Raw genomic sequence first — 55032 nt, forward strand, 5'->3', positions numbered from 1 at the left:
CTGCTTGACTTTGGCTGTTTTCTATAAAAGGGCCTCTTTGTCTGACAATAGTAGGTCGATCCTCATTGGCTACTGGGAGTTCTCTTGGGAAGGAACCCTGGGGGGGGGGGTTCTTAGGGCGAAGCCATTACATAATCCTAAGTAACCGCCTGGAGCATTACTCTTGACCTGAGTCCTATGGGCCATCATTAGAAGTAGTGCACTAAATCCAGATTAGGGTGTCATTTGTGAAGCAGCCATTTAATCAGACCTAACAGTAACCATTCATTACTAACATGGATAAGTGGGAACAAGAGTTTCGCCAGGCACTCCCACCTGAGAAGATCTCTGAACGGATCCCTAGGTCTCCTGGGTTTCTTGACACACACACCCACACACACACTTGCACGCACGGACACGCACACGCACACACCTCTCTCCCTGGAGGCCTGAGCGAGCGAAGGGCAAGCAGGCTGATTCCCCCAGACCACGGAGGCAGCTCGGTTTACCCCTGCAACCCAACCAGCCCAGCCCATGGTCGGCGGTGGTGGACAGAACGCACGGGCCAGGGGCACAAAGCCCGGCATTCATCCACCGTCCGACCCGTCGTCTGCCGGCAGAACACACCGTGACGTCAGCGGTGCCTTCCAACAGGATGGAGACAGGAAGTACAAAGTGATATTATGGAATGAAAAGGTTGGGCGGTGGTCAATGAATCTTACGCTACGTGAAGGAAAGCAGAAATTGAGCCCCACCCGTCTTGAGTGGCTGTATTGAAGCTCTCTGAGGGATTTGTGCTTCTGAATACAAGACTGTTCTAGGCAGCCAATCACCAACTGAGTTTATTTAAAATATGTTTTTACAGTACAGGACAGTCTAATAAACCATACTGAGAATGGCTGTACAGGTATGTACGTCATACTCTGTATTTATGTACATACATATGGATAAGTTAGCAAGCAACTTGATAGATGTTGTTTAAATCTGTAACAACTCAAGTTGACCACAATGCAGTGTTTTGCTAGCCAGGTTCATTATAATACAGATGCTAGGCAGCAGTATTTATACACAAAGCCAATATCAGCACGTTAAGTAGTTAGCGAGTTGCAAATTACTTAAACAAACTGCAGTATTGATTTAAAATCCTACCTCGCTCAACTCATTTCAACCTGCTAAAGATTGCGTTTTTTCACCTAAAGCCGGTTTAAAGTTATTCCTGTATCATCTACTGGCTAATTAGGAGATCTGGAATGCAGGTTCTTGTTTTAAAAGTGTTAGGAAACGTGTCAGCCCTATAACTGAAGTGCATAGTCACTAGTCACACAGACAGACCTCTCAAACTCAACTCTGGACCTTGAAGGTAGTTCCACTCCGTTCCTCTAATCAGGGATTTAGACTTGGGACACCAGGTGGGTGCAATTAATGATGAGGTAGAACAGAAAACCAGCACTCTCTAGCCCTTTTAAGGTAAGAGTTGAATACCCCTGTCTTGAAAATAAAATGATGGGGATATTATTTTGTTTTACCCACTGATTCCTGGTGAAGGAATGTGAAGGACACACACTCCCTTGACTATGGGATTAAAAAGCTTCTAGCTTTTAAGGCACTAATACATCATCAGTCTATAATATATCATATTGGTGCTGTATAGCACATAGGGTCAGTACAAGAGGAGCCAGGCTGTGAACAAAACTCCAAACCCCTCTGTCCTTCCATCTGTGGGACGACTGATGCCAAAGTTTAATCAGTTATACCATGTAATATCAATATTGAATCAAGTTAATTCAACACAATCGTATTCAGTTGAAATAACATACATTTCTTGTGTACCAAGCATCTTAACTCTGCTCTCTTTCATTTACCTCAGTCACTGTCCAATGGCATACCGGAGATTTAGCCGTAATGTGCCGATCTGAATGTGCTAGATGGTATAATAACCATTGGTGTATTGTTTTATTTGTCCTATTTCACACATGAACAAGTCTCTCATATCTGCGAAAGTACACGTTTGTTATGAGCCCTTGGAGAGTGGGGCGCATTGCCAGGGGTCAGTCATTAATCCTGACTTGATTAGGATTAAGTTTATTTGCTCTCGGGCACATAAGCACACTATTTACCTTGGCTCTGGCATTTGAACCAGTGGGCTTTCAGGTGGCTCAGGACTCTAACAGCTTGGCTACCCGTGGTCCCCTCATGGCTATGCTGAAAAAGCCACCCAACTCGTTTTTGACCGATACAGTCCCAAGCAAATGAGCTGATTCAGCCTCTAGGTCATCATTATTACAGTAGAGAGTTGTTCTCTACAGTCCAGTCATGGGTTAAGGATTACAAATAACCTGAAGAGGGTTTAAGATGGGTCCAAACCACTCTATTTGTGGCCTTGTTTTAACACGGCCCCAATGGGAATAGGGCTCTCTATTCCCATTGGGGCCGTGTTAAATGAAGGGCTCCCTATTCCCATTGGCTCCATGTAAAAAGAAGGGCTGCCTATACCCATTGGGGCCGTTTTAAAAGAAGGGCTGCCTATTCCCATTGGGGCTGTGTTAAAAGAAGGGCTCCCTATTCCCATTGGGGCTGTGTTAAAAGAAGGGCTCCCTATTCCCATTGGCTCCATGTAAAAAGAAGGGCTGCCTATTCCCATTGGGGCTGTGTTAAAAGAAGGGCTCCCTATTCCCATTGGGGCTGTGTTAAAAGAAGGGCTCCCTATTCCCATTGGGGCCGTGTTAAAAGAAGGGCTCCCTATTCCCATTGGGGCTGTGTTAAAAGAAGGGCTCCCTATTCCCATTGGGGCTGTGTTAAAAGAAGGGCTCCCTATTCCTATTGGGGCTGTGTTAAAAGAAGGGCTCCCTATTCCCATTGGGGCTGTATTAAAAGAAGGGCTCCCTATTCCCATTGGGGCTGTGTAAAAAGAAGGGCTGCCTATTCCCATTGGGGCTGTGTAAAAAGAAGGGCTGCCTATTCCCATTGGCTCCATGTTAAAAGAAGGGCTCCCTATTCCTATTGGGGCCGTGTAAAAAGAAGGGCTCCATATAGTTTATAGGGGGCCACTTCAGGTGGGGACGGCGCTGTGTTCTCCACCGCGGGGAGTAGAAGCTGTCACGTTCACCTGATTAAAGGTGTTTATGTTAACTGTAGGAATGCAGCGAGACGGTAACAGGGACATTCTTCCCCAAGCACTTCACTCCACCTCACACAGCTATGAGCCTGAGCCCTGCAATAAAAAACCCATTAAAGACAAGGGCATGAACACCATATACATGTACACACGCACGCACGCGCATCCACATACGCACGCACGCACGCACACACGCACGCACACACGCACGCACACACGCACGCACACACGCACGCACACACGCACGCACACACGCACACTTTTGGGCACGATGAAACCACACAAGGGCCGGTCCAGATTGTTTAATCCCACCTGCTTGAGTTACACACATTTGAAATACTTCATTAGAATTTAAATGTCATTAAATTCAAACACTTCAAAGCCCTTTGCATCCATTTGTCCACAACGCTGCACGCCCTAACCTAAAGCACAGCAGGCATTTCTGAAGGTGCTGCGAAGTGCAAAACAACACCCGAAGTGAATACCATTAAGAGCAAACCCGACAACACCGGATGAGCTGCTCTGTTGTGAAACTGAGGCCAGGCTGGAAATGTCAGGAGAGGGAGCTTCAAAAACGTGTCAGTGAAACACACAACAAACAAACACGTCAGTCAAACACACAACAACTTAGTGTTTGTGGGATCTAGGCAGCTACGGCAAACAGAAATATTTGTCAGTGAAACGACAAAGAAGAATTTGTCTAGTCTATAAGGTAACTGGGATTTGGCATTCAAAACACCTATACCTAATACTACAGAGATTAATCCAACTGAAGCTAGTTGAACTCACTTAGATGAATGAGTTAAAATGTTATGCAACATTCAGTCCACACACAGTGTGCTCAGTTAAAGGCGTAGATTAATTCCATCACAACGTAAAAATGCTTAGGCAGCTAATTTATTTGCAGTGTTAATCCTGTTCCAACACATTTCTAATTGGGAACACACTTCTAAATTTAAAGAGTGAACGCGAACCTGTGAGAGTTAACAGCTAGCGTATTTACACTGCAATGCTGGTTTGACTGAATTAAGCTCAGTTCAGTGCGCCAACAACTCTGAGCGCAGCAGTGCCTCCTCAAACCAGACTGCTGAGCTGTCGAGGGACGTGGACGGTTCAGCTGTGCCGTAATGCTTTGTTATTTAACGTTGTTATGTTGTGTACAACAGGACTATTAGTTGCTTTATTCCAGGGAATGTTAATCTCTTGTTAAGAGCCCCAAGGCCCCGGCAGTGGCTGGTTGGCTGTGTGTGTGTGCATGTATGCGTTTTTGGGTAAAACATGGGTCTGAAATAATCCCACAATATTTGATAAATCTTTTGATAAAACAAGCTGTTTGATAAACGCACAGGCCAAGTCTGGATTCAATCCAGTGTTGTAGCTGTTTATGTCTGGATTAAATCCAGTGTTGTAGCTGTTTAAGTCTGGATTAAATCCAGTGTTGTTGCTGTTTAAGTCTGGATTAAATCCAGTGTTGTAGCTGTTTAAGCCTGGATTCAATCCGGTGTTGTAGCTGTTTAAGCCTGGATTAAATCCAGTGTTGTAGCTGTTTAAGCCTGGATTCAATCCGGTGTTGTAGCTGTTTAAGCCTGGATTCAATCCGGTGTTGTAGCTGTTTTTAAATCTAATGTTTCTGCAGTTGTGGCGTCGGCATCACAGTAAACACTGCAGATCTCTGAAACAACCTTAAAATGTTGAGTTCGCTAGAAGTCACGACAAGACACCACGACAAGACCCCACCACATTGGAATAAGATACCACCACACCGGACTAAGACCCCACCAAACCGGACTAAGATACCACCACACCGGACTAAGACCCCACCACACCGGACTAAGATACCACCACACCGGACTAAGATACCACCACACCGGACTAGGATACCACCACATCGGACTAAGATACCAACAAACTGGACTAAGATACCACCACACCGGACTAAGATACCACCACACCGGACTAGGATACCACCACATCGGACTAAGATACCAACAAACTGGACTAAGATACCACCAAACTGGACTAAGATACCACCACACACATGTTTTACAGAAAAATGTATTAAAGAACATAACATCTCGTTCAACAATAAAGAGAAAAGAGGATATCACATTCCATGTCATAAAATGTAACCCTCTGTTTGGGGGGCCCCCCCAAAGAGACTGTTTTCCTGCATATGATCTGGTGTGTGGACATGCCCCATATCATGTCATCTGGGGTCAAGCAACCCTGGGTGAACCAGAAGAGCAGAAGGAGTTCCTCACAGATTTCCCGAGAGCTGCTTGCATCCCTGGAGTCCACCGACCGACATGTGGTCTAGTTCAGATCCGTTAGTGGACCCCAGTGTCACGCCCGTACAGAAAATACATGCTTTGGATATACGGCATATTAAAACTGCCCAGACTGGCCCATATGTTCTACAGACCAGGGAGCAAAGGTCAAATAGGGGGTGCATTAATTCGACCGGTTTTACAAGTGTGTAACCTGAACAAGTGTTTCAATATATTATGTGTTTTACTGCGTATGCCACTCCTCCAGAGACACCAGGGGAGAGTGAGATACAGCCGAGGGAACGGAGTTACCGATGATGACCCCGGAAGCAATTAGGGCAACGTGTCTTGCTCAAGGGCAGGTCAACACATTTTCCTCTGGGATTTGAATTAGAGCAACCTTTTGATTGTCATCCCAGTGGCATAACCACTATGCAGCCAGTGGACACAGACCGTAGTGCAGTATGAAGAGAATAGGTTGCCATTTGGGATTCAAATTATACCCATTCCTGGCTTGCTATTGGCTGGAACCTGTCCTAACTGCCTCCCTATTGGTGGGAACATATCCTTAGTCCCTCTCTACTGGCTGAAACATTTCCTTAATACCTCCTTATTGGCTGGAAAATGTCCTTACTCTCTTCCTACTGGCTGGAAAATGTCCTTACTCCCTCCCTATTGGCTGTGGCATGTGTTTACTTCCTGTCCTTTGGTTAAACCAGAACTACAAATCTTGCTTCTGCACTTCATCAAAAATGCAGATAAGCAGCTGCTTCTGAACAAGCTACATATGGCAGTGATTCCTGCTTCTTGATCCTAATCTTGTTCTGCATATTGAGTTGGATCCATCGAAACCAGTGGGTTTCAGGAGCCATTCAATTATATTATTTTTCTTTTTGGTCTGCTCCTGCTTCCTCTCTGTTCTCTCTTGTTTTCCTGTTACTCCAGCTCTCGTTCTTAGCCATGTGGGGCATCTGGGCGCATTCGTGCAGTGGTTGCCGTTCTAATGTTCTCTTTGCTACCAGTCTGATCACTGTCAGATCTGTGCACCAGTTCTCATTACGAAAAGTCAGGACAAAGTTGTGTACCGGTTCTCATTGGAAAGTAATTAGAAGTAGTTAGCAGGGTTGTTTATTACACCTAACTCACGGCCCTGTGCAAAACGCTCCATAGCAGTAACCATCTGCAGTCGAGCATTTCACTGTCAGATCTGTGGGAGTCACTGAATGACACTGAAATGCTTCATCCTAAAGCTGGTTTGAGTGCAAACTGGTGCTGTTATTCCGGTTACCTCTGACCGCTAACTCATGCTGTGTTTTGCAGACCACCCACGACTAGTGTTTGGACTTTTTTGCTTGACACTAATTGGGCCTCTGAGTCAATCAGAAAACTGTAGAAGAAACCGCTAGAAACTGCTAGTAAAACAATGTGGGGGGACTTTTTTCTTGCTTGTGCACCAAACACATCTTCTACAACAGCCAGTTTGAATGTGATGAACACTAATCAGGTCTGAGAGAGGTGAAAATACCTTTTAGGGAAATCTCTTTGAAGTTTGTGTTGTGAGTGAGGTTTTTATAAGAGAGTCTATTATATGAATAAGATTAAAATAATAATGAAATGACTCATGAAACCCCATTTGAAATATACTTTTATTTACCCCTCAATTCACCTGTTTCCCCCAGGAAGCATAGGCGCCCCATTTCAGGGGCACGCCCCCTAGTTTGGGAATCCTTGACCTACACAGTGAATATTACTGAATACTGAATACTCAGTAGTACTGAGCCAAAGTGGTGTACTGCTATACAGAACAGGGGGAGACATTCAGGACACAGAATTGGCTGAGCGTTCTGTAAGTCTGCCGGGACGTGTCATTTAAGAGAGCAAACTGGCCTCTGATTGCCATTCCCTTGAGGCTCAGCAGTATGTAGATGGAAGGCAGATAAAAAATCTCCACTGTTCAGTTCAAAAGAGGAGGAGAGGAGAAAGGAGGGGGGGGGGGTGTGTGGTCAAGACGCTGTACTGCCGATGGCCATTCGATTTGCCGTGTGTTGGAGCCAGACACTGTACTGTACAGCAATCGTATGTTTGTAAATGGCATTACTTGGGAGTGAACCACTAGAAGTCTCCTGCATGCTATAAATTCCATGGAACGATGGATTCCAGTTCTAGAATTATAATGAATAACTTCATTTTATACGTCATAAAATGAAGCAGATTAAAATAGTTTAGTCAGATTATTTCTGTGACTGTAGGCCTACAGATCTAGCCTACTTAAACATCACTTAAATGTAGATTAGTTACTGAATAATAAATTGATTAAAAAAAAGCTATTGCGTTATAAAGACACTTTTAGGGTGGTTGCATTAGAGAGAGTTGTCTGAAAAGTGGACAGAGGTGAGGGGGAGCCAGAGGAGGAACCCAGACAGTGTGGGAAGTAAAGGACTGGAGGAGAGAGAAAGCGAGAGAGAGAGAGGGGTAGCAAGCACTAGGAGAGCAGTGAGGATGGATCAAGTGCATACTGTCTTCTCATGACAATGCTGACCATTTCAAACTCCACGAGGGAATATTATTCTCACTTGAACGGGTCGGAATCGCGGTCGCCATCAACCGCAACCTTTCCAAACATGCTTATGCAGAATATGGAACCGATTTGACGTTTCAAATGGATATGCTTCCCGGGAAAGTAACTTTTTCTCACAAAAGAAATAACAGAAACTACGCGTTTGAAACTACAGCTTGGATAAAAAGCATTTTAATAACCTTTTCTGAATAATTTATCGGGCATGCGTCTTAACCCCTCATAACTTTTTGGATGGTTTTGATTCCTATAGACTATGCTCTGGGATTATTAGATGTTTAAATATTTCAATTGAAGATGGAGAGGTCGTTAATATACCTGTTTTTATATTTTACCTTACCTGGAATAATTGTGACCGCGTCTTCGAATCCCTCGCGCAACAACCTCCAAACACCTCAGAGCCATTCAAATTCAAATGCTGCACGAGTCGCGAGCAGGCACAGGTAAATATCACTTTATAACGTATAACGACAATATAATTCCTTAAATTATGCCCTTTTCCATTGTGAGCAATACTGTGTTCTATTGCACAATAGTGCATACGCAGATTAAACTAAACTCCATCAATTAGGCGTTGAGCTACGATTAGTGTTGCTATACCATACTTTTTGACATTGGTTTTTGATTCACAGGGACACCACACATAGATAATTGAACGGTAATTGTTTCTAATAAACAAAATGATTAAATGACGTGTCAAGATCAAACTACTTTTCGTAGAAAGCTTTTATCTGACAGATTTATAACAAAGTGGTTGGCTCGTTGTGTTCGTCGGCCTCCGGCGGATTAGTCACCGGTGACCGGGATGTGTCTTGGTAGCGGAACATTCACCGTTCTCATTACTCTCGCGGTACGGTGACTGAGACGTGAAACTATCCCACCTCGGACTCAGACCAACAATGCAAAAGCCATTAGATGTGGGCAGAGACTTCGTTTGCAGTAACGCAAGGGAAGGGTTTCAGTTATTAGCCAGATAGAATGATGAACTAAGAAACTTCAACGTTGAAGAGAGGCTTACCTCAGCAAGAGCCCAAAATCGGGTTTCTAAGTGTGGTGCGCCACAGATTTTGTTTTTCCACAGCTTCTGCTAATGCCTGTGAATACAATGTTGAAATTCCCTGTTCATGTCCCACATCAGCTTGTACTGTTGGTCTGTAGGAGGGCCTTACACTGACCTTATGTCAACGTGCCTTTATTATCAGAGCTGTGATGGAGCTGAGCTTCAGCGTGTGTGTCCTGAGCTTTAGTGTGTGTGTCCTCGACCTCACTGAGCCCCCGGCTGCTACTGAGTCAGGGCGCTGAACGGTCGGGCCTCTTCTGTAATACACCCTACCACTGAATCAGGGATCTGAAGCACTGCATCACTGTCAATTAGTCAGAGCAGTCAGTCAGATGTCAGGACAATCAGTCAAAACAGTCAGTCAGTCTGAACAGTCAGTAGAGGGGAGGTACGAGGAGAGAAGGAGAGATGGATGGGAAGAAAGTAGAGACGGCTTTTCAAGGGGTGCGTCCTAAATGTCTCCTGAAACTATTTATTATGCACTACTCTTGACCAAGACTCTGTTACACACTAAGTCATACTGCATCACCGGGGAACAGTTAGGTACTGAGGGGAGTAGGACCCCATTCAGGACCCGGTCCCAGGAGAATGCTGCATCAAGGAAAGGAATGCCACGGCCGGCCCTTGATGCTGATTGGCCGCTCGGTCACCAAATCTGTGACGCGTGTGTTTTGACAGATGTGTGAAGGATTCGATGAGTAGAGAATATTTATTACGCACGTATGAATCACGATCCCAAGTCTCCTCTGCACTCGCCGTCCGATTATTTATTCTGGGCCAAGAAAACATTTAGGTGGATTTCACTTTGCCATGTGAGGGTGAGCGGAGGTGTTGGAGCCAATCTTCCCAGTGTGGAAATTAATTTGTGAATAAACCTGTTTTAATGATATTTAAAGTATGTTTTTAGCTCATCCACTGTTATATACAGACATTGTCTGGAGTTTATCAAGTGTCTAAAATATGAATATATCTCCATACATGGTGACATTTCAGCTGCGCTCCGAGGAAACGTGTCTGCATTGACTTATTGTGTATAAAAATAATGACACCAAAGGAGTCATCATACACATGTTGTATATTTTACCTAACACTCCGTGTAAACAGTGATGTCGTTTTTGGACTGAAGCTGTCTCTTCCTGTCTGAGGGGGGCCAGAGACAAAGGAGAAAGGGAAAATCGAAAGAGAGCTGCTGTGAGAGAGACCGTATGAGAGAAATGAAAACAGAGGGATGTGGGGAAAAAGTCAGAGTGAGAGTTTGTGAGAGAGAACGACAGTGTGAGAAAAAGATTTGAGTGAGAAACAGAGAGCAAAGACAGAGATACCTGGAGAGGGAGAGAAATGGAGAACTAAAGACAGACCGAGGAGGAGACATTTTGTTTATTACTGTTTTCAGAGTGTGTGCAAGGAAGAGAGAAAAGTAATGTGGGTTTGAGTGTGTGTGTGTCTTGTGTGTGAAAGTGAGGGTGCCCCTGCAGATCTTTACAAGGACACCCGTGCCTGACCAGGCCGTGACCTCTTAGCCAAAGGTCACCATTAGTTCAAAGGTCCTTCTCCTCTAGAGTTTTTCTTGGACAGGAAGCCATTGCCCCCTTACAGAAAGCCTTAAAGAAAGAAGAACTAACCAGAGGCCAGGCATTCCTCCGTACTCTCTCTTTGTTGGCTGGTTACCTCCGTCCCTCTTTGTCTCTCCCAAAATGTCCCCCTAATCCCTGTGTCGCACACTGCTTTTAACCAAAACCCCCTGTCTTCACTGGGCTATTTCACCTTGTCTGATGTCGTCTGATGTTTTCACGGATTCTCACTTAAGGAGCGTTACTGTGTCGCGTCCGCGCTCAACTCAACTTCATAGGGTGAAGATTTACACACAGATGCACGCAAAGCATGCGCACGCACACGCCCACACGTGCGCTCACACACACACACACGTAAAGGGGTTCCTGAGGCAGGTGTGTACAACCTTCTGCTACTGGAAGTTATGGCGCTATCAACGCGTGTGCATCCCAAACGCACCCTTTTCCCCTATGTCGTGGACTGCATTTGACCAGGTCTGTGTGCCCTGGTGCAGATTTGTTCACTGTGTAGGGTTCTATTTGGGACCCATGCATAGGACTGTGTTCCTGGCCGGCCCATTAAACCACCTGAACACTACTATCTGAGGAAGCATACATTTAAGAGGATGATAATCCCCTATGACCCGTAGACTCCAGTCAGGCCTGGCCGGTTGGAGGGGGAGCAGCGTGTGTGGGTCTGTCCTTGAGTTTGCGTGCGTGGCTGTGTTCTGTCCTGGCTATGGGAAAACTGGGAATTGGAGAGGGAGCTGGAGGCAGTTAACAGCCTAATAATGTGCTGTGTTAAAGAGCTGATTCATCATGGAAAACACTGGGCCGTAGTGGTTTGCTTGGCCTGCGAGTCTTTCAGTGGTTCTGGAGTTTTCAATGGTTCTTGTGTTTTCAGGGGTTCTGGAGTTTTCAGTGGTTCTGGAGTATTCAGTGTTTCTGTAGTGTTCAGTGGTTCTGGAGTATTCAGTGGTTCTAGAGCATTTTTTGGTTGTGGTTTTTTCAGATCAAAATGTCATTCTAAACTTTTGGCCCTAGGTTTCATGTGCTGTGTGTTTTTCTGGGCCTCTCGCTGGTTCAGTGTTCAGCTAGGGTGATTTAATCTCTCCCCAGCGTCTTTACATGTCAGGTCATAAAGTCAACAGAAGTCCTGGGCAGAGATGTTATTGTTACCACGGCGCCTGTCATTAGATGAGCTGCAGAATTGACCTAGAGTGAACAGATTCCAGGGCGCCCAATGTCAAACTGAGCTCAACACTAAACGTTTAGCATTTTATCATTTTCCTTTCCAACATCATGTTGCATGCTTGAGTTACGCGGAACGAAAATAGTTCGCTGTTTATAGTGGCCGAGTTTCTTCAGATACAATTTCAAGATTTCAAAGCATGTTAAAGCCCCAGCAAGCAGAGTCTGGAAAAATAAACAGAAGTCTGTGCCAGGTTCTTTTATGTGTTTTATTTTCTACAATCGTGAAAACATGTCGAGCTGTGTGGACTTTCATCTGAGTGATTTCACCCGTGGCTATTTGGATTAATGGTCCTTCGCTGGATTACGGTTGGAGCTATGCTAAAGAGCTTCAGGTCAGTGGTCAGAGGAAAGGAGGGAGAAGTAGAGTAAGGTAAAGGAGAGAGAAGTGAGACATGGAAAATGTGTGTAGGATGGCATAATGTGTGGAATGTCAGGAAATGAGCTTTTAAACTGCTGTTTATCTGTCTGCTAAAAACAGGGCTGTGAACAGTAAGAACATTTAGGTGGTTGAATGTGTGGTGAAGTGTGGGTTTGTTAGTGGGCTTACAGTGACATTCAATAGTTTGGACACACCTGCTCATTCAAGGGTTTTTCTTTAGCTTCACAATTTTCCACATAGAATAATAGTGAAGACATCAAAACTATGAAATAACACATATGGAAAAAGTGTTAAACAGATATTTTATTTTGTAGATTCTTCAAGCAGCCACCCTTCGCCTTGATGACAGTGAGGGCAAGACATTTCAGTACACCTGATGTACATGTGTGTGTGTTGCAGTCTATCAGTCACGTTCCTTAGGCAGCAGGACACAGGGACACCACATGAAACAATGACAGACAAGAAACACTAGGGCAAGGGGAATCTACATAGGGACATAATGATGGGGCAGACGGAGAACAGGTGACTAAACTAGACTAGTGAAACCAATAAACTAGACCGGTGAAACCAATAAACTAGACTGGTGAAACCAATAAACTAGACTGGTGAAACCAATAAACTAGACTGGTGAAATCAATAAACTAGACTGGTGAAATCAATAAACTAGACTGGTAAAACCAATGAACTAGACTGGTGAAACCAATAAACTAGACTGGTGAAACCAATAATCTAGACTGGTGAAACCAATAAACTAAGGGGAACCAACATAAAAACACGGACACCAGAACTGAAAACATACACACATATACACAATTACACACAAGCATACACAAAATTACACACATTTACACACTCCTGTGTCCTTGAAAAAACACTGTTCACCCCTTTATACACTCAAAAATAGTTTTTATTAATTTCTAATTAATTTCTAAATTCAAAACCACCCTTATATTTTAAATGATAGTAAAGCCCTATCAACATAAACATTAAGGCTGTTGACCTTCCAATCAGCCAATCGCGTATCTGTACATAAACAGCCAATCAGCCAAACAAGTATGTGTTCAAAAACAGTCTTGAACTTGGTTTCCAGGCGGCCACACAATTACATTTCAAGAGGCAAAGGAGGCTTTTGAAATGTAAACAAACACAGAAACAAACACAGTGATTCATTAGATTCCAATCTAAAATATGACACAGGGACTTTTGAATCCCCTTTTCATCCCGTCTTTTCCTTGTCTTTCCCAGCATGCACGTCTCTATGGCCCTTGTCTGGTCAAAATGCACATGGGTCTGAGTGCTTTTTGGTTCCTTTACACTCTATTGGGACAACAGTATTTCTGTTCTGCTGTGATGAGGCAACTGATATCCTTACCTTTTGTCTCCGTCTGCCCCCTTACCTTTCTGTCTCCATCTGTCCCATTACCTTTTTGTCTCAGTCTGTCCCCTAACCTTTCTGTCTCCGTCTGTCCCCTTACCTTTCTGTCTCCATCTGTCCCCTAACCTTTCTGTCTCCATCTGTCCCCTAACCTTTCTGTCTCCGTCTGTCCCCTAACCTTTCTGTCTCCGTCTGTCCCCTAACCTTTCTGTCTCCATCTGTTCCCTAACCTTTCTGTCTCCGTCTGTCCCCTAACCTTTCTGTCTCCGTCTGTCCTCTAACCTTTCTGTCTCCATCTGTCCTCTAACCTTTCTGTCTCCATCTGTCCCCTAACCTTTCTGTCTCCGTCTGTCCTCTAACCTTTCTGTCTCCGTCTGTCCCCTAACCTTTCTGTCTCCGTCTGTCCCCTAACCTTTCTGTCTCAGTCTGTCCCCTAACCTTTCTGTCTCAGTCTGTCCCCTAACCTTTCTGTCTCCATCTGTCCCTATGGGTTTGCCCTGAAGACTGTCAGCGACTGCGTTGTGAAGCGCCACAGAGCCCACATCTGTCTCAGCGTAGCCTCAGCAGTCCATGATCAGGAGGTTTGTGTGTGACATCCCGGACAGCTCCTAGAGAAGCATGTCACGGTTCATCAGATGGAGGCAGTGGTGACAGACAGACAGGAGGGTTTCTACTGAAAGAGCAGTGAGACAGATCTGAACCGGTGCGGCAGCAGAACGTGCCCACTGAAGGCAGCCGGCCAGACCACCGGACCAACCGAGAGCACAAACCGTTGTTTTTCAAATAACATGCAGGCTCTGCTTTGGGAAGACAGCTGACAAATCACAAGCCCTGCTTATCAGACCAGTGTTTGGTAGGTCATTAAAATAGCTTCTTTTTTTAAATTCTCCAATGAAAACAAACCCCCCCAAATATAATTAGACTTTAATATCGGGTGCTGTGACACTATTTATCTGTCACCCAGTTGGGGCTTCAAGGCGACCAAGTGTTTAGGGCCTCTGTCTAGTATCCGAAAGGTAGCTGGTTCAAATCCTCCTGACACCGAGGTGAAAATGTTGTCATTCTGTCCCTGAGCAAGACAGTTAACCCCAATTGCTCCTCCCCCCATGACATCCCCTGTTGCTGTAAATGGACGAAGGGAGGGATAGAGGGATGAACTGATCAGGGGATCTGTGGGTTGGATAGAGAGAAACAGACACTGAGATGACCATTGACATTCCTAAATAAAGGAACCCTTGAGTTCCACAGCCCATGCTGGACCAGGGAGGGATGCTAACTGCCTGTAATCACTGCCAAGGAAGTGGTGAAGAAGGAATGAACCAGGGGAAGTGGGTAGGGGCGATGGTGGGGGGTTACGTTGGAGGAGCACTGCGGTTGTGATATGAAAATGATGATATAACTCGACTGTCTCTCCTGGGCCAGAACAAAAGGGTAATTGTGTCATAAATCTGATATTAAATTGAGCTGTTTCCTTAGTGGAGTGGGTTTGCTCCGTCAAAACTGCACACAAACACGCAGGCATTCTGAGTCTTATTCAGAGTCATCTGATGGGACAGATAGACTCAATGACCCCTTCGAGGAATAGAGAAGGCTTGGCGTCCGTCTGTCTGTTTTTGTGTCTGTTGTAGCCTGCGCATATGCTATTATGCAGATTCCCGAACATTGACGTTACTGTGCTACAGCCTGTCTGACAGGACTAACACTCAGACTCATCCATACAGCCAGTCTGACAGGACTAACACTCAGACTCATCCATACAGCCTGTCTGACAGGACTAACAGACTCATCAATACAGCCTGTCTGACAGGACTAACACTCAGACTCATCCATACAGCCTGTTAGACAGGACTAACACACAGACTCATTCATACAGCCAGTCTGACAGGACTAACAGACTCATCCATACAGCCTGTCTGACAGGACTAACACTCAGACTCATCCATACAGCCTGTTAGACAGGACTAACACACAGACTCATTCATACAGCCAGTCTGACAGGACTAACACACAGACTCATCCCTACATCCTGTCTGACAGGACTAACACTCAGACTCATCCATACAGCCTGTTAGACAGGACTAACACACAGACTCATTCATACAGCCAGTCTGACAGGACTAACACACAGACTCATCCCTACATCCTGTCTGACAGGACTAACAGACTCATCCATACAGCCGGTCTGACAGGACTAACAGACTCATCCATACAGCCTGTTAGACAGGACTAACACACAGACTCATTCATACAGCCTGTCTGACAGAACTAACAGACTCATCCATACAGCCTGTGTGACAGGACTAACAGACTCATCCATACAGCCTGTCTGACAGAACTAACAGACTCATCCATACAGCCTGTCTGACAGGACTAACAGACTTATCCATACAGCCTGTCTGACAGAACTAACAGACTCATCCATACAGCCTGTCTGACAGAACTAACAGACTCATCCATACAGCCTGTGTGACAGGACTAACAGACTCATCCATACAGCCTGTCTGACAGAACTAACAGACTCATCCATACAGCCTGTGTGACAGGACTAACAGACTCATCCATACAGCCTGTCTGACAGGACTAACAGACTCATCCATACAGGCTGTGTGACAGGTCTAACACTCAGACTCATCCATACAGCCAGTTTGACAGGACTAACACACAGACTCATTCATACAGCCAGTCTGACAGGACTAACAGACTCATCCATACAGCCTGTCTGACAGAACTAACAGACTCATCCATACAGCCTGTCTGACAGGACTAACAGACTCATCCATACAGCCTGTGTGACAGGACTAACAGACTCATCCATACAGCCTGTCTGACAGGACTAACAGACTCATCCATACAGCCTGTCTGACAGGACTAACAGACTCATCCATACAGCCTGTCTGACAGGACTAACAGACTCATCCATACAGCCTGTGTGACAGGACTAACACTCAGACTCATCCATACAGCCTGTGTGACAGGACTAACACTCAGACTCATCCATACAGCCTGTCTGACAGGACTAACAGACTCATCTGTGATCTTCCAGGAACTGGTGTGCTTACGTAGTGACGCGCACCATCAGCTGTGTGATGGAGGACGGCGTGGAGACGTATGTGAAACCGGAATACCAGAGGTGTGCTTGGGGACAGTGCTCCAGAGGGATGGTGTGAGTATCCCTCTTTCCAACACCAAAGATATTTTCAATGCCTATGTTCTCTTTCTCTCTCTCTACCCTTCTCTGTCTCTCTCTATTCAGTGTGAGTATGCTTTCATCTTACCGAACCACTGACTTCTGGTCCCTAACTAACCACTGACTCCTGGTCCTTAACTAACCACTGATTTCTGGTCCCTAACTAACCACTGACTCCTGGTCCTTAACTAACCACTGACTCCTGGTCCTTAACTAACCACTGACTCCTTGTCCTTAACTAACCACTGACTCCTGGTCCTTAACTAGCCACTGACTCCTGGTCCTTAACTAACCACTGACTCCTGGTCCTTAACTAGCCACTGACTCCTGGTCCTTAACTAACCACTGACTCCTGGTCCTTAAGTAACCACTGACCCCACATTCACTGACTGTCTTCATCATGTCCTCCGGTCACTCTTTAGTATGAATGTATCTCCCTCTCCCGCTCTCCAAACCTCCATCCCTCGCTCCATCTTTCTTTTCTTCTTTCCTTCTCTCTCCCCTTCTAATCCCCTCCCTCTCATTATCTCTCTCTATTGTGAGGTATTCAGGAAGTTGGATATGAAGGGTTTTGTGTTTGGCTCTGAGCGCCTGCTGATTGTCAGGCTGTGGACCAGCTGGGAGGGGCGGTCTGGCTGGGCCCTGCACCTCAGAGGGAGCGCAGTCTGTGTCCCAACAGCCCCTTGGCTCCTGTACAGGGGCCCAGAGGAGAGTCAAATGTAGTGTGCTATGTAGGGAACAAGGTTCCACCTGGGCCCCATCCTAAACCCTAGGCTATGCAGAGAATGAGGCTCTGATTCCAGGCACCAGTGTCTAGCCATCGTCCCTCCACCAAGACAACCGACAGAAGCGGCTTTGCTTTTTTTCCCGGGCTGCTGTTTCTTTTCTGAGAGCACGTCTGCTCTTGTTTTCTCACGGTTTTGGAGAAAGAGGGAGACAGAGGGCGAGATGAAGAGAGAGAGAGAGACAGAGAGACAGAGAGACGATGGGTGTTCATTTATTTGCTATGGGAGACAATGAAAGCGAATGGTTTTTGGTAGAGGGCATATGTATTAACCAGCTGGACTTTCATTGTCCAGGCCAATAAATGTGTGTGTGTTTGTGCGTTTGTGCGTGTCCTGTGTGCTGCTGTCATTAACCACCGTTAGGCGTTAGCACTGTCAGTTAACTGTTAAGGTGTTGAACATAAATCAGATTTTTTCTACCAGACAATGACATCAAGCAACATTCAGAGATGAGAATCATACAGCATCTTGCCAACAATAACCCCTCATTCATACTTTATGTTAGTGCCTGTCTCAGTCTTGCCTGTAATTAACCTGTCTCAGTCTCACCTGTAACTTACCTGTATCAGTCTCACCTGTAACTTACCTGTATCAGTCTCACCTGTAACTTACCTGTATCAGTCTCACCTGTAACTTACCTGTATCAGTCTCACCTGTAACTTACCTGTATCAGTCTTGCCTGTAATTAACCTGTCTCAGTCTCACCTGTAACTTACCTGTATCAGTCTCACCTGTAACTTACCTGTATCAGTCTCAACTGTAACTCACCTGTATCAGTCTCACCTGTAACTTACCTGTATCAGTCTCACCTGTAACTTACCTGTATCAGTCTTGCCTGTAATTAACCTGTCTCAGTCTCACCTGTCTTCCTGTCGACCCCAGGTATCGGACATACCGGAGGCCCAGGTATAAGGTGGCCTATAAGATGGTGACGGAGATGGAGTGGAAGTGTTGTCATGGTTACTCCGGTGACGACTGCCACGATGGTACGACGTGGACTGGTGACAGTCAGGTGACAGCGGGCCGACCCCACGTCACTCAGACAGGATATAACACTGAAGAAGGAGGAGGAGGAGAGAGTAAGAATGACCATCCAAACCTTAAGCCACTCGGGGGGGGGGGGGGGTATGGGGGGGTAGAGGGAGGAAAGGAGGGGAAGATGGAGAAGTAGAGAGGAGAGATGCACATGTACTGCTGCAGCATTGGTTCAAATCCCGATGCACTTAGTCTTTCAGTCTGGATCGTTTGCTTTTATTTTCCGTTTAGTAACTCACTGTCATTAAGTTTCAGAAGCTATTTTGATTAATGGTACTAGTTTGATGAACATTTTTAGTCGGGAATCTGCTTATTATATCTGTGTAAATAAGAAGGCTTTCATCGGACTGCGGTAATATGATGAATCTCTGAACCTTTTAGCCTTGAGGTTATGGCTCAGTACTTACAGTTACAACAATGAATTGGTTTTAAATACTCTAATTCAGAAAAAAACCCACTTAGGGACGGTTTTCCATGAACACATTAATCCTACTCCTGGACTGAAAAGTGCTTTCAATATAGAATGACTGCCTGGGAAATCTGCCATTAGTTTCAAAACGTACCCTTGCTCTGAATCAAATCCAAATATATTTAAAGAGCATTTACATTTGCTACTGACTTTTGAAAGGAACCAGTAAACAAGAATAAGAGATTATAACCAACAAAGTCTAAAATAGTCCCAGATTAAAGGTTAAAAGGGTCTTGTTTGTTTGGTCCAGGGGACAGTAACAGGATTAGACAAATGGAGGAGACTATCCAAAGATTGACCAAGGACCTCCATGACATGCAGTCCACCGTGACTGGCATGAACCAGAGACTCCACGAAGACTCCAGCAGGTCACACCAACACACACACCACACATTTACCTTAGGATTTGGGTTACCTCAGAAGGGTTTGTTGCCTCATTGGGTTTAGTTACCTCTGAAGGATTTGAGTTACATCCGAAGGGTTTGAGTTAACACCAAAGGGTTTGAGTTATCTCAGAAGTATTTGAGTTACCTCCAAAGGGTTTGTGTTACCTCCAAAGAATTATAGTTAATTGAGAAGGGATGGTTACTCAAACCTAGGTAATTTACCTTTCTGAGATAACTAACCCTTCTGAGGTAACACTAACCTGTGCTTGACTTGGGCAGAACCGGTCTGGAACGGTGTTCCGGTACTTCTAATTTTAGGCAAACAGCAGTTCCTTTTTTAGGCAAGCCTTATTAACACATACATTTTGATGAACATAATAATAATGACGATGAGTGATTATGAAAATAAAGTGTCATTTGTCTGTACTTTATCTCTTCTGAGGTTACTCTAACCCTTCTGAGGTAACGTTTAGTTTGGTTTGAGTTAGTCAAAGGTTTAAGTTAAATCAGAATGGTTAGGTGCGATAAATATTATAATAATTGTTATTTCCGAAGCAAATCTCACAAAATTAGAAATGAAACTCTCATAATGTGAAAAGACTACTGCAATTTGAACTCCCTAAAGGTAATTTAGGATATTATATTCATGGCTCAATTTTGTTAAGCTTCTTAAGGAATGTTAACAATCTTAACAGGAATCTTAAAGAATTATGAATAATAATTTAGCTTATCGTAAAGAATTTGCCTCGTCTACAAACTAGTAAAACAAAATAAATTGTTAAATCACTTTTTAGACAGAAATAAAATGGTCTTCGTTATCTCCTCCACCCCCCCAATAATTTTTTCACTGTTTCTATTACTTTAATTTTGCACCACAGACCAGGCCTGAATGGGGACCGGACCCCGGCCGACGCGGCCCCGCCCATGACGGAGACCATCCATAGCATTCAGACCAAACTGGATCAGCTGGACAACAGGACCCAGGTACCCACGGCAACGACCACACACACACACGTAATCCCACACGGATGTACACACACTCTAACATCCTCTCCTCTCAGGTCCACGACCGGACCCTCCTGTCCATCAACAACCACCTGGTCAATGGTAACGGGGGTTCCCATGGTAACGAGCTGGATGGGGCTCTGACGGGCAAGATGGACGCCATGAAGGAAGACATTCTCCGTGACCTGGAGAGGAGGGTCAGTTTGTCCTGCTCCTCCTGTCAGAGCGGGGTGGAGGACATGAGGAGGCAGCAGGAGAGGGACCGTGAGAGGATCAGGTCTGGACGCTTGTTGGTGCCTACAACAGATGTGTCAATTAAAATAGCGTTTAGAAATAATACCTGACTGTTCGTGTGGCAAGTGTCGTTTCAATGCATTTTGAATGAAAAGTTAATACTGAATTCAGTTTGGATCTCCCCCTCACTCCTCCCCGTGGTTAGCGCCTTGGAGAAGCTGTTGAGCTCCATGGACCAGCACTATCGACACAACATGGAGGTAGGATTGGATACTGGTCCTCCACCGAGAACACTCTCAGTCCGTGGGACCCTTTTCTGTAAACCAGGGTTCTTCGAAGGTGCCGCGTGACACACAGATTTCTTTAGTTTTGCGTTACGGCCGCTCATTTTGACGTGTCCTGCCCGTCCGCAGACAATGAGGAGGGAGGTGGAACGCTCGCAGGGTTGCTGCGACACCGTCACGGAGCTGGACCGCAGGCTGACTGACGTGGAGGTGAAGGTGAAGACCGTAACGTTTACGTTTCATGTTTACCCGTGTGATTCTGACTCGTGTTCGTCCCGTGTGCAGACCCTCCGGGTCTGTCACGTAATGTAACGTGTTACTGCTTACCGTCTCGTCCAGTATGACACGAACGACGCTGCCTGAAAGTTAGTCTGTTCTCCTCCGAGGTGGACACCGCGGCCCAGGGCTATGACATCGTCAAAGGGCGCCTGGACAAGGAGCTGGGCGGGGCGTCGGGAGGAGAGAAGGGCGGCAGGATGAAGGTGACGGAGGAGAAGCTGAACAGCCGACTGCGGGAGCTGGAGAGGAGGTTGAACGGCACGGTGAGGAAGACGGAGCAGAGGTGCACCAACACGGGGAGCAGCATGAAGGAGAGCCTGCAGAGGGAGGTCACCTCCATCCGCAACATGGTCCTCAGCCACGTGGAAGACCACGGATACAGGATGGGAAAGGTATCGTTCATCTGACGGCTCCTGTAGACTGTCCTTGAAGAAACCAGGATTTCTGTATTAGGATACGGAATAAAAAATACACAGACAACATTACTGCATTTCATCGACAACACCTGTGTGTGTGTGTGTGGGGGGGATTGTAACTTGCATTACAATCCAACTTGTAATGCAAGTTGGATTGAATAAATCCGTGTGTCAACATTCAATACATCCTACACACTGGAATGTGTTGAACTCAGACATAAATCTATTGATCGGTTGATTCAGGTGGAGCTGGACCTCACCGTCCTGACCGACACGGTCACTGACCACAGCCGACGACTGGGTCAACTAGAGAACATCACAAACCTAATGGACGCCAGACTGACGTCGACGGAGAACATGTGCGCCGAGACCTGTGGTCCCAATGGGAACGGACGACAGACAGAGGACACGGTCAAGAACCTGGAGTGGAGGGTGGTCACCAACCAGGAGGATATCCGGAGGTTTGACACTAGACTCAAGGACCTGTCGGTGTCCGGGGACGCCGTCATGGACAGAGTGGAGGACCTCAGCAACGACGTCAAGATGATCAAAGGGTTGACGGGCGAGGACGGCGAGCATTTCAACAGGATCGTGTCCGAGGTGGAGACGCTGGGGCGAAGTGTGGATGACTGCTCCGTCTGTAGCTCAGTGGAGAAAGACCTGCAGTCCTTCGCCAATGCTACCAGCAGCGCCCTCTCGAGGTGCCAAGCAGAGCTGACAGACATGCGCAACAGGTTTGACTCCTTTGATCTACTGTCTTGTTTCTTGTTATTTAATACAACAAACAATCATTTTTATTTCAGAGCAAAGGAAAACACACAGTGTGTCTTTTCACAACATGAGCAGCTGCCTTCTTGCTTTCAACAGGTTTGACTCTGAGGAGTCCACATGCTCCAAGGTTTGCTCCAACCTGCAGGTAGATAAAATGTGATGAGTTTGTCTTCTTCTTATGTAAGTCCACTGCATTGGTGTCTCGTATGTAAATGTTGTTGTTTTCCGTCTTAAAGGAGGCGGTGGGGCGGCTGCGAGAGGAGGTGGAGGAGTGCACAGGGAGGTGTAACACCGGCCTGACAGACCTCAAGACAAACCTGGATGGTTACAAGAACCTCAGCGGGCGACTGGGAACAGATCTGAAGTCCATCCAAGGAGAAATGTCCCAGTTCAACATCAGGTCAGTGTTGTCCCAGGTCAACATCATGTCAGTGTTGTCCCAGGTCAACATCAGGTCAGTCTTGTCCCAGGTCAACATCAGGTCAGTCTTGTCCCAGGTCAACATCAGGTCAGTCTTGTCCCAGGTCAACATCAGGTCAGTCTTGTCCCAGGTCAACATCAGGTCAGTGTTGTCCCAGGTCAACATCATGTCAGTGTTGTCCCAGGTCAACATCAGGTCAGTGTTGTCCCAGGTCAACATCAGGTCAGTGTTGTCCCAGGTCAACATCAGGTCAGTCTTGTCCCAGGTCAACATCAGGTCAGTGTTGTCCCAGGTCAACATCATGTCAGTGTTGTCCCAGGTCAACATCAGGTCCGTCTTGTCCCAGGTCAACATCAGGTCAGTCTTGTCCCAGGACAACATCAGGTCAGTCTTGTCCCAGGTCAACATCAGGTCAGTCTTGTCCCAGGTCAATATCAGGTCAGTGTTGTCCCAGGTCAACATCATGTCAGTGTTGTCCCAGGTCAACATCAGGTCAGTGTTGTCCCAGGTCAACATCAGGTCAGTCTTGTCCCAGGACAACATCAGGTCAGTCTTGTCCCAGGTCAACATCAGGTCAGTCTTGTCCCAGGTCAACATCAGGTCAGTCTTGTCCAAGCATCACATCTGATTAATTATTAGAGGAATAATAATGGAATATAAACACTATCTACTGCTGTAACCCACATCAGGTTTACTACCTTGAATGAAAGCGTGAAGGATCTGGGTTTTAAGGTCCAGAACCACGACGAGGCCCTTATAGACCTGGGTTCCTCCAAGGACAACATCAACTCAGAGGTCAGAAAGACATTTTCACACACTGATGTAGAGAGAACATACATTTTCTTTCTTTTTAATTTTTAGAAATTATTTTCACTTTCCTGCGGGCTACACGACAGTTTTAATTCGTAGGGTCACATGGTATTTGACAAGTCCGTGCTAGACGCTCCCAAATGATTGACAGGCAGCATGCCCCTCCCCCAGGTGTACAAGCTGCAGACGGAGCTGGACGACCACATCGACGACACCAAGGTCCGTTTCACTGACCTGGGCCGGGAGATAAACACCATCACCAGCAACTATGTGACCGAGATCGGGGACTGCCGGCGGTCTGGGGACGGCCTGGACAAGAGGCTGTCCAAGATGGAGGGCATGTGTGGTCGGCTGGACGGAATCTCCAACAGCTTGGTGAAGATCAAGGAGGGACTGAACAGGCAGGTTCATCTGCTTCAATATTCTCGCATTTTAAGATTTAGTTTGGAGTAACTTTCGGGAAAAACGTTGCATTCACTGTGTTCGGATTTAATGAAAGGGTTATTTGTGCTTCTCAGATGCAACTGCAAAACACGTAGATAGGATTGGTCTTATAGATTTTATTTGTCTTACCAAGTATAGATTATTATCAGATATGAGTGGTCAGTGTCAATGAAGCCCATGTTGATTATTTGATGTGATTTCAACTTTGGTTTGATATCTAAACACTTTCCGCCTGCTTACATTGTCTTTGTTTTGCTTTTCCCATCGACAACAACAACAACAAACAATGGCAACGCCACCAGACATGTTTCGGGGTTGTGGAACTGTGTCAACACCATCAACTCTACGGTTATCTCCCACGGCGACAGCATCAACACCATAAAGAACATAGAGATCCCCGCCATTCACTCTGACATCCACGGGCTCAACACCTCCGTCCACAACGTCCTCAACGAGATCCGCAGCTTCAGCCTTCAGGACTTTGTCGGTGAGCCACTTGTAGAGAACTGAATGGAACGACCAAACCTTTGGCCCTGATGGTCTTTCAGTAACTCACACCCCAAGTCAGGTCAGGGATGTTTGATGGCCATTCTGTCAGATGTCTGACTCTGCTTGGGCTGCGATTGGCTGGGATTCATTAAACTCTCCATGACTATGTTCATGCATTGTCTTTATTTAACATTTTGTAATTCTAAGCAGGGGTCATCATGGTACTAGTTTAAATACAGTACCAAGACCGGTCTGGTGTTAGATGTAGGTTTAAATACAGTACCAAGACCAGTCTGGTAGTAGATGTAGGTCCAGACTATGGGAATACCAGAGATATTATTGTTAAGTATGGGGGAAGCAGTCGAGCCGGTCAAAAAACACTTGAAAGTGAAGAAGTGTATGTGCAAGTCAAACAGCAGCATGTGGAATGCAGACATTTGGTTTACTTTGATTCTAGCAACATCATGTCTAAGGGGGAGTCAGAGTCAAGGTCAGTTCGAATTTTGTTGATAAGAGAGTCCAAGCAGAGACGGCAGAATATCAGATATATTACTGAGACTAATGAATCAACAACAGAAGGAATCAGAACGCAGAGGTCATTACCCAGCATAGGGGGAGGTTGATGGTCAAGGTCAGGGCGAACAGAAATAGACCAAATAAAAGTGCCTGGTTGATTTAACTGTCACCTTTGTTCCAGTAACATTGACAGTGTCCCACGTGGCGCCCTGTTCCCCAATCAGGGTATTTCCCTGTTGAAAAGTAGTGCACTAAATGGCTGTAATTTGGGACACGCACACTTCCCCGTCTGATGTGGATCCCTGGGAATAGTGTAAGTGGGGAGCGTGGGTCGTTCCAGGGGCCTTTGGAGTTTCAAGCTGAGGAGGGTTTTAGGCATGTGTGCTGCATCTCACCAAGAATAACTTAGTTAAGACAGAGGTCTTCTGTCAAGCAGGACATTTTGTCTGGAACGTTCTCTCCAGGGAATGCGTTACTAAAAGTCACAGCGGTTCCAAAATGTATCCGTGACGAAACCAGAAAAGTGTACATTTTAATTATAGAAAAGGTGCACTTGATTCAGCTGTCTAAATGTTTTATTTACATTGCATTTATATTACGTTTACATTTGAGTCATTTAGCAGATAAAGTACATTTGTCTTAATATTACAAAGTGAGACAAAAACACATCGTGAAGTTTACCAAAGTTGTCTTCAATAAAGAAGTAATCTGCCAAGTCATTGCTACTGGAAACTCATGGAGTTTTGTCTTGAAGCTGTATTTAATGAAGCAACATTCTCTGGGCCCTTGGAACTCAGTCCACCGAAATCAGAAATGGAGGCGTTGTTGCTTTCTATGCTCTTCTATATCTTATATTATCAACAGCTTAACATGCTCCTTGTTTCCTGTTTAAGGTCCCCCTGGTCTTCCTGGTCCGAGGGGAGAGAGGGGCTACTCAGGCCTTCCAGGACCAGTGGGGCCCCAGGGAAAAGAGGGGCCCCAGGGCAAACCAGGCAATGAGGGGCCCCTGGGACCTCCAGGTAAACACCCCTGTCTTTCCAAACTGGCACTGATGTTCTGAGGAAGACTGTCAGTCCAGGAAACACATTGTGCAAGTTATTTTTATCAGATCTTATAAAAGTTAAAATGAATGACACTCATGTTTGTTCCCCGTCTTCTCTCCAGGTTTGAGAGGTGAAGAAGGTATGTTGTTTTGTATCATATTACTAACATGAACACTGCAAGATGCCTTCATTTGCCCTGACTTGAATTGGACGTCTCTCATACATTTTATAGATTAGGTTTGTTAATAGCATTGTTTGTTTGTGCATATACTCGGTACACTGCAGGCCTTTAAAGTCAACCTTTGCTGTGTTTTGTCATTTGATAATATATATTTCAGAACAGTCAAAAAGGGGTGGGTATATTTTTCCTGTTTCACACATACGCTTGTGAGGTGTTCTTTTTTCCACATCCCAATTCCCCTACGACCTCATGGGGTCACAACTAGGGTCAGCCACGACGCACGGTGACGTTAAGGGTTAAGTGGATGCTCAGCATTTTGGGATTTATTCATTTCCTACTTACGCAAAGTCAGGCGAAATCACGGATGAAATTGATTTGTTTTCCGCGTGCCGTTTGAAGAATGGTCAGTGCATTTTTGTTAGCTTAGCGCAACTCATGGAAGATTCAAAGGCAACAACAGTTGGTCGTTTACAGTTTTACAAAACTAGACTAACAGTATTTTATAAATGACTGATAATGATAAGAGAGTCTCCTGATTGGCGTGTACAGTGTTGTGTGAACACCTCCTTCTGTGTGTGGGCGGGGCGACAGGTCCCTGGACTCGGCACTTGGTTGTGCTGGCACTCCCTTCCTGACGACATTGTTCTGGTTCGGTTAACAGAACTGCCAGGGAGAGGCTGCTAGTTGTAGCTTAGCGACAGTGTGGTGAGACATGAAGGGTCCTCCATCACTTGGCTGGTGTGTCTTCCACCATTTCCCCGGTTTTAACCGGAGTGGGCTGGTATCTGTAAAAGCTTTCCAACCAAATGCTACCTGGCTTTCAAAACTCATCCAGAAACAAAGATGTTGTATCCATGAATTAGTCTGACAGAATCCATGAAATCATACAAAATCCCAAAGTGTTCCTTTAAGTGCTTTGCTCAAGGGCAGATCATCCAATCTGTGTCAGTTCAGGAACTCAAACTAGCAACCCTTTGGTTATTGACCCGAACACTCGTAGCGCTTGAGCAACTAACCCCCCTCCACCCCTGGTACCTCTAGACCTCCTAACTTGCCTCTGAACTCTGACCTCTGACATCAGGGCCTCCGGGGTCAGATGCCCATGTTCCCCGTCTGTCCTTCTCGGCCGCTCTTACCCACCCCCAGGCCCGGCCTGGGACCATCGTCTTCAACAAGGTCTTCGTCAATGAGATGGACGTCTACAACGCGCGCACAGGTCAGACACACTCCGTTTATCTCTGTCATTATTCAGTCTGGAGTCACATTGGCTCCAGGTGTGTACCTGTCGCTTGTTTTCAAACTCCTGAGTTGATGTGTTGCCATTGGCCGACCTCGCGGTAACCGTTGCCATGACACCCCTCCCACAGGCTACTTCACGGCACCGGTGAGCGGGAAGTACTACTTCAGTGCCACTCTGACGGGCCACAAGAACGTCAAGGTGGAAGCGGTCCTGTCCAAGTCCAACTATGGCGTGGCGCGTGGAGACTCCGCGGGCTACCAACCAGAGGGCCTGGAGAAGCCCATGGCCGAGGCCAGACACACCCCTGGTGCCCTGGTGGTGTTCAGCCTGATACTGCCCATGAAGGTCGGAGACTCTGTGTGCATCGACCTGGTCTCCGGGAAGCTGGCCCACTCTTCTGAACCCCTCACCATGTTCAGCGGGGTGCTCCTGTATGAGGGCGTTGTCTGATTGGCTGGTCTGTTGGCATGAGGCCTTCTGACTGGCTGGTCTGTTGGTATGAGGCCTTCTGAATGGCTGGACGGTTTAGTGCAAGGCATTTTGATTGGATTCTGGGTTGGGATGAGGAAGTCCGGTGGGATGGTTTGTAATAAGGAGGAGTATGATTGGTGAGTACAGTTTTGCTGTAGACCTTCATGAATGAAAAATAAGAAAACAAACGTGTCCGATTATCAATGTACTTCATTTGATGTTTTTTCGTGTTACCCTTAAACTTTAAGGAAAATATTGAACAGAGCAAATACCCATTGTACTTTATTACATGGTTTTACATTTTAATTTAATCGTTTGTTTGGTACTATAAAAGTTTTATACATTTCTATCTACAGTTAATAAGTATCACACACGAATGCAATGTAATTCACACCCACAAATATGTCTCTGGGATTACTGTATTTACAAAGTTCATTTAGTTAACGCACATTTCAATTTTCTACGCTGTCTTAAGTGCTTTCTAACTACTTTATGTTGTTGTCGTGGTGCAACGTCAGTTCTCTTGGTGCTAATCAGTCTGTGTTCCAGAACCCAAACCAAAAAGAACACTTAGGGAGCATTCCATTCCATGAGTGTCCAAAGAATCAAGAGAAAAGTCTCTCAGAATAATAATATAAAGGGTCAATCAGTATGCGAAAGTTGAGGACCAGCAGTAAAGCATATGTACTCCGTCTGTTGCTCTCTGCTGGGTCTGACAGTGGAATGTATATTTACAGCCATAGATAATGCTAATGGTGAGATGAATAAACCTCCTCCACATCCCTTCGTTCCTTTGGCCCGGTTCCTGAATCTCCAAAAATGCCACCCTATTTCCTATTTAGGGATCGTGTTGTTTTCTTTTTAAAAGTAGTATACTAAATAGTGAATATGGTGCCATTTGGGACAGCGAGTAGGGGTCACACTTGCTGTGTCCTTCCTTAGTGGGCCAATTATCGAGCATGTACTGAATTCAGAGAATTGGAATTCAGCCCGATATACAGGATAGGATGTTGTTGTAGCTGCTGTCAAGAAACATTACGATCATTCACCACATTCATGGCTATCTGAAATGGAACCTCATTGCCCGTGTAGTAAATCATCTCTGACCAGCCTCGTGTCCTCAGGTGGACTTGGACATTAGTCCGTGGCAAGAAAGCCTAGAGGTCAAGAACATGGGTTCCGGTAAACAAAAGGTCATTGGTTCTGAGCCGGGATGGTGAAAAGTCTGCTGTTCTGCCGCTAAACACGGCAATTAACCCAAATTGCTCTCAGATTGTTGCTGAAAATAAGAATGTGTTCTTTGTCGTGCTAACCTGGTAAAATAGCAGTAAAACAGAAGCTGCCTCGCACTACAGAAACGGGACATAGCCTCCTTCCACATGGGCCGGGCTCTTCTCTGTACAGGCTTACGGGGCTTCCTGTTGCCCAGGTGGTCCAGAGAGGGCTCTGGTCCTGGTTTAAAATAACGCACGGTAGTAGGATGCTGGTATAAATCGCCTGGGCAGATGTCGATTTCCTAAAGCTATGATATGTATGGATATAGTTTGTAAATATTTTGAATGTATAATTGTTGCCATGCGTATATCAGCAAGTTGTTGTGATTTACCATTTGTTTTTTGTGTGTTTTTTTGTTTGTTGGCCACGTGTGGACTCATATCAGTTTTACACAACCCTGTATCTTAACTATTCAAATACAGAATAAATATTTATGTATAATTTTTATATATATTCTATGTACCACATATATTAGGAAAGCAACCTAATACAAATATTTGATCTTACTCTATATGTACAAATACAAACACAAAGGGGACAACATTCTTTCAGTAATACTTTCGTTTTTCTCTGGGTGTTTGGTATATGGTGTATGGAGTTTTGAAGGATGGCGTCTGTCTTTAGAGGCGAATGTCTTTTTGGATGCATTCTTTTCCAGTAAATCTAATCTGTGGTCTAGAACGTTCTCAGAGAATCCAGCCTTTCTCTCAGTCATCACTGCAAGGTGAAACTCAAAACAGTTGTTTACTATTGCCAGCCAGGCCACAATCACTCACACAACATACATTCTGGGTACTTTTCAATGAATCCCCTGGTTATCTAGGAATCCAGGTATATTGCTTCTTAGAATCTGGAGGGGATGAGCAGGAATCCAGAGTTCCTAAATCAGGATTTCTGTAAAACCAGGTATTTCTTTGAACATTTCCAGACTTTTCCAGCAGTTATTACTCTACTGATGGTGCACCTGTGCCATCTGGTGGCCATATTGTACAGTCGGAGGGATAGGCAAATACAGCTTCGGAAAAAATAGAGACCACTGCACCTTCCAAAAAAGTCGAAAAGGAAGATTTTGAGTGAAGAACAGAAGGGTTAAAATCAAGAGATCACTGCAAATTGAACGCTTCTGTTCCTCACTCAAAACTTTCCTTTTCAACATTTTTGGAAAGAAAAGAAAAAGGTGCAGTGGTCTCAAAAAAAATTCCAGAGCTGTGTATGTGAATAGATATCATGTATTAAAGCTACTTTTTTTATTTACATTTTTCCTTTATGGAACCAAAACAACATAACTCAACGTCGTAGTATTTGGCCCAATCAGGCTTTTGCCAAGCCCTGTACTCCTGGCTGTTACTGGGCGATTCAAACTGTAATAAGGCATCAAGTAGACTACAGAGCTAATGTTCTGTGTAAGATTGCTGGCTTCCAAGTGGCCATCACATTATGCGTTTTTGCTGAAATCACACATGGTCAAACACTCAAACTAATAACGGCGTCTATGCTGTTCCCTTTTCAAAGAACAACATCTCTTTAACAGCAACCCATGATTCAGGAGGGAGTTACTGTATATCGACAGGTATATTTGTGTAGTTGGTATTTCCTCGTTGCATTCTGTTCATCAGGTAGAACCTTGTTCCTGTGTGTCCGTAAGTCCATTGTGACAAAGGAATGCGCAGATTCCTGAGATTTAACCCACAATGCCAAGCTCAATAACAAAAGGTGACCAATGGACTATCCTCAATGATCTCCCTTCCCCCGTACACACACGCGCACACACACACAAGCGCACACACACGCGCACACACACACACAGCATGTGAAAGACCAATGGAGCCGTCTCCAGTGTGGCTCCATTAGCATTTTAAACACCTCTGGCCAGCCAACCCTACTGTGTTCACAGTGCAGCACAATACAGCCAGTCTACACACTTTAAGGGGCGGGACTGACTGACGGACAGCAGTCAGTGGACAAAAGGCAGCAACAGACGGTCAGGCTCAGAAGAGATAATGAATGGTCCTAAGAATAATGAAGTATCTTGCACATTCCGTTCTACACACATTAGTTTGATTATACAGTACCTCCAGAACCTTCACTTTCTCCACATCGTGTTGTAATCAATAATAAATAGGGTTAATTTTTTATTGATTACAAATATATTTTTTGCCATCGCCCTACACGCAAAAAAACGTTTTTGTGTGAAAAGTGTGACAATTACGTGAATGAAAATCTGGACTATCTCATGTACATAAGTATTCAGGTCCTTTGCATGACACTCCAGATTGAACTGAGATGCACCCCGTGACCTTTGAACATCCTTGAAATGTTTTCAGAGCCTGATGGGGGTCCATTGGTGGCATATTGAATTGATTGGGCATGATTTGAAAAGGCCCAAACGTGTCTTAATATGGTTAAAAAATTCACAGTGCATGTAAGAGCAAAAAACAAGTCACAAAGTCCAAGGAATGTTCTGTAGAACTAATATAATTATGTTAAAGGATAGATCAGATCTAAATCTAAAGCATTGGAAGTTCCCAGGAGCACAGTGGGCTTCTGGCCAAACTGTGTTACTGGGCAAGTCAGAGAGGTGACCAAGAACAGAGTGGCCCCTCTAACAGAGCTTCAATAGTTTCTCGGCAGGTATGGGAGATCTGCCAGAAGGACAACCATCTCTGCTGCGCTCAATCAGGCCTTTTATGCTAGAGTGGCCAGACGGAAGCCGCTCATGAGTAAAAGGTATTTGAAATGCCACCTGAAGGACTTTAGAGATATTATTTTCTGGTGGAACCCCAATTAAACTATTTGGCATGAATGACAAGCGCTATGTCTAGCAATAACAAGGTACACCTGTCTTATACCATCCCAACCATGAAGCATGTTAGTGGGAGCATCATGTTAAGGGGGTGGTTCTCATTTACTGGGAAATGGTCAGGATTGAGGGAAGGAAAAATGGGAAACAAATACAGAGGTCCTTGAAGGAAACAAATGCAACCAAACAGCGGTATGAAAAGAAGACAAAGAAATACCCAGGAAAGCTGTGGTCATTGCCAAAGGAGGTCTCTACAAAGTACTGAATAAAGGGTCTGAATAGTCATGTACCTTACATTTTTGAGGTTTTTATTTTCCCCAAAATCCATATATAAAATTCAAACAAAAGTCATAAACTAAGTCTATAATACAACAAAATGCGGAGCAATTGATGGGGTCTGAGTACTTTCTGAAAGCACTGTACATAGTTTACTGTCTCAATCTCACAAAAGACATAATGGTATTCCCATAATTTTAAAGCGCTATATTTGATCAGCTTCCATTAAAACCTTGATATTGTCCACATGTTCTAGAGACAGGAACAGAACCTGAGTTAACGGACATGCATCCAAACTGGTACCCCTATCCCTTTAGACCATAGAGTTCTGGTTATAAGCAGCGTACTACAAGACCATTAGGAATTGGGAATTAATTAAATATGATATATCTATTGGTAACACACAGTGTGTCCAGCACTTTGTCATTACAGCATGTACATTAACACATAACCATGGTTTGACCCAGCCTCCCACCAGTGCCCCCCCCCCCCCCCGAGTGAAATTCCGGTCAGCCTGCGTAGGCCTAATCTCTGCCTCTCCGTATGTTGGAGATAAGCTGCAGGTCGGCCCCCAGAGCCCCAGTCCCTGGAGAAGCCAGGCGCCGGCATGTCTGACCAACACCGAGGCTGAGAGAGGAGGAGCTACGTTCCAGTCTTAGGGGACGCTCCTGTGCAACTGCTATATCTAGCCTTCTGGTGGCCCTAAGTAAAATTTGATTTTGGGCCCCACCTAGCGGTCAGGGGCCCTAAGTAACTGCTTATATCACTAATGCCTAGAACTGGCCCTGCTCCTTTGTATTGATGCATAGAATACAGTAGATTGGTTTTTTGAGGGGTAAAGGTTTTTGTGTGGTTACACTGTGTGTGTGTGTGTGTGTGTGTGTGTGTGTGTGTGTGTGTGTGGAACAAAAGGCTGAAAGGACAGACAATGAGACCAGAGGTGTGAGAACTGATACGCTGTGACCTGCAGCTCAATTCCTCCACGCCCCTCGTCTGCACATCCACACTCCAATCCGCAAACACCTACTGCACGCGCTCGTCTGGCTGGGTCTGCTCCAGGCCAGCTCCGGGCCGCCAAGAGACCGAATGGAATCTGAAGTATTTCTACATTCATAAGAAAAGATTGAATGAACTGGAACTCAGAACACAGTGTGTGTGTGGGTGTGTGTGTGTATATATATATACACATATCACACAAGTACACAGTAGAATATAAATTGTCAATTGTCAGCCCTTACTAAGGGGACCCCCCTGACTCATTTATCAATCCCTTTTTAAATAAAAAGAAATAAATATATAAAGCCCTTTTTATAATTGCAGTTGTCACAAAGTGCTTGTACAGATGCCAAATCTAAAACCCCAGAGAGCAAGCAACAACAAGAAATGTATGCACAGGGCCTAAGAAAAAACCTTGAGGGGCCGGACTCTGAAGTTTAGCCAGTCCTCTGGCTGTGCCAGAACATGAGCAAAAAATGACAATCAGATAATACTGAAGGGTTTTGAAAAGAATGCCTGAGTCTTGCACCACCCAATTCTGTTTTTTCTCTATTTACATTGTACTTCGGTCAATCAGCTCAGTGGTGTAACTACATTACAGCGTGCAGTGCGTTTAACTGGGCCCTATAACCAAAATGTGTTCTGCTAACGGAGCCCACAATGCAGAGTTGTGGTCAGTACTGCGCACAAAGCGGAGCAGTGGACAAAACGTCAACAATTGTCGAAGAGACCGGTGTGAGAGCACTGCAGGACGATGCATGCTAATATCTGGGCAGCCCAGCTCAAATTATCACATTGGGCATTTGTGGTTTACGGCTTGATCGCTACCATTTGAATTCAGCATTGAAAATTCCTGATGTGATTTGTCAAAAGATGTGAGAAGGAGAAAAACATACTGGGGGGAGGGGGGCAAGGTAGCCAACCCGATACTTCCACCCATACAAATGTTACTCTCGACTACCGATAGCCATTGACACCACGGCTTTTGTTAGCACTTCACATTGAAATTGACCCTGGCCTTAAGAGCATGAGTGCGTGGAGGCGGGCGGTGTTTCTCTAACCACGGACTGAAAAAAAACCAAGTAGGCGATTGACAACTTCCTGAGGGGAGGTCAACCTTATCGCTACCAAATCTCTCCCTAGTGTCCTGTCCTGTGGAGTGCAACCTGGTCGGCTGTACGATCACAAAAGAGAAGACTGTTACATGCACACACAATGGATTAAATATCAGAGAGAAGTTTGAACAAACGGAATTCTATGCTGTGCGCTTGACTACTCCAAAAGTCGTCCTCTAGGAAAACAATTTCCAAAATCGTTCAGGTAAGGAGTGTACCAAAATGTACAGTTTGCCATAAAATAACAAAGTACTACAGTACGGAGGTGTAAGCAGAAGTTAAACGTCACACATGTTCCCCTCTTGCGACAATTGGGACGTTTCTCACACTTCGCTCACGCGTTTATTCAATTTATCAATGATTAGAGGAGTAAATCACAAACATTTTCTGTTTTCATTTCAGTATTGAAGTAATGTTTACAAAGTCTTATCAATACAATTACTATGATAGATTCTTGTTGATTAATGACTAAACGATTAATGGCTAATTGCATTATTTTCTCGGTTCACCAACGCGTCATGTAGTTTACGTAGGGCAGGTTACACAGCAGGATCGTGGTGAAATTCATAAAAACCTTAATTGTGTTAAATATAAACTTTTCTAACCACCGAGACTGCTGCTGGGTGTTTTACACAACATACCTTCAAGCAGAATGAAGGGAATCTTAGGTTTTTACAGCTTATTTAGGAACAATTCTGTTTATTCTTCTGGGACAACTGTATCAGCTTTCTGTAAATAGTTAGCCTAGCCAGGTACACTATAATTCAATCACATGCAGTCAGTAATTGTTTCACTTTGGTACCTATTCAATCAAAATGGTAATCAGATTTCTGGTGTTTTTCCCAACACTCATGTAGCAGTAGAAGTACATGTTTGTTTTCATTCAGTATAATCATCTGCGGGACAACTGTACAGTTTCTTTCCACCCTCCTTTATGAACCCTCTGTCCTCCCGCTGTGTCCGAGCAGGTATGATTCAGAGGAAGGAGATTGTGCTGTCAGTCCTGGGGGAGCTGCAGGACGCCACAGAGAGCTCTGGCCTGGACGCTCTCACCCGAGTGGCCCTGGAGGTCCACACGGTCCTGAACCCCTTCCCCCTGCCCGGCTCCCCCTGCCGCGAGTTCCCTGACTGGACCAGCGTAGACCGGGCGGCTCATGCCCTGTACCCGGCGGACGCCCCCGGGGGTCTTCTACCTCTGGCGTGTTCGGGTGCCGAGGGGAACCTCCTGTTTGACGCTGCCAGCGTGCTGCTAGTGGGAACCACCGTTCTGAGTCTGGAACTACAGGTGAGGAAAGATGGCTGGGCGTCAGTCGTGCATTCTGAGTGTGAGCAAATTTCCTCGGCCAATAAAACGTTTTCTGGTCGCGATGCTAAATATGCAGGCTACTCTGGTGGCGTTTTGCAATTCGAGTTGTGATAAAAACATATTTGGATGCAGCCAAGAGATGTGTTATCATGTTTAACCAAAACAACACGTTCTTTTATTGCCTGCAGGTGCGCACTGTGGTTGAGATGCTGCTGTGGAAGCGTTACTACCTGTGCGGTATGATTGACTCCAAGGTGATGCTGCAGGCAGCCAGGTTCAGTCTGTGTGCCGACGAGTCTGAAGAAATGCTCAACCTGCCACTCTCCGTCCTCGAGGCCATCTTCGACGCTGACGTCAAAGCTTCCTGTTTCCCCGGCTCCTACGCCAACATGTGGCACCTCTACGCCCTCTCCTCCGTCCTGCAGTGTAACATCTACTCCGTCTACCCCATGTACAACCTGAAGATACGACCCTACTTCAACCGTCTGATCCGACCGAGGTCCTACCCCAAAGACCGGGAGCTCATCACCACTCACATCATGTGGTCCGGAGAACTGGAGGGGAGCTCCACCGGCTCCAGGTTCAGGCCCAGGGTGTTCGTGGCGTTAGTCCAGACATGTGACCTCCAGGTGGGTCGTCTTAACACCGAGCGCAGGGTCCCCCCCCTGAAGTCCCTGGAGCTTCTCGACCAGGACTCTGACCTTTCCTACTCCAGCCTCAAGGACAAGTACAACATCACCAAGAGCACCTTCTACCGATGGAGACGGCAGACGCAGGAGCACCGCAAGAAGTCTGCCACCAGGTAACTGTTACACACACACACACACACACCTATCTGGTCTATCAGGGGAATGTGTGCACATTTCTTTGGATTGTATTTTGTGTGTATTATGTGTGTTGTTTGGACTGAATGTTTAACCTCCGGCTGATATTTAATTAGAATTCGTCTTTATTTGTCTTTCCATGAAGGTACGAGGCCAAACATTTCCTCCAGGCCTGCTATCTTGAGGGGAAGCTCATTCCTTTGTACCAGTTCAAGGAGTTCTTTCCTGAGATCTCCAGGTAAAGAACACTGACAGCATCCTCAACACAGTTCACATCAACAGATGGCACAACAGGATTTTAATTGCTTAAAAAAAGAAACCTAAGTCTAAACCTGTCTGCCCGCTTTCTGTGTAGTGTTTCTGCTATTGCCTTTTTTAGCAGATGACCTTTCCTTTGGGACAACAATCATGTGATTCTCCTGTCCTCCAGGTCCACGTACTACGCCTGGAAGCACGAGCTGATCTCTTCAGGTGGAAGTTTCTCCTCCACGGGGGAGGTGAGCCCGGGGAACAGTACGGAGCAGGAGACCTGGTCTTCTCCGGAGTCCAAGCCGAGGCGAAATGAACCAGAACCCGAGCGACAACACCACGACAGCGTGGCCGGGCTCTTCGGCCTGAGCTACAACAGCGATAAGATGGATGGAGAGCGGGCCCAGAACCTGGCACTGATGCAGGAGGCCAAGAAGGTCCTTCAGAACTGCATCGCCATGAATACGTCCTTCCCTTTCCGGATCTTTAAGCGAAGCTTCCCCGGGATCTCAAGGTCAGTTTCAAAGAGTTTATTCACCTATTTTATTGCCCCTTTTCAATCTTCCAAACACTACCATTGTACAGTGTAAGTGTGTTGATATTTTGAACACATTTTAACTTTTAAATCGGGTTTGATTTAGGTCAACCTACTACAACTGGAGGAGAGAGGCTATGCTGTTTACTCGCGGCTACAAGGCCGGCAGCTGTGAAGACAGTTCGGATGCAGATAAAAGTACACCCACCAGTGGCCTGTCCCCCGCCTGGAAGCCTGATAGCCTCCGTCACCCGGCCACTGTCCGCCCCCGAGTGAAGGTCTACAGAAACCACCACAAAGGATTCCGGCTGGCGTTTCTATGTCGGAAACGCCTCAGAGACGCCGCCAAAGTGAAGCTGTGGAAGTCTCGATGGTCTTTGTCCAAGTTCAAGGTGAAGTTCCCCTCCCTGTCTCTCTGTTTCTACTGGCTGTGGCGCAACGGCCCTGACAGGAAACGAAAAGAGGGCGTGACCGACCGGCCTGCCGAAGTGAACCAGCCTGAAGGGATCACGGAGAACCACTACAACCAGCACCCAGTCATGGAGAAGGCAAAGGTCGTGGTGGAGAGTGGCCTACACACAACGGGTCACACCCAGGATGTGTTCTCGTTCCGGGCGGGCGTAATGGAGGATCCGCGAGTTCCTGCGACCGCGCCCACCGTGTCCCCTGCCTCCTGTGCTCCCGGCCACGCCCGCGCCAACACGGCCACCCCGACCAACGACCACGTGTTTGTCATGGATCTGGTGGCGCTGGCCAACTTCAAGGCCAAGGCCAAGCTCTTCCTGCAGCATCGCTTCGAGGAGAAGTCCTTCCCCACCTTCAGGGAGTTCCGCTCCTTCTTCCCCCTCACCCCCCGCTCCACCTACTACATGTGGAAGAGGGCGCTGCATCACGGGGTGCCGCTGGTTCACGCCACCGGCTGACGGAGGTTGGCTACGCTAGCTCCAAGCAGAAGGGTGCCCCTGTAACTATGGAAATACTCAGTTGTCTTCAGAATCTTAGCCCCACCCCCATTTTAGTAGACAAATCAGAGCCCCCGGTACCAGCTGACTCCTAATCTCCCCTTTCCTTCCTTACTCAAAGTCGTTTTTTCACCGGCTTCAACACTGGAATTGTTTGGCGTGTAGTTTGAGATTTGCCTGAGCACCTTTGTGTATCCAAATGTATTAGAAATGCTGCTAAATGCATGGTTTTCCCTTGTCCTTCTGTCCTTCTCCCATTGGTTCCCTTCCTTCATCCATTCCCTTGCCTATCACCTCCCTCATGGACATTTGCACATGTGTGAAGAGAGACTGTCCTACAGTTCCACTAATGGCCCTCTGGCCTCCAGGCAAAAGGCAGTTCAAAGTCACCCAGATGGGAACAGTGGGGATTATTTAAATGTCTCTTTGTTTGAGACCGGCTGTTTCTTCTCCACGTCCGTCTCCAGTCTTGGTTGTAATCAGGGGCCCCTTGGCTTCCCTAGGTTCAATTTTTTTGTTGAATTGTTTTCAGGCCGCTTCTAGATTAGATTAATCGGGTTAATCTATTTGATGTCTTTCTGTTCTAGAAGATTCCCAGTGGTTAACCTCGTCAGTGGTTTACCCAGGTAGTTAGGTGACAGGGTCTTTGTTTTAGACGTCAAGTTTCACCCTTTTTGTTTGGTTTGAGCATGTTCTGCACACACAGCACGTGTTGATGGACTATTTTGTTTGACAATTGAATGTTCATCCGAGGGATGATTTCACTTAGTGCATTAATGGTTGTGAGTGTTTCAGGTTATTTCCCTCATCACAATGTGGTTTATTTAAGAACACCACAATTGCTTCAGTCCATAATGGTCAATTGCTGTGGCCAAGTTAGTCTCCTTACTGGAAGATATTTTTTGCACTATGGTTTTTCAGTGGAATAGGAAGATGTCAACCACGTCTCAGGTTTTCATTGGTGTTTCGTTATATGTTACAGGTTTGTCTTCTCAAGATTCGCTGTGTTGCTATTGACAAGTATGTTTATGGCATAATGTTTACGACAATTCTGGACTCTGCCACCAGATCATGTCTTTTGAATATGCTGATTAGTCATATTAAGTGTATATTTTCTTCATGAATTTCTTATTTCTTTGTGATTACAATAATTTTTTTCACTATGATGCATGTTTTCTGCTAAATATACTGTCTTATAACTGTGGTGGGTTAGTTTAGATGAATCATGTTTTTTATTTTGTTCTTATTGGAAATGAAGAGCCAGATGTGGGTTTTTTGGGGGTTTCCTTCCATAATAACAGCCAAACATTTTCTATTTCAAACTTGTTCTGAATATTTATTTGTTTCAGTCAACCGGCAGAGCGTTTCTTACTGTCAAACAAATCGTTTTTGCTACGAGGCAGAATTACAATAAACCATCCAGTCAAACTCATCCTGTAGTTTATTGTAAATCCTCCAGCCTAACTCCATTCACATTAATGACTAGGTAATGTGACTGCATTTCCCACAGCTCCAAGGACCATTCTTACCCACAGTCCACCAACCTATTTCCCCAGGGTTCTTCAACTCTTACCCTACAAGGGTCGGAAGCCTGCTGGTTTTCTGTTCTACCTCATCATTAATGTCACCCACCTGGTGTCCCAGGTCCCTGATTAGGGGACTGACTGACTGGTCCCTGACTAGTTTTGAGGGCCAGAGTTGACTCCCCCGGCCCTATAGTGGACCATAATACCGTTAGTGTGTGAGTCCCATTTTATTCAGCTATAACTGTCCTCCATCTTGAGGAGACCGGTGAGGCAGGACTAGTGTTCTGAGGCTTGGGATAACACTATGGTCACAGTAATGGGGGCAGGAGAAACTGCTGTCTATTTTCGGATTTCCGACTGGTAGAATTTGATCACGCAAGATGCCACCGGATAATTGGACTGTGGAATAAATAGGGGCCTTCGGGTATTTTAAAGCTAAGGCAAAACAAATGTGCAACAGAATTACCCTGTAAGGATTTACAGTACAATTCTGGTTCTGTAACCAGAATTGTTCCCATTCTGTCAGCTGGATCCATTGTTGTGATGTTAATGAAGGGAACAGGGTTGGTGTGATTGGGTTGATTGTATGCATTGGGACCTTGGTGTAGATGAGGGAGGGAGTGAGATAGGGATGAGTGAGAAGAGGGATATGAGGTACAGGGTGATTACCTCCCCCTCTTAAAAGGAGGGGGGGGGCTGGTAAATATCGAGAGATAATACACAAGCCTTTGTAGACGGGAAATGTGATTTTCCCAAGCATTTCGTTCAACATAATTCACTTTTGTCAGGCTTTTGGATGCTACTTATGGTAGCTAGTAGCCCATTAGCTCCTTCAGCTTCAGTGGATGTAGGCTACCGTATTGTCTCCAGGCTAGCCTTTTCATAACCTACCGCCTCAATGCTTCGGTTACGACATAATTTTATATGTGAGGGCACACTACAGTATTTAAATGCAAACACGGAGTCTTTTCTGGGGCGGGGCACTGTACCCGCGTTTCCTTGGTCTGTAAAGAAATGCTGTCCGAAACGGGGAGTAACACCGATTACACCTGTCAATCTAATCTGGAGCTTCAGGCGTCGAGCCTTCCTGCTCCACACAAAATAACTGGTTAAAACAGTTACTACCGTGACACACTTAACAGGCCTACAATCGAAGAAAGATGTGCCACCTGAGGTGATATGCTACTCCTCTCAAACATACAACGCTGTGGAAGATGAGGATTCTGAACTGACATGATGTTTAGCGTGGAGGGATGTGCTACATCTTGTTTGTTAATAAATTGTATTCATGGTAGGGTAGCAAGAACCCTTTTATTTATACAAAATATATTATTAAATCATGTTACAAATCAACAATGATGTAGGCTACTTTTTATAAGAGAGCACACAAGTAGCAATTTTGACAGTTCTGATTGCATAATGATTTACGTTAATCCACCCCCGCTTTTTTTGACAGAGTTTGGAAATGCTAGCACCGTAGCTTTTGATAGGATATAGTTAGAGAAGTGAAACGTGAGGGTTTTCAATCAAGTAATGAAACAGTCTGCAATAAAACAAGGAGTGTGACACTGTACAGACCCAAATACTATAGAAACCATCTCCGGTCACGGGCGCAGCTATGGGGTGGGGTGCGGTTGCACCAGGGGCGAGTTGGCCCGTGCTCTGCCTCCGTCATTAGTTGTTTTCACTTTTATAATGTGTTTTAGGGAGGGGGGTGGGGGGGGGGGGGGTCTTTACAACAGCTTGCACCCGGACCGGCGTCACCAAGCTACGCCAGTGTCCGATTAAAAGTGGTTGTAATTCCAGTCAACCTACACTTTTAACAGTGTGTTTGTGTGCATAACTATTCCCCTAGGTGGCAGCAAAGCGTTATTTAATATGGCTGAAGTTGCTTCAGTTCTGGCTGTGTAGAATTCTGAGCTCATAAAGTCCTACACACTTTTGCTTTCACTCGCTCTGACATCGGTTTTCTGACCCTCTGTAATATTGGCATTAGATCGAAAAAAAGTTTTCCTTCAAGTATATTGTTATTTTGCTTGACTATATCTAAGTTGTCATTTAAAGTGGTGTTGGTGAATTAGCTATTTAGCATAATACAAAGTTGTTTTCAGAAGTAGAGCAAAGTAATTTGAGGTCCAGGCCTCACATCTATATTTTATATGATTACAGCAGCTTCTGGTTTAACATTTTTGGATGATGTAAATCACTTCGCTCTTAGTTATTCTTCAAGTTTTAAGACACCACTGTATTTTATATGAATTTTTTTTAATGTTTGGTTATCTACGAAGCCCCCCTGCAAATACTAACCGCTAATCTGAAATCCCTCACGGTTCAAACAATAAATTCTAGTATGAAAACAAATGACTGGTTTGCATTGGATACAGTCAGGGTGGTTTCAGAGGGTGAAACCCCCTCCAGTTATTACAGCCCACAGCAGCGGAACTTTGTGTTGTGTATTTATGAATACATACAAATCTGAACACAACTATGAGGTTGAAAAATTTATTTATTTCTAATTCATCTATGGCCCTAGTCCCAATGTTTAAAAATGTGATCATCATTAAAAATATAATTTGATGATATCCATCTACTACTGAAGAACCACAACATGATACCAGTCTACTACTGAAGAACCACAAGATGATACCAGTCTACTATTGAAGAACCACAACATGATACCAGTCTACTACTGAAGAACCACAACATGATACCAGTCTACTACTGAAGAACCACAAGATGATACCAGTCTACTACTGAAGAACCACAACATGATACCAGTCTTCTATTGAAGAACCACAACATGATACCAGTCTACTACTGAAGAACCACAACATGATACCAGTCTACTACTGAAGATCCTCTAGATCCTCAGAAATGAAGTCTAACATCTTTCTCTGAGGGTTTAGCAGCGGTTCACCTACAGATCCACCCTCAGACATCTGTTCATATCCAGACTCAGCTCTGCTGTCTCCACTCACTGTAGAATAAAACATCACATCATGGAGAAACATTGACATGTGGTTTACATGACTGTATAAAACTAAGTATATTTACATTCTGGTAGGTCAGTCAGATTTCTACTCATTGTAACTGGTCACACGAGCTGCCGGGGCGCCAGAGTGACCACCATGTGGGTATTTAGTGTTAACAGCCTCACTTAAGCACAGAAAACCTTGTCTAGTCTGTGACTTGATCTAGCAACCACCTGGTTACTGGTCGGATGCTCTAACTGCTAGGCTAGCTAACTACCACAGCCTGGCTAACATGAGACCCAGCAATACCTTCCATGGTTCTTCTAGGCCGAGGCAGAGGGTCCGTCTTGGATCCATCCTCAGACATCTGTTCAGAACCATATCCAGTGTCGGGTCTGCTTTCTCCACTCACTGTAGGTCAAAACAACAACAGATCACATGTATTTGTTAGACATTTACAGTAGCAGACTTCTCATCCACAGCAGCTCATAGCTAGTGCAGACATTTTATGTAAGGTAGGTGGGACAACCACTCTACTCCGCAGTAAGAAGCACATTTACACTCCATGTTGTAGTAATCAGCCACGAGTAGAAATCGTGGAGAAACTTTGATATGTGGTTTACATGACTGTATCTAATGACCTTTAGATTCTGGTAGGTTAGTCAGAGTTCAGTACTCACTGCTTGGTGGATAGATTTCAATGCTCCAAGCTCCCTTTTTTGGTAGCAATGTTTTGTCCAGGTTTTCCTCCAAACTCATGCCTTATAGAAAGTCATTTTAGGACATTACTACATGGTAAGTATAATACATCTGTAATGTTGACACTTTGTTGTGTCTTTATGGTTTTACATTGGTTTCATTGATGACTCATGTCACACCCCTAATGTCTTGCCACAGAACATATTTCATTCTCCCCAATTTCCTGATGTCTTATTCCTAATTAAGGCCCTGCTTCATCGAAGCGTCTTGAGACATTCACTGTCGATATTGGTGTCCTCGTAAAGCACATCTGACAGTGTTTTGGTTCTTATCGCACTTCTCACTCAACCAGTGAGACTAGACCACAATCCTTACAGACCAGAGGAGAGGCATTCTCCTGGCTCCTGCTGAATGTAATTTTTTTACCCCTCCGAGTCCTGTTCATTTTTTAGTTTGGTTAAGTTACTCCTCTGTTATTTATTTATTGTAACTGGTCACACAAGCTGCCGGGGCGCCAGAGTGACCACCATGTGGGTATTTAGTGTTAACAGCCTCACTTAAGCACAGAAAACCTTGTCTAGTCTGTGACTTGATCTAGCAACCACCTGGTTACTGGTCGGATGCTCTAACTGCTAGGCTAGCTAACTACCACAGCCTGGCTAACATGAGACTCAGCAATACCTTCCATGGTTCTTCTAGGCCGAGGCAGAGGGTCCGTCTTGGATCCATCCTCAGACATCTGTTCAGAACCATATCCAGTGTCGGGTCTGCTTTCTCCACTCACTGTAGGTCAAAACAACAACAGATCACATGTATTTGTTAGACATTTACAGTAGCAGACTTCTCATCCACAGCAACTCATAGCTAGTGCAGACATTTTATGTAAGGTAGGTGGGACAACCACTCTACTCCGCAGTAAGAAGCACATTTACACTCAATGTTGTAGTAATCAGCCATGAGTAGAAATCGTGGAGAAACTTTGATATGTGGTTTACATGACTGTATCTAATGACCTTTAGATTCTGGTAGGTTAGTCAGAGTTCAGTACTCACTGCTTGGTGGATAGATTTCGATGCTCCAAGCTCCCTTTTTTGGTAGCAATGTTTTGTCCTGGTTTTCCTCCAAACTCATGCCTTATAGAAAGTCATGTTAGGACATTACTACATGGTAAGTATAACACATCTGTAACGTGACACTTTGAATATCCAGGGTTGGGAAGGTTACTTTCTAAATGTAAGTTTGCCTTGCAGCATTGCATTACAGAGGCAGTTTCAGAGTGGTGACTGGGGGTATTTGTCAAACATGTGCAACAAATTGTATAGTGAAGCAACTCGGTAAAAATGGTAGCAAAAGGTTTATGTTGAACTTTGTTGCAAATCTATCGAGGTAATTTGGTGAAAGGATGCTGGTTTTGTGATCAAGTTGATAGAAAAAATAGCTCACAAGACCTTTAGCTGTTCTCATGTAAAACAATATGTAATAGAAAGGAGCACCAAGACAGCACATCAAATGTTGAAACTGATATTTTTTATTGTTGTCTAACAATACATGCCCATTTTAAATTTGATGCCAGCAACACGTTTCAAAGATTTGGGACAGAGGCATGTTTATCACTGTGTTGCATCACCTGTTCTTTTAACAATACTCTGTAAACATTTGGGAACTGGGGAGACAAACTGCTGTAGTTTTGAAAGTGAAATGTTTCCCTGTTCTTGCTTGATATGGGATTTCAGCTGCTCAACAGTTTGTGGTCTCCTTTATCGTATTTGTCGTTTCATAATGTACCAAATGTTTTCAATGGATGACAGGTCTGGACTGCAGGCAGGACAGTTTAGCACCAAGACTCTTTAACTACAGAGCCATGCTGTTGTGATGTGCAGAATGTGGTTTGGAGAGATTTCTCTGGTTTCGCTGAATCTTTTCATGCTATTGTGTAACATAGATGACGAGAACACGTTGTGATACCTTATTGTGGCACTATTTGCTCATGTAGTCTTTCACAGAGTGGTGAATCCCTCCCCATCCTCACTTCTGATAGGCCCATCCTCTCTGGGATGATCTTTTAATACCCAATCATGTTACTGACCTGTTGCCAACTAACCTAATTAGTTGTGAGATGTTCCACCAAGTTCCACTGACCTGTAACCCAACTTTTCCTCTTTTGTTCCCTCTGTCCCAACTTTCTTTAAACGCGTTGTTGGCATCAAATTCAAAGTGGGCATGTATTTTCCAAAAAACAACAACCTTTCTCCGTTTCAAAATGTTATATGTTGTCTTGGTACTATTTCCTATTTCATATGGAAAATAAATATATTTTTGCAATGCAAAATGTATATAGAATATATGATTAATATATGTCGAATACATTTAACTTCAGGTATCAAAATGTATTTGACCTTTTATTATGAAATGTATTTGAAAATGTATAAATACATTACAATTTTGTCCAAATGTATTTCATCGTCAACAATGCTCTCATTACAATTGTAATGTATTATAGAAAATACATTACAAAATTTATTTTGAAGCCCATATTAAAATGCATTTTTCAGGTCCTGTGAAAGTAAAAAGATGAAATGTAATTACCAACGTATTGATTATATCACATTTAGGTGTTGAAACACATTTTATAGTTGTGTAAATTACCAAAATACATTTAATCTTATAAAGTACTAATGTAAACTTGGCTCTCTGGTGAATCTAATCCTGCTTGGAGTAGTGTTTAGCGCCCAACTGTGGAACGTAAGGTTGCAGGTTTGAAACACCACTTGTATGTATTAAATAAAGGTTTTGTAAATATATTTAAGCGGCCAATTTCAAACAATTTGACATATATTTACCAAATGTATTCAGGAATATATTTTCCAAATGTGTTCGGAAATATATTTTCCAAATGTATTCAAAAATATATTTCAAATACATTTATTTTCGGTATGGGACCCCACACTCCACGACTCATGAACGCACCCCAGTCATCAGATCCCAATCACCCTCATTCTGAGCACCTGTGTCCCCACCTGTGTCTGGTTTATGTCCCTATTTCGTTGTGTTCAGTTCACCCTAGCCTTTGTGAGGTATTGTTTGTCATCTGTCATTCATACTGAGCCTTTGGTTTTCGCCTCTGCCTTGTGCATTTCTCGTATTGATTCCCGTGTTTCACCTCGACTCTTTCTTTAGACCTGTGATTTTGTATTAGTTCCCCATACGAAAAAATAAATGTATTTTAAATATATTTTTGGATACATCTGGAATACATTTGGTAAATATATGTCAAAATGTTTGAAATTGGCCGCTTAAATATATTTATAATTTCTAATATCTGCCAGGTGGTGTTTTGAACATGTGACCTTTTGTTCCATAGTCACACACACTAAACACTACTCCAAACTGGAATAGGTTGACAAGAGAGGCAAGTAGTGGTATTACCAAGTTTACGTTAGTACTTTATATTTGTGACTAAGATGAAATGTATTTTGGTAATTTACACATCTATAAAATGTGTTTCAACACCTAAATGTGATATAATCAATACGTTGGTAATTACATTTCATCTTTTTACTTTCACAGGACCTGAAAAAAGCATTTTAATATGGGCTTCAAAATACATTTTGTAATTAATTTTCTATAATACATTACAATTGTAATGAGAGCATTGTTGACGGTGAAATACATTTGGACAAAACTGAAATGTATTTATGCATTTTCAAATACATTTCGGAATAAAAGCTGAAATGTATTTTGAATAAAGTTAAATGTATTAATACATTTTTAAATACATTTCAGAATAAAAGGTGAAATACATTTTGATACCTGAAATTTATTTCGAATTAAGTTAAATGTATTCGACATATATTCACCATACATTCTACATACATTTTGCATTGCAAAAATATATTTATTTTCCATATGGGTCGCCTCTCGTGGTTTTGACCCTTGCCTGTCCGACTGTGCCTTTGCCTTGCCCAGTCTGGAGTTCTTCTGCTACGCGGTTTAGTCTGAGATGCATTTGATGGATCGGTTTATTCTTCTATTCCAAGTACCTCAAAGTAATCAAAAGGTAACTTTTTTGAGGCAATCACAAATGCTAAATTACTGATTACAACTTTTGACATGTGGGTAGTGTAGTAATGACAACATTACATTTAGAATGTGACCTTCCCAACCATGCATATTCACAAAGTCCCATCGTTGCCATGAGCACTAAAATTCTATTCATGTTCAACATTCGTCACTTGTTCGTGTTGTTGCCATGGTCTAATGTTCTATAGACACCACAGTCATATTGATGACCAGAAGTTGATGTCTATAGACGGGATGGTTAGCATTCTGACCAAATTACACTACAGGGGCTTTGAAAGTTTGACCGAGTTCTATTGTTTTCTGAACATGCTTGTGAATTTTCTATTTTTGCTATCAACAATGATTCCATCATCAACATACTAGCAAATGTCTTTTGACAAATGGCACTGTTGTCATTAGCACGAAAATCTTTTAAATGCTTTAGTATCTTTTACTTGGACTTAGATGTCAGTTCCAATTAATGCACAAATTCTTAACATGTTAGAAAATTCAAAACATCCTCCCTTTACCACCATATGGACAATAAAGTGACATTGTACACTGTTAATGCATTTTGTATCAAAGATTGGCTGATAAAAACCATCAAGGCAGTGTCTCTGGAAATGTAATTTGTACTGTCTGTCATATTGAATACTGGGAGGTTTACAGTCTATGTTCTGTATATCATAATCACTACTGGGAGGATGATAGTCTATGTTCTGTATATCATAATCACTACTGGGAGGATGATGGCCATTGTTCTCTATATCATACTACTGGAAGGATGATGGTCTATGTTCTGTATACCATACTCACTACTGGGAGGAAGATGGTCTATGGTCTGTTTATCATACTACTGGGAAGATGATGGTCTATGTTCTGTATATCATACTCACTACTGGAAGGATGATGGTCTATGGTCTGTATATCATACTCACTACTGGAAGGATGATGGTCTATGGTCTGTATATCATACTCACTACTGGAAGGATGATGGTCTATGGTCTGTATATCATACTCACTACTGGAAGGATGATGGTCTATGGTCTGTATATCATACTCACTACTGGGAGGATGATGGTCTATGTTCTGTGATGGAGGGGGTGGTTTCCAATGTCCTCCGTTTCCTGCCACCATCTCCTCGATCTTCTCCAGCAGCTCTGTGACCTGAGTTCCATCACCCCTGTTTATATTGTTGAGAACATGATACCTGTTTCCACATTTCTCAACAAGCCACTGGAGGTCCTTCCCTTCACTCTCAATGTGCTGTTCAATGGTTGTGTCTCCCAGAAAGTCCCCTCTGGTGAACAACACTATAGAGTGACTCCAGACCAGCTCACTGAGAAGACCCAGGTGTTCCTCTACTGATCTTCTGTGTTCCCCAGTTAATGATACATCCACCCGTATGACCAGGAGGAGAGTGTGGGGTCCTGGGGGACAAAGAGACACACTGAGCATGATCTCCTGTTTAACCAGCTCAGGAGTCTCCTTTAGAGAATCATATTCCCACCATCCTGGAGTGTCAACCACAGTGACCTGCCTCCCTGCTACTTCTCCCTGTTTCTTCACACACTGAGCAGATGTCCTCAGGTCAAACTCCTCTCTGCCCAGGATGGTGTTTCCTGATGAACTCTTCCCAGATGGTTTGTAACCCAGCAGAACAATCCTCAGATCTGACAGATGGAAGGATTCACCTGGGGGAGACATAATAAGAGAAGAGCACTTTATTAAGCCCACAGCTGAGTTGTCATGATTTCAGTCTGTCTGTATTGGTGTTCATTACTGTCCAAAGTCAGAAGTGATATAATGAATTGTACACAGGTATTGTTCATTTGTTTCTTTTCCTTATCTTATTAAACCGTGTTTGTGCCTGACTCAAAGAAATGTTTAGTTTGGACATTGTATGTTTTGTATTTCATACACTTTCATACTGACATTGGGCAGAAAATGTGTATTTCAATCTCTCTTAAATAGAAAACTCTTGTCAAAATCTAGACAATAATGCATTTTGCTGCATAGCTAGTGTATCATGTAGCCCAGTAATCTGACTAATCAAAATACTCAAACCAGAGACTTTAATGATCTAAACTCACCCATTAGTGATCTGAGGGTCTCTCTCTGTTTCTTCACCTTCATCAGTCTCTGTTTCCCTCTTTCTTTGTCTGTCGTCCTTCTCTCTTCTATCTTCTGCAGTATCTCTCTGTTTATCTCATAATGTCCTCCTCTGTTTCCTGCCACCATCTCCTCTATCTTCTCCAGCAGCTCTGTGACCTGAGTTCCATCACCCCTGTTCATATTGTTGAGAACATGATACCTGTTACCACATTTCTCAACAAGCCACTGGAGGTCCTTCCCTTCACCCTCAATGTGCTGTTCAATGGTTGTGTCTCCCAGAGAGTCCCCCCAGGTGAACAACACTATAGTGTGACTCCAGACCAGCTCACTGAGAAGACCCAGGTGTTCCTCTATTGATCTTCTGTATTCCTCAGTGAATGATGAACTCTGTAAAAAAAAGTAATTTTACAGGAATTTGCTTTAAATTACATTGTTACATTATTTCTGTATTTCAGTATAATGACAGGATACTGTTAAAATTAAAACGCTTAACCCACACTGTAAGTACATTGAAAGTCTGGCAGCATGGGTGCCAGAACAAAACTGTCAAACAGGAGAGGAATATTGTAGGAACAATCTATGTAACAAATCTGCAAAAATAGTCAGTTACCTTCCCTAAAATAAAGTAGAATCCTGTAATTTCACAGTAATAACCCTTATTGTCACTTAAAATCCTCTCTAGCTGATATTCAAGGTGTGCAAACCTCTGTTTTTTGTTTTTAACATTGGGATCAATGTTATGTAAAATAGCTGAAGACATATATTTTGTTGTTCTCCTCCATAGCTTCATGATATTGTTTTTTCAATACTTCCAAATTGTAGCATCTTTCATCAACTCCATGTTTGAATTGAGACATATTACCTAAATGCAAAATTCAGTTCTCTATATATAGTGTCAGTGTTTCACTAGAACAGTTCACTGGTTTTGCCTTGTCCACCTGAGATTGTATTACCTTGAAATTGTTGGAGTGTACTTTGAGAGAAAGCATATTACCACATTTCTAAACATTATATGTTGTTTTTTCTTACAGTATTTTTCTGTTGTTTTTACAGTTTTTTTCTGGCACCCGTACTGCCAGACTTTTATTTTGTTTTACTGCGTATCCACCTGTATGACCAGGAGAAGAATGTGGGGTCCTGGGGGACACAGAGACACACTGAGCATGATCTCTTTCTTGATAATGTCAGGGGTCCTCTGTACAGAGAGGTTCTTATTCCATCCTGGAGTGTCGACCACAGTGACCTGCCTCCCTGCTACTTCTCCCTGTCTCTTCACACACTGAGCAGATGTCCTCAGGTCAAACTCCTCTCTGCCCAGGATGGTATTTCCTGATGAACTCTTCCCAGATAGGTGGTTACCTAGCAACACAATCCTCAGATCTGAGAGGGGGTCACCTGTCCAGTATGAAACAATAAAACATCAATTAAATTAAATGTTTCCTTTTTTACAGATACCCTTTCTGTTATCAATCTTTTATTTTTTCACTGAGTCTTTAAAAATGCATTAATATCAGCTCACCTTCTGATAGAATGTTGTTATTTGAAATGTTTGAAATAAAGTACACATAGTCTACTTGAGGTGTGGTTAGCCATGTTAAGCCATTTGGAAATCTCTTGCTGTGTTCATTTGATTACTTATTTGTATAATGTCAATTGACTGTATCATATGTGGAGTCTATATTTATGTCAAGGATTAACAAAGTGGATAACAGTTTACCTGAATGGGTGTGTTCTTCCATGACAGAGATGTTTGTCTTGTATTCAGTCTCCAGCCTCCTCTCTTTTATTCAGTCTCCAGCCTCCTCTCCTCTTTTCCTTTCAGTCTCCAACTTCCTGTCTTCTCTTCTGTCTACAGTTTATAAACAGTGTCTTTTCTACAGTGTCCTGCTGTCTCCTGACTCCTCTTTAGTCTCCTGCCTCCTCTCCTCTTCGCCTACACCTGCTTTCTTTCCTGCAGTAGATGAAGGCAGTCTTTAATCACCGTAGATCAAGACAGTTCATTAATCACACGTCTGGTCCTTTAATAATGGAGGTTTAAATTACAACAACTAATCATGACTATTTTATTCTTGACCCTGTTTTCCCTTTAAGACATTCTGTGTATTTGGGATCAATTGTCTGATCTACAAATCACCTGGCATTCTTAAACTACTTAGTATTTAGGCCCATCGGTTTGCTCATTCTGTTATTAGCGACTGAGCTAAAAGAATGTTCATGAACATGGAATATGCCTATTAGACTAGTGCACCTCTGTTTGACTGTGTGACAAAATTCCTTTTAAGTACTGAAATATGCTCTTTTACAAATTGTCTAGTCTATGAATTGTGTCATTCCTATATTACATAAAATCCTCATTATATATGAACCATATGAGACATTTCCTGTAAAAAAGTTGTTTTAAAGACATGATAAGTAGTACTTAAAGCAAGTTAGCATACCTTTTCTTACAGTCGTTGCAGGTGGTGAAATGAATTGACTTACCGGTTGTGGTGCAATTCTTTACTATGAGGCCCCTCCCACCCAACTCACAGTTCATTTTTCTGAGGCCCCTCCTTCCATGTTAACAGTTTGTTTTCCTGAGGCCCCTCCCACCCAACTTACAGGATGATTGAGCCTCCATTTGTCCAATAGACTTAATTGTTGTAAGAGGAAAATAGGTGAACTCCATGTGAAGTTACATCTGACCCGTCATCATTTCAGGTTTGTCTACATTACATAGGCACCCTCAACAAGAACATAATTCACTTGACAACATTCCTGCATTCTTATGCATTACTTACAAATGTTTTCCTAATATGAAGCTAATTTCACTTTTTTCTGTATTTTCACGAAGATGTATGGAATTTCCTCAAAAGCAAATTGTATATATAGAAAAAAAAAAAATGAATTTTTTTTGTTTGGTTTACTACAACACATGTCCTGTAGGAAATAGGCGTTGTATGTAATACCATGCAAGGGTGTTATAATTAAGCTGTATAGACAACCACAATTTACTCAGGATCCAGCTCAGCTCCGCTCTCATTGGTTGTTGAGCTATTAGTTCCACTTTTGTGTCTGGGGGACGTCACACTGTGCATCAACCTTATTTAATAGCTGAACTTGTCCACATGCCTACCTCCCTGGGGTCAGTGTAGAGGGTTTAGTCACATGCCTACCTCCCTGGGGTCAGTGTAGAGGGTTTAGTCACATGCCTACCTCCCTGGGGTCAGTGTAGAGGGTTTAGTCACATGCCTACCTCCCTGGGGTCAGTGTAGAGGGTTTAGTCACATGCCTACCTCCCTGGGGTCAGTGTAGAGGGTTTAGTCTCATGCCTACCTCCCTGGGGTCAGTGTAGAGGGTTTAGTCACATGCCTACCTCCCTGGGAACATTCATCTATTTTCAAACTCTTTTTGATGTCATCAGCCAATGATTTAGCCATATTCTCCACTACAACCTGCATTCCCCGTTTTTACCAAGTTGCTTTTTCTTTTAAATAAAAAACGTACTTGTACAAGATCAGACGTCATCTTGCTATCCACAATAGCAAGGAGTCGTTAGATAGAATAACAGACAATTCGTCACACTGCTAGTAAGTTGCCTATAAACGGCTGTTGTTTCTCCTGTGGTAATTTTGTGGACTAAAGCACACATTTTTCAGTGTCAGCATAAGTCTTATGTGTCCTCACCACAGGTTTCCATGGCCTGAATTTTTTTTCTAGGTCCTCTTGTTCCAGATGTGTTCATCTGAATACTTGTGCTCTTTAAACTGACTTGTTCTTTCAGATAGTGTGGTTTGACTAAGAGTGCAAATTCCAACTATCCGGGTCACGGCACCATGCTGTTAGATTCTGTCCACTTTTGATCCATGAACAAAATCATTCGATCGATGTCAGAATAACTTTCTTTATTTGCATGAGTCCAAGATGTTGATCTTGCATAGTTCTTACATGTTCTCCAAATGTCTTTGTCTTTAACAGCATATTATTATTATTAGACCAAACCTCCAGCACATCCTCTCCTGTATCTGTCTGTCTTCCAATCACATAAGTGTATTCTATATCCTAACCTTATATGACATGGTATAGTGTCCCCCCTCTTGAGTTCTTGGCTCCACACACACTTATTGTTGTGTGGGGCTCCTCAATAATAGATACCAGATGTTTGCTATACGATACCTCATATAGCACAAAACAGTGAAGTACCACTCCTCTGTGTTGTGTTCTTTAACAAGAGTACGGAACTAAAATACACCTATATTATCAGGTAGAGACATGCTTTCTCACAATGTTATGTTCCAACCTATGGTCCATGGGTCTTTTCATTGAGTCTATGACGGTCTCATAGACAACTCCTATCAGGAGGTCTGGACAGGATGTGTGGGCAGGGTGTGTGGGGCTCCTCAGTAATGGACTCAGCACCACATCCCATCTATTGTCCTGTGTTCAGAGTTGGTCAGCACTTGTGTTGTGTTAAGTTTCTCATGCCCATTATCTCTCGAAACTCACCCCCTTTTCATTGTCTGTATTGATCACTGCCCGTTATGTATAACTGTATATCAACATATATGTAATACATATGATCCTGTAGGTTGTCTAACAATAGCAACACAATTACACTAAATACAACTATGGGTAAATGCTGTGCTTAGTGATTGAACGTGATTATTATTAACCTGCATTAACTGTAAACCTATTGCTTTTCCAGTAGGTGGCAGCAAAGTACCTAAGATTCTGCTGTTCTGGCTGTGTTGAAAGTTGAGTTTGTGCAGTAATACACACTTTGATTTTGCCTTCCCTCTCTGATACTGGTTTTCATGTCTATAAGCTGTTTATTGACACCATAAACTATCTTACAAGTTCTTAGTTTGACCTTGTACATGGAGTCACTAGCTTATCACACTTTACTGCATCATGTACAGTATCCTGTGTTCTTAGTGGTTCTATGTTCCTGTATTGTTGAATTAGATTGTATATAGCTTTTTGTAGCTCATTGGCCAAGGGCAAACAAATTAATTATCATATTAATATCTCTTTAACCAACCAGGAACTCCCCCCTCTCTGCCCCCATTGACATCCCTGACCAAGAACTACAGCACACCAGGAACTCAGCCGACAGGGCTTCATGGACCCATTAGTACTCCAGGACAACAACTCTCTAGAACCACAGCACACCAGGAACTCAACTGACAGGGCTTCATGGACCCACTAGTACTCTGACAACAACTCTCTAGAACCACAGCACACCAGAAACTCAACCAACAGGCCTTCATGGACCCACTAGTACTACAGGACAACTCTTGCACTAAATATGTGAGCACTTATAC

At 44.0% G+C, this 55032-nt stretch overlaps 3 protein-coding genes across 6 annotated transcripts; 2 read left to right on the forward strand and 1 right to left on the reverse strand.

The window, feature by feature from the left end:
* The first annotated feature begins 7733 nt into the window (after positions 1 to 7733).
* emilin1a (elastin microfibril interfacer 1a) lies at positions 7734 to 29625 on the forward strand. The gene is made up of 19 exons (XM_010883126.5): positions 7734 to 8379; positions 16598 to 16717; positions 18409 to 18605; positions 19281 to 19398; positions 20295 to 20400; positions 20478 to 20698; positions 20861 to 20915; positions 21069 to 21155; positions 21326 to 21610; positions 21878 to 22368; positions 22502 to 22550; positions 22642 to 22805; positions 23516 to 23621; positions 23808 to 24037; positions 24383 to 24567; positions 25979 to 26104; positions 26250 to 26267; positions 27391 to 27525; positions 27677 to 29625. Exons 1-19 carry the CDS (start codon positions 8234 to 8236, stop codon positions 27997 to 27999), a joined length of 3162 nt encoding a protein of 1053 aa, XP_010881428.2. The 5' UTR covers positions 7734 to 8233; the 3' UTR covers positions 28000 to 29625.
* Positions 29626 to 34067: 4442 nt separating this feature from the next.
* On the forward strand, positions 34068 to 39790 carry vrtn (vertebrae development associated). Of its 4 annotated transcripts, none has more exons than XM_010883123.4 (6): positions 34068 to 34687; positions 35451 to 35767; positions 35977 to 36590; positions 36758 to 36850; positions 37043 to 37375; positions 37503 to 39790. In XM_010883123.4, the coding sequence occupies exons 2-6, from the start codon at positions 35453 to 35455 to the stop codon at positions 38317 to 38319; spliced, it is 2172 nt and encodes a 723-aa protein (XP_010881425.2). In that variant the 5' UTR covers positions 34068 to 34687; positions 35451 to 35452; the 3' UTR covers positions 38320 to 39790. The 4 variants fall into 4 exon arrangements, with proteins under 4 accessions (XP_010881425.2, XP_010881427.2, XP_019911622.2 ...); XM_010883125.4 differs by lacking the exon at positions 34068 to 34687 and adding an exon at positions 34831 to 34891; XM_020056063.3 differs by lacking the exon at positions 34068 to 34687 and adding an exon at positions 34836 to 34851.
* Positions 39791 to 42406: 2616 nt separating this feature from the next.
* Positions 42407 to 52225, reverse strand: LOC105018058 (GTPase IMAP family member 8). The gene is made up of 10 exons (XM_029114398.2): positions 52168 to 52225; positions 51447 to 51680; positions 50838 to 51124; positions 49708 to 50116; positions 48679 to 49308; positions 44608 to 44688; positions 44237 to 44338; positions 43537 to 43617; positions 43166 to 43267; positions 42407 to 42861 (listed from the first exon to the last, which is right to left on the reverse strand). Exons 2-10 carry the CDS (start codon positions 51466 to 51468, stop codon positions 42731 to 42733), a joined length of 1845 nt encoding a protein of 614 aa, XP_028970231.2. The 5' UTR covers positions 51469 to 51680; positions 52168 to 52225; the 3' UTR covers positions 42407 to 42730.
* Between the last annotated feature and the right edge of the window lie 2807 nt (positions 52226 to 55032).

Source organism: Esox lucius, chromosome 18 (assembly GCF_011004845.1).
Source record: "Esox lucius isolate fEsoLuc1 chromosome 18, fEsoLuc1.pri, whole genome shotgun sequence".
Classification (NCBI taxonomy): Eukaryota; Metazoa; Chordata; class Actinopteri; order Esociformes; family Esocidae; genus Esox; species Esox lucius.

Excerpts from the sequence above, each read along its gene's own strand:
- emilin1a (XM_010883126.5), top strand. The coding sequence starts at position 8,234 with ATGGAGAGGTCGTTAATATACCTGTTTTTATATTTTACCTTACCTGGA. Across the intron at positions 8,380-16,597 it reads CGAGTCGCGAGCAGGCACAG|GAACTGGTGTGCTTACGTAG; the intron begins GTAAATATCACT and ends GTGATCTTCCAG. Across the intron at positions 24,038-24,382 it reads ATCAAGGAGGGACTGAACAG|ACATGTTTCGGGGTTGTGGA; the intron begins GCAGGTTCATCT and ends CAACGCCACCAG.
- vrtn (XM_010883123.4), top strand. The coding sequence starts at position 35,453 with ATGATTCAGAGGAAGGAGATTGTGCTGTCAGTCCTGGGGGAGCTGCAG. Across the intron at positions 35,768-35,976 it reads TTCTGAGTCTGGAACTACAG|GTGCGCACTGTGGTTGAGAT; the intron begins GTGAGGAAAGAT and ends TATTGCCTGCAG. Across the intron at positions 37,376-37,502 it reads AGCTTCCCCGGGATCTCAAG|GTCAACCTACTACAACTGGA; the intron begins GTCAGTTTCAAA and ends GGTTTGATTTAG.
- LOC105018058 (XM_029114398.2), bottom strand. The coding sequence starts at position 51,468 with ATGGAAGAACACACCCATTCAG. Across the intron at positions 51,125-51,446 it reads GGAAGAACACACCCATTCAG|GTGACCCCCTCTCAGATCTG; the intron begins GTAAACTGTTAT and ends CATACTGGACAG. Across the intron at positions 42,862-43,165 it reads GCCTAGAAGAACCATGGAAG|TGAGTGGAGACAGCAGAGCT; the intron begins GTATTGCTGGGT and ends TTTATTCTACAG.